Source organism: Zeugodacus cucurbitae, chromosome Y (genome assembly GCF_028554725.1).
Source record: "Zeugodacus cucurbitae isolate PBARC_wt_2022May chromosome Y, idZeuCucr1.2, whole genome shotgun sequence".
Lineage (NCBI taxonomy): Eukaryota > Metazoa > Arthropoda > Insecta > Diptera > Tephritidae > Zeugodacus > Zeugodacus cucurbitae.
The window spans coordinates 6,278,843-6,350,931 of record NC_071673.1 but is presented as its reverse complement, the minus strand read 5'-3'; positions in this window follow the sequence as shown (position 1 = coordinate 6,350,931).

Genomic DNA, 72,089 nt, shown 5'->3' with positions numbered 1-72,089 from the left:
AACGCCTGTGGAGTCAACTAGTTATAAAATATGTCGCGACAACATACATATGTCTAACTATTATAGTTTTTTCACAATAAGTATTAATATATATAAATGTCACCGCTATAAAAGCGTTTTTATTTATACTTTAGAAATAATGCTTATCACAACAAATGACTTCATGTTTAAATGTGCTTTAATACCATTATACAACTTTTTAAATTATTCAATTTAGAAATTCCATTCGAAAGATATCACAAGTTGAAAATTGTAGGATATTTGAAAAATGTGACATCGTCGGCACTCAAGCTGATAAATTAGGCGGCACCATAATTGCCCCGTTATCGACAGGCAAAAGTTGATAGCATATTAACTGCCAAATCGATAGCTTATTATTATTTATTTGAACTACTGCATTTTTATACAATAATATTTTATCAGTTTATATGATTACATAATTTAATAATTTTTCCAGAATATTCATTGATCTATTTGAGGGTTTCGTTCGAGTAGTTTCGGAGATATGGTTTTTGACCCATAAGTGGGCGAAGCCAGAGCCACATAAAATTTTGTTCACAAATTTGGATGAAGTCCTTTTGTACCTTCTTTATAATGAAATTTAAGGTTTCTGGTGTTTTCCCTTACGGAATTAAAGTATTTTTAGTCGTTTTCAACATAACCTTTGTATGGGAGATGGGCGTGGTTATAATCCGATATCCTCCATTTTTGGACTCTATAAGGAAATGCCTGAAAAAAACGACTCCTGAGAATTTCGATAATATACAGGGTGGCTGATGAAAGCCGCTACCAAAAAAAAATTAAATAACTTTTTTTCTATTTAATGAATCTGGTTAATTTTTTTTTATTTTGCAGATTGACTTTTACATTTAACAAAAATGGATAACTGGGACACTGAAACAAGAATTTGGAATTCCGCCGCTATCACGCACTGGAGTCCGTACTTTCGGTTCAAAGAAGGTTCGGCAATCTTCCGAGCAGATGGACCATAATGAGACTTGTAAACAATTTTACCGATCATGGGACAGTCAACAGAAGACCTTACCATCGAAACCCCTTCAGTTCGAACGGAGGAAACAATCGCTGCTGTAGGTGCTCTCATACACATGCATCAACGAATAGGGGGGGCATTTAAATTCCATTATTTTTAAACTAATTAAACTATATTTAATAAAATTGAATGAGCTTTAACATGAATAAACTGAAAAAACAAATTATTTGAGTTTCTTAATATAGCGTAGCAAAATTCATCAGCCACCCTGTAGCTTTAGTAGTTTACGGTATATGTACACAAACTTTGTAAGGGGCGGTGCCATGCCAAATATGCCCCATCCTAGAACAATCCTTTGTACCACATTTTATTTCCATGGCTTTATTTATGGCTTAGTTATGGCACTTTATGTGTTTTCGGTTTTCGCCATTTTGTGGGCGTGACAGTGGTCTGATTCTGCTCTTCGAAAGCAACCTTCCTACGGTGCCAAGAAGCAAGTGTTCCAAGTTTCATCAAGATATCTTAATTTTTACTCAAGTTACAGCTTGTACGGATTTGAACTCCACTCTTCACACTGATCACTTTGGGATATATAACACTATATCTAACTCGTTTAGTTTTGGGTGTTACAAACAACCGTTATGTGAACAAAACTATAATACTCACTTTAGCAACTTTGTTGCGAGAATATAAAAAATGTCTAATCGGGACGATCAAACTCAGCCGTTAATTGGTGTGACGAACTAGTATACCAACACCAACGAGAATATACAATCGAAATAGGTAACTTGTCAGATTTAGATCCGGAGACCGAAATTCGTAGTTTCCAGAATGTTCGAGTGGTGATGTATTGTTAACAATCTATTATCTAAACGCTTAGTTATATTTAAAAAGACGTCGATTTAATTTCAAGAAGTCAAAAGTAAGAAGTTTTAAACTCCAATAACGAATAATAAAGGGCTTAGGGCCGATTAGTATCTACATATGTATATACATACATTTTTGTGGTTGGTCGTAGAATTGTCTCCGTTATTATTTGGTCCAAACTGAAACTGATAAAATGTAAATTATCATATTGGTTTATATTATTTTAATAATGTACTAAGTTATAAATATACAATATATATGTACTTACATTTTTGGGGTTGGTCGTAGAATTGTCTTCGTTATTATTTGGCGTAAGCTGAAACTGAAAAATATACATATTATCATATTGTTATTTTTATACTCTCGCAACCTGTTGCACAGAGTATCATAGTTTTTAAAGAGAGTATTATAGTTTTGTTCACATAACGGTTGTTTGTAACACCCAAAACTAAACGAGTTAGATATAGAGTCATATATACCAGAGTGATCAGGGTGACGAGTAGATTTGAAATTCGGATGTCTGTCCGTCCGTCCGTCTGTCCGTCTGTCCGTCTGTGCAAGCTGTAACTTGAATAAAAATTAAGATATCTTGACGAAACTTTGCACAAATATTCCTTGCCACCATAAGAAGATCAAGTTCGAAAATGGGCGGAATCGGACCATTGCCACGCTCACAAAATGGCGAAAACCAAAAACACACAAAGGGTCATAACTAAGCCATAAATGAAGTTATAAAAGTAAAATTTGGAATAAAGGATCACACTAGAAGGGGGCATATTTGCATGTAATTTCTTTTGGGGAAGTGGGCGTGGCCCGCCTACAAATCGGTTATTTGTATTTAACTCGCAAACCAATAAAGCTATATAAACCAAACTTTCTGCAGTCGGTTCTATTATGTACCCCACCACACACCATTAAAATAGTTGAAATCGGATAATAACCACGCCCACCTCCCATACAAAGGTTAGGTTGAAAATTATAAAGGTGGGTTAACTAACTAACGAAAAACGTCAGAAACACTAAATTTTGCAGAAGCAATAGCACAAGGGAGCTGTACTCAAATTTTTTTACGAAATGGAAAATGGGTGTGGCATCGCCCACTTATGGGTCAAAAACCATATCTCAGGAACTACTCGACCGATTCGAATCAAATTCGGTATATAATATTTTCTTGACACCCTGATAACACGGACAAAAAATGGGCGAAATCGGTTCACAACCACGACTACTTTCCTTATAACTCAATTATTAATTCCATCTTATTCCTTCACTTTATTATGTAAACACAAGGAACCAATGAAGATAGCGGAATAAAACTTTACACAAATAGTGAATATCACTATTGAAAACTATATCACTATATGAATGTCGAAAACGGATCATAACTTTTCAAAGCCCCAGATATCGAACATGTTGAACTCAGCGCCTAAGGACAAATTTTAACCGAAAATATGGGTAAATCTCTCAGATATCTCAATTTAATTCAGAGGAAATTATTTTCTTTTAATAGTGTGTCTCTTTTCCAAAAATTATTAAAATCGGGTCATGACATCTCCATATGCCTCATTGTAGGTTTTTTAAAAGTACCTTCTCATAGCTCCCATATACCTAATTATAGGTTTTTCAAAAATACTGTGTGCTTTATTCCTCATATATGTATTGGTTAATATGTGAGCTATCTTAGCAAAATTAAGTGAGCGTATCGTCTTGGATATAGTGTACCTTGCTGATGAAAATGAATGAAATCGGTTCAGGAATTATCTCAGCCCTCATATACTATATATGACGATTTATGGGTTAATTTGTATGTTATATTAATAAAATTTCTTCAATAAATTGCGAGAGTATAAAATGTTCGGTTGCACCCGAGCTTAGCCTTTCCTTACTTGTTCTTAATATTTTAATATTATAAACCACCGCATCAAAGCGAGGTTCTTCAACATATCGCTGATTTGCGCCCACTCCCCAACGGAAGAGAAGGACGATGTGACCAAAGATGCTTTCTATGAGCGCCTAGAATGCTCCTATGAGCGCTGCCCCCGCCGCGATGTCAAAATCGTGCTTGGTGATTTTAACGCCAGGGTGGGTAAAGAAGGTGCCTTTGGCACAACAGAGGGAAAATTCAGCCTCCATGACGAAACATCGCCAAACGGCCTGAGGCTGATCGACTTCGCTGGGGCCCGAAATATGGTTGTCTGTAGTACCAGATTCCAGCATAAAAAAATTCATCAAGCAACGTGGCTGTCCCCTGATTAAATCGATCACGTTGTGATAGACGGAAGACATGTCTCCAGTGTTTTAGACGTGCGTACGCTTCGAGGACCAAACATTGACTCGGACCATTATCTAGTAGCAGCAAAGAAACGCACTCGCCTCTGTGCAGCAGAGATCGCCGTCAACAAACACAAGGAAGGTTCGACGTCGAAAAGCTGCAATCACAACCGACATCCGAGCGATTTTCTACTCGACTTGCACTCCTGCTCTCTGAGAGCACTCATCAGCATCTCGATATAAGGGAGCTGTGGAACGGCATCTCAAACTCATTGCATACCGCTGCAGCCGAAACAATTGGTCTCCGGCAACGCCAAAAAACCAGTTGGTACGATGAGAATTGTCGTTCCGCAGTGGAGAGAAAACAGACTGCCTACCTCGCAACGTTGCGATCGACCACAACACGTTCGGGGAGGGATAGATATCGAGAACTGAAGAGGGAAGCGATACGCATATGCAGACGTAAACAGAAAGAAAGCTTGAAAAGCTGGCCGACATGGGTAATACTCGAAAATTTTATGAAAAGATGAGGCGATTTACAGAAGGTTTCAAGACCGGAGCGTTATCATGTAGGGACCGTGGAGGTAATCTGGTAACGGATGTCCAGAGCATACTGGGATTATGAAGGGAACACTTCTTCGACCTGCTCAATGGCAGTGAAAGTACAACACCAGGATTTGGCGAACCCGATTCCTAAATCGATGACGATGGAATAGATGTTCCATTACCCGACCATGAAGAAATTCGAATAGCAATTACCCGCTTGAAGAACAACAAAGCGGCGGGGTCCGATGTATTACCGGCCGAGCTATTCAAATACGGCGGCGAAGAACTGATAAGGTGCATGCATCAGCTTCTTTGTAGAATATGGTCGGAAGAAAGCATGCCTGACGATTGGTATCTTAGTGTGCTCTGCCCAATCCATAAGAAGGGAGACCCCACAATCTGGGCCAACTACCGTGGTATAAGTCTCCTCAATATCGCATATAAGGTTTTGTCGAGCATATTGTGTGACAGACTAAAGCACACCGTCAACGAACTGATTGGACCCTATCAGTGTGGCTTTAGACCTGGAAAATCTACAATGGACCAGATATTCACCATGCGCCAAATCTTGGAAAAGATCCGAGAAAGAAGAATCGATACTCACCATCTTTTTATCGATTTTAAAGATGCCCTCGATAGCACGAAAAGGAGCTGCCTTTATGTCGCGATGTCTGAATTTGGTATCCCTGCAAAACTAATACGGCTATGTAAGCTGACGTTGAGCAACACCAACAGCTTCGTCAGGATCGGGAAGGACCTCTCCGAGCCGTTCGATACCAAACGAGGCTTCAGACAGGGTGACTCACTATCCTGCGTCTTCTTCAATCTATTACTGGAAAAAATAATACGAGCTGCAGAGCTAAATAGAGAGGGTACAATCTTCTACAAGAGTGTACTGCTCCTGGCGTATGCCGCTGATATTGATATCATCGGAAGCAACAACCGCGCCGTTTGTTCTGCGTTTTCCAGATGAGATAAAGAAGCGAAGCGTATGGGTCTGGAGGTGAATGAGGACAAGACGAAATATCTCCTGTCATCAAGCAATCAGTCAGCGCACTCGCGTCTTGGCTCCCACGTCGCTGTTGACAGTCATAACTTTGAAGTTGTAGATAATTTCGTTTATCTGGGAACCAGCATTAACAACACCAACAATGTCAGCCTTGAAATTCAACGCAGAATCACTCTTGCCAACAGGTGCTACTTTGGACTGAGTAGGCAATTGAAAAGTAAAGTCCTCTCTCGACGAACCAAAATCAAACTCTATAAGTCGCTCATTATTATTGTCCTGATGTATGGTGCTGAAGCGTGGACGATGACAACATCCGATGAGGCGACTCTTGGGGTTTTCGAGAGAAATGTTTTGCGCAAGATTAATGATCCTCTAAACATTGGCAACGGCGAATACCGCAGACGATGGAACGATGAGCTGTACGATTTATACGACGACATTGACATAGTTCAGCGAATAAAAAGACAGCGGCTACGCTGCCTAGGTCATGTTGTACGGATGGAAGAAAACACTCCAGCTCTGAAAGTATTCGATGCAGTACCCGCTGGAGGAAGCCGCGGAAGAGGACGACCTCCACTCCGGTGGAAAGACCAAGTGCAAGGTGACCTGGCTTCACTTGGTGTTTCCAGTTGGCGCCAAAAAGCAAAAAGGAGGAATGAGTGGCGCGTTCTGGTGGATTCGGCTATAATCGCTTCAAGCGGTTCCTACGCCAAATATATATATATAAAGCAGAATATTAATATTATATAATAGAACCGAGAGAAAAGAAAATAAAAGATTAGCTAATTTACAGAAGGTTTGAATACCTTCATTTTCATGTAGGAACCAAGGAGATAATCTTGTGACTGATGCCCAGGGCATTTCTTGAACCTTCTGTATGAAAGTGAAAGTGTGACACCAAGAGATAGCGAACCGGATTGCCCAATCGATAATGATGGAATAAATAATAGCAATTACGAAGAACTGACAAGGTGCACGTATCACCTTCTTTGAATATGGTGAGACGAGTATGGCTATTGTGTGATCTGAAAGGGAGATCCCACAATATTTGCCGATTATAATACAGTGTGAAAACCCTCAATATCGCATACAAGGTCTCATCAAGCATAGTGTGTGAAAAACTAAAGCTTACCGTCAACGAGCTGATTGGCCTTATTGGCCTTAGACTTGGTAAATCCGCCATAGACTCGGAAACGAGCTCTCCGAACCGTTCGATACCAAACGAGTTTGCAGAAGTCGTGATTCACTATCATGCGACTTCTTCAATCTATAGCAGATCTAAGTAGAGAAGATCAATCTATACTAATATTATAAAGAGGAAACATTTGATTGTTTGTTTGCATTGAAAAGGCTCCGAAACTACTTCACCGATTTGAACAATTATTTCACTGTTGGAAAGCTACATCATTTGTGGGGAACATATGCTATATTAAATTTTCAAAAAATTTAATGATCAATACCAAAATTACAAAAAACCTTATTAAATCCGGGCGCTGCCGAAACTATTGATTATAGGACAAAATAATGTACTACACATTTGCAGATCATATAATTATAAAATATGTCGCGACAACATATGTCTAACTATTATAGTTTTGTCACAATAAGTATTAATATATATATAAATGTCTCCGCTATAAAAGCGTTTTTATTTATACTTTGGAAATAAGGATTATTACAACAAATGACTTCATGTTTAAATGTGCTTCAATACCATTACATAACTTTTTAAATTATTCAATTTAGCAGTTCCATTCGATATATATAGTTCGATATATATAGAGCCTGTTACTCCGATAGCTTATTATTATTTATTTGAACTACTCCATTTTTAATACATTAATATTTTATCAGTTTATATGTTACATATTTCAATAACTTTTCCAGAATATTCATTGATCTATTTGAGAGTACAAATTTCAGTAAAAATATCTACATGTATTAAAATTATATTTAAAATATTAACTGTACACATACATGCACGTTGCGCACATACGCATATACCTAATATTTTCCAGTCTGCCTACATATCATTACAGTTTTTGTTTTCAATCGCACAACGCTAAATTACAATTAAATTTTTCGTATAAAATATATTGTACCGTTTAACTATTTAAACAGATTAGTGACTCGAGTAGTTCTTATAATTTTTATACTCTGGCAACAAAGTTGCTAAAGAGAGTATTATAGGTTTGTTCACATAACAGTTGTTTGTAAGACCTAAAACTAAACGAGTAAGATATGTTGTTATATACATATATCAAAATGATCATGGTGGCAAGTAAAGTTCAAATCCGCATGTCTGTCTACCTGTCCGTCCGTCCGAGCAAGCTGTAATTTCAGTAAAAATTGAGATATCTTGATGAAACTTGGAAGACGTATTTCTTGGCACCATAGGTAGGTTTAGTAACAAGATGGGCGTAATAGGACCACTGCCACGTCCACGAAATGGCAATAACCGAAAACATATATGTATATATATTTGGTGTAGGCCGATTATAGCCGAATCCACCAGAGTGCGCCACTCGTTTCTCCTTTTTTGCTTTTTGGCGCCAACGGGAAACACCAAGTGAAGCCAGGTCATTTTCACTTGATCCTCTTCCGATGATATCAATACGACGTACGCCAGCAGCTGTACACTCTTATAGAATATTGTATCTTCTCTATTTAGCTCTGCAGTTCTAATATTTTTTCCAGCAATAGATTGAAGAAGTCGCACGATTGTGAGTCACCCTCCCTGAAACCTCGTTTAGTATCGAACGGCTCGGAGAGGTCCTTCCCGATCCTGACGGAGCTTTTGGCGTTGCTCAACGTCAGTTTACATAGCCGTATTAGTTTTGAGGGGATACCAAATTCAGACATCGCGACATAGAGTCAGCTCCTTTTCGTGCTGTCGAAGGCAACTTTGTATGTGATTGGCGTTGCAACCGTTTAGCCTGTTATAGCCGAATCGACGATAGTGCGCCACCTCTCTCTCTCCTTTGCAGTTCGGCGCCAGTTGGAGATCCCAAGTTTAACCAGGTCGCTCTCCACCTGGTCCCTCCAACGGAGTGGAGGCCTTCCCCTTCCTCGGCTTCCTCCGGCGAGTACTGCATCGAACACTTTCAGTGCTGGAGTGTTTTCGTCCATTCGGACAACATGACCTAGTCAGCGTAGCCGCTGTCTTTTTATTCGCTGAACTATGTCAATGTCGTCGTATAACTCGTACAGCTCATCGTTCCATCGTCTGGGGTATTCGCCGTTGCCAATGTTCTGAGGACCATAAATCTTGCGCAAAATTTTCCTCTCGAAAACTCCTAGTGTCGTCTCATCTGATGTTGACATCGTCCAAGCTTCTGCACCGTAGAGCAGGACGGGAATGATAAGCGACTTGTAGAGCTTGATTTTGGTTCGTCGAGAGAGGACTTTACTGTTCAATTGCCTACTCAGTCCAAAGTAGCACCTGTTGGCAACAGTTATTCTGCGCTGGATTTCGAGGCTGACATTGTTCATGTTGTTGATGCTGGTTCCCAGGTATAGCTCCTTTTCGTGCTGTCGAAAGCAGCTTTAAAATCGACAAAAAGGTGGTGTGTGTCGATCCTCTTTTCACGGGTCTTCTCCAAAATTTGGCGCATGGTGAATATCTGGTCAGTTGTCGATTTTCCAGGTCTAAAGCCACACTGATAAGGTCCAATCAGTTTGTTGACGGTGGGCTATAGTCTTTCACACAGTACGCTCGATAGAACCTTGTATGCGATATTTAGGAGGCTGATCCCACGGTAATTGGCGCAGATTGTGGGATCTCCCTTTTTATGGATTGGGCAGAGCACACTGAGATTCCAATCGTCAGGCATGCTTTCTTCCGACCATATTCTGCAAAGAAGCTGATGCATGCACCTTATCAGTTCTTCGCCGCCGTATTTGAATAGTTCTGCCGGTAATCTATCGGCCCCCGCTGCTTTGTTGTTCTTCAAGCGGGTAATTGCTATTCGAATTTCTTCATGGTCGGGTAATGGAACATCTGTTCCATCGTCATCGATTGGGGGATCGGGTTCGCCATCTCCTGATGTTGTACTCTCACTGCCATTCGGCAGGTCGGAGAAGTGTTCCCTCCATAATCCCAGTATGCCCTGGACATCGGTTACCAGATTACCACCTTGGTCTCTACATGAGGATGCTCCGGTCTTGAAACCTTCGTTAAGTCGCTTCATTTTTTCATAAAATTTTCGAGCATTACCTCTGTCTGCCAGCTTCTCAAGCTCTTCATACTCACGCATTTCGGCCTCTTTCTTTTTTTCCTCTCTCTCCTCCTCTTTTCTCGCTTCCCTCTTCAGCTCTCGGTATCTATCCCATCCCGCACGTGTTGTGGTCGTTTGCAACGTTGCGAGGTAGGCAGTCTGTTTTCCCTCCGCTGCGATACGGCACTCCTCATCGTACCAGCTTGTTTTTTGTCGTTGCCGAAAACCAATTGTTTCGGCTGCAGCGGTACGCAGTGAGTTTGAGATGCCGTTCCACAGTTCCCTTATACCGAGATGCTGATGAGTGCTCTCAGAGAGCAGGAGTGCAAGTCGAGTAGAGTATTTCGTGGCTGTCTGTTGCGATTGCAGCTTTTCGACGTCGAACCTTCCTTGTGTTTGTTGACGGGCATTCTTTGCTGCACAGAGGCGGGTGCGTATCTTCGCTGCGACCAGATAATAGTCCGAGTCTATATTTGGTCCTCGGAGCGTACGCACGTCTAAAACACAGGAGACATGTCTTCCGTCTATCACAACGTGATCGATTTGGTTCCGCGTGTTTCGATCAGAAGACAGCCAAGTAGCTTGATGTATTTTCTTATGCTGGAATCTGGTACTATAGACGACCATATTTCGGGCCCCAGCGAAGTCGATCAGCCTCAGGCCGTTTGGCGATGTTTCGTCATGGAGGCTGAAATGTCCGACTGTTGTGCCAAAGACACCTTCTTTACCCACCCTGGCGTTAAAATCGCCAAGCACGACTTTTACATCGTGGCGGGGGCAGCGCTCATAGGTACGTTCTAGGCGCTCATAGAAAGCATCTTTGGTCACATCGTCCTTCTCTTCCGTTGGGGCGTGGGCGCAAATCAGCGATATGTTGAAGAACCTCGCTTTGATGCGGATTGTGGCTAGATGTTCATCCACCGGGGTGAATGCCAGGACTCTGCGAGGGAGTCTCTCTCCCACCACAAATCCAACACCAAATTTGCGCTCCTTTATATGGCCGCTGTAGTAGATGTCACAAGGACCCACCTTCTTCCGTCCTTGTCCCGTCCATCGCACTTCTTGGATGGCGGTGATGTCAGCCTTGAGTCGTATGAGGACATCAACCAGCTGGGCAGAGCCACCTTCCCAATTAAGGGTCCGGACATTCCAGGTGCATGCCCTTATATCATTGTCCTTAAAACGTTTGCAGGGGTCGTCATCAAAAGGGGGGTGTCTCATCCGAGGCTTTCGTAGATTTTTCATTGGGGGGTGTTTTTATGTGGTGGGTCCCAAACCCTACGCACAACCGCATAAGCGGGCTTCGCCTTCTCACTTTAGCTCGCCTTCAAACGGATGTCTGTTGGCTACCCAGAGGATACTTGGTCTAAAACCGGAAGTCGTGAGCTGCTTGAACCATGTGGAGAAGAATCGTTTCTGGCCAGTCCCAAGTGAATGACAATCAAAAACTTTCCTCACTTGCGTGAACTTCTACACATGATCCCATCCTCCAACTTTAAAATCGATGAAAAGATGGTGAGTGTCGATTCTTCTCTCTCCATGGTGGATTTTCCAGGTCTAAAGTCACACTGATAAGGCCCAATCAGTTCGCTGACGGTGGGCTTTATACTTTCACACAATACGCTCGACATGACCTTGTATGCAATGCTGAGGAGGCTTATCCCACGGTAATTGGCACAGATTGTAGGCAGAGCACACTGAAATTCCAATCGTATTTGAATAGCTTTGCCGGTAATACATCGACCAACGCCGCTTTGCTGTTCTTCAAACGGGTAATTGCTATTCATATTTCTTCATGGTCGGGTAATTGAACTTCTTTTCCATCGTCATCGATTGGGGAATCGGGTTCGCCATCTCCTGGTGTTGTACTCTCACTGCCTTTCAGCAGGTCGGAGAAGTATTTCATCCATAATCCTAGTATGCTCTGGACATCCCTTACCAGATTATCTCCTCGGTGCCTACATGATAATGCTATGGTCTTGAAACCTTCTGTGAATCGTCTCATATTTTCATAAAAATTTCAAGCGTTACCAATATCGGCGAACTTTTCAAGCTTTTCATACTCATGCATTTCGGCCTCTTTCTTTTTACGTCTGCATATGCGAATCGCTTCCCTCTTCAATTCTCGATATCCATCCCACCCCGAACGTGTTGTGGTCGATTGCAACGTTTCGAGGTAGGAGTAGTCAGTCTGTTTTCTTCCCACTGCGGAACGAGAATTCTCATCGTACCAACTGGTGTTTTGGCGTTGCCGAAGACCACGTCTATAACACAGGAGACATGTCTATCACAACGTGATCGATTTGATTCCGCGTGTTTCGATCAGGGGACAGCCATGTTGCTTGATGTAATTTCTTGTACTGGAATCCGGAATTATAGACAACCATATTTCAGGCCCTATCGAAGTTGATCAGCCTCAGACCGTTTGGCGATGTTTTTTCATAGAGGCTGAATTTTTCGACCGTTGCGCCTTACACACGTTCTTTACCCACCCTGGCGTTGAAATCGCCAAGCATGATTTTGACATCGTGGCGGGGGCAGCGCTCATAGGTGCGTTCTAGGCGTTCGTAGAAAGCAACTTTGGTCACATCGTCCTTATCTTCCGTTAGGGCGTGGGTGTAAAATAAGCGATATTTTGAAGAACCTCGCCTTGATGCGGATTATGGCAGGACGTTCATCCACCGGGATGAATGCCAGGACTCGGCGACGGAGTCTCTCTCCCACCACAAATCCAACACCAAACCAATTACAAGGAGCCACCTTCTTCTGGCCGTATCCCGTCCCTCACAGTTATTGGATGGCGGAGGTGGCAGCCTTTAGTTGTATGAGGACATCAACCAGTTGGGCAGAGGCACCTTTCCAGTTAAAGGTCCGGACATTCCAGGTGCATGCCCTCAAATCGAGACCCTTAAAACGTTTGCAGGGGTCGTCATCAAAAGTGGGTCCCCAACCCTACGTACAACCGCATAAGCAGGCTCTCTTTAGCTCCCCTTCAAACAGATGTCTGTTACATACCCAGAGGATACTTTCTCTAAAACCAGAACTCTTTTCTCACTTGCGTGAACTTCTACATATGACCCCAACATATAAAGCGCCCTTAGTAAGTTTTTGTACATATCTCGTAAACTACTAAAGCTATATCATAGAAACTTTCTAGAAACGTCTCTTTTTTCAGTTCATACTATCTTCCTAGTTCAAACTCAGTCGATAATTGGTGTGACGAACTAGTATACTAACACCAGCGAGAATATACAATCGAAGTGGTAGGTTATGTTAGGTTAGGTTATTTGGTTGTCAAAACGAAGCACCTAGGCCTTTTGGAGGCCCATTGTGACACCACTGGGACTGTGATCCCTCACACTATAGAGTCATCTTTGAAACACCCTGTGGTCTTAATAAAGTGAAAAAGTTCACATAATTTGATATGAGCAACTTCACCCACATCCGCGTCCAATAGTTGCAATTCTTTTCCTGTACAGAGCCTTACATCTACATAGAAGGTTTGTAATCGTTTTTTCCTCTTCTTCTTCCTGGCAGCTTATGCAGTAAGCGTTACAAGGAAACCTCAGCCTGCTGGCGTGTCTACCAATCAGGCAGTGTCCCTTTAACACCCCAACAAGGGTTCTTGTGTCATTCCTATTAAATTTCAGTAAACGACAAGTGCAGCTCTTACTCCTCTCTCTACAAAGAGAGAGCTTTCAACATATACGGACGTGTTTTTGATGCGCTCCGTGATAATTCTCTAAAACAAAAAGAAAATACCCAATAAACATATCAATTTAAATAGTGCATTAAGCCAAGCTTAGTCAATAGCGCCGAAAGCGTCAAGCAAAACAAAAAAAAAAAATCACAAAAAATAAAAGTGTGGAAACAAAAAAATTATTAAAAAAAAAAACAAATTATAAGTGATTTTCTCTGAATGCCTACTTTAGCTTTGTCGAGCCTGCAAAACAAGCTCCTACCAACAAACAAAGCAAAGCCGAGAAGGATGAGTCATCACAGCGATCAACTGAGCAGCACCCGAAGCAGAGCTTAGTAACAACAAAAGCAGCAGAGAATGACAGTCAACAACGGCCAGCAACAAACATGAACGCACCAAAGCAGGTACCTGCAAGCGAGCAAACAGCGAAGAAAAGCATAACGCAAGGTGAGAATGTACAAATCAAAAAAGGTCCATCTGTACAGATTGGCATTGACCGCTACGTCAATATTAAAAGGAAATTAAGTCCTGTGAAATTAGCGGTCAATCCTAAAAAATTTCAAGGCGACACGCCAACCAAGAATAAACGTGATGTTTTAAATGGCAACAGATTTGCCGTACTAAGCAATGGTTCTGATGATAATGCGAAGGGTACCACCACAGTCGCCTATGCCAAACCGCCCCCAATATATTTGCGCGAGCGTAGCTCAAATACTCTTGTTGCTAAATTAAGCGAAATTGTAGGTACAAAAAATTTTCACATAGTGCCTTTAAAAAAAGGCAATATAGATGAAACAAAAATACAGACATACACTGAGAAGAGTTTTATGGATGTTGTAAAGTTTTTATCAGATAAAAACAAAAATTATTATTCCTATCAGCTGAAGAGCTCAAAGGGCCTAGCTGTAGTAATTAATGGAATAGAGTCTTCCGTTGACTCTAGCGAAATCAAAGAAGCTCTGGAAGAATGTGGCTTTGAAGTTAAAACTGTGGTAAACATCTTTAACAGAAATAAAGTACCACAACCCATGTTTAGAATTGAATTGATGCCGAATTCTAATCAGCTTAAAAAGAACGTAGTGCATCCAATATATAATTTAAAATATTTGCTGCACCGTAGGGTAACCGTAGAAGAACCATACAAAAGAAACGGTCCGCTACAATGCACCAACTGCCAAGAGTATGGGCATACCAAATCATATTGCACTCTACGCAGTGTTTGTGTGGTATGTGGTGATTTACATCCCACTTCAAAATGTAGCCTCAAGAAAGAGGATTTAAATAAAAAATGCAGCAATTGTGGAGGAAGTCACACTGCCAACTACAGGGGTTGTTCTGTTTATAAAGATTTAAAATCGAAGTTGTCACAGGGAATTCAAGCACGACGTAGCCAAATGTTACATCCTCCTCGTAATGACATTATAGATATCACAGACCATATTCAAAAATCTGGTAATATTAAAAATAATACTGTACAAGGGAGCTATGCCAATGTTGTAAAAGGCAACAATGTACAAATGCAACCACCGCAAAATCCCCCAAATGGTGGTATTGAAACCATGATTATAAATCTTACGCAATGTATGACGCAATTTTTGTCTACTAAGCAAAATATGATACAAGATTTAATAAAATCGCAAAACCAAATGCTGCAAACTTTATTAAGTAAAAAATGAGCATACTAAACATTTGTATATGGAATGCTAACGGTGTTAACCAACATAAATTAGAGATTATTAAATTTCTGTCTGAAAAAAATATAGATGTAATGCTAATATCAGAGACTCATCTGACAAACAAAAACAATTTTAAAATACCGGGATTTAGACTGTATGTTACAAATCACCCAGATGGAAAAGCACATGGCGGAACGGCAGTGTTGGTTAGAAATCGGTTAAACCACTATACTCTGGAATCTCATGCTACAGCCCAGTTGCAAGCTACAACAATATCGCTAAAAAATCGGGGTTGTGATTTAAATCTAACGGCTATATACTGCCCACCTCGTTTTAAAATTACAGATAGACGAATTTAAAGACTTTTTTGGAACGCTAGTTGAGATTATAATGCTAGGTTGAGATTATAATGCAAAACACGTGTACTGGGGGTCACGTCTTATTACCAAACCATTATGAACCACAATAACTTTGATATAATATCTCCTGGCAAGCCCACATACTGGCCCAGTGGTCGAAAGAAAATAACAGATCTAATTGATTTCGCTGTAACCAAAAATATAGATAGATCGCTTGTGACAGCTGATACATGTACAGACTTATCTTCTGATCATTCTTCTTCTTCTTCTTGACTGGCGTAGACACCGCTTATGCGGTTATAGCCGAGTCCAAAACAGCGCGCCACGCATCCCTCCTTCTGGCAGTTTGGCGCCAATTGGTTATTCCAAGCGAAGCCAGGTCCCTCTCCACCTGGTCCTTCCATCGGAGTGGAGGTCTCCCTCTTCCTCTGCTTTCACCAGCGGGTACTGCATCGAATACTTTCAGAGCTTAAGCACTTTCATCCATTCGGACAACATGACCTAGCCAGCGTAGCCGCTGTTTTTTTATTCGCTGGACTATGTCTATGTCGTCGAATAACACATACAGCTCATCGTTCCATCGTCTGCGGTATTCGCCGTTGCCAATTCTTAAGGGACCATAAATCTTCCGCAAAACCTTTCTCTCGAAAACTCCTAGTGCCGTCTCATCGGATGTTGACATCGTCCACGCTTCTGCACCGTAAAGTAGGACGGGAATGATGAGAGACTTGTAGAGTTCGGTTTTTGTTCGTCGAGAGAGGACTTTACTTTTCAATTGCCTACTTAGTCCATAGTAGCACCTGTTGGCAAGAGTGATTCTTCTTCTTCTGATCATTCACCTGTACTAATAAAGTTGTGTGAACAACCCATATTCGTTGAGCCAAAAGTGGGTCTATCATCTCACAAAACGAACTGGTTAAAATATAAAAAATATGTGAGTAGCCACATTAATATTGACGTAAAAATAGATCCAGAATAGATGTAATATCAAATGCAGCTGTCATAGAAACACCTAAAAGAAACAATAAACCGATTAGCCGAAGAAAAATCACTAATAATGAAATAGAAAAGCTTGTAAATGAAAAAAGGCGAGATAGACGTGAATGGCAGTTAAATCGCTCCCCTTCTACTCTGCTGCAACTAAAATATGCTGTACGAAAACTAAAAACAGCGCTTAAACGTGAGGAAGAATACCACACTCACAATTATATAAAGAAACTGTATCCGAATTCAAACAAACGAAATTCACTTTGGAAAGCCCAAAAGTCAATGAAGCCTCCAGTCGACTCCAACCTGCCTATAAAAGGCTTGGGTGGAAACTGGGCACGAAGTGAATCACCTAGAAAAGGTATTTCAACCTAATTGCCCAAAGAACAGCTTTAAGCTGCCATTCATCTCCAATAGCGCTAACGAGTCGCTTGGGTCTATTCAAACGTCATCTTCTGAAATTATTAAAATCATAAAAGAGCTGAATCCAAAAAAGTCGGCAGGGCACGATAAAATTACTCCAAAAATGCTAATTGAGTTACCAAATATTGCTTTAACAGTGCTCTCCTTGCTCTTTAACGCTATTTTCAGTTTCGGGTACTATCCAAGTTCATGGAAAAAGTCGCAGTTTATCATGATAGAGAAACCAGGTAAAGACTTGACACAGCCGTCTTCATACAGACCAATCAGTCCTCTACCCTGTCTTTCTAAAATATTTGAAAAAGTGTTACTATCAAAGATGTCTCCTTTCCTCCATGAAAATAATGTAATACCAACGCACCAATTCGGGTTTCGTGCAAAACATGGCACTGTAGAACAGGTAAATAGAATTACTAACGAAATCAGAAGGGCGTTCGAGTACAGAGAGTACTGTTCTGCTATATTTCTAGATGTGGCTCAGGCGTTCGATAAAGTGTGGCATGACGGGCTTTTATATAAGATTAAAAAAAAGCTTACCTATCGAAATACATAAAACCTTGGAGTCTTATTTAAAAAATAGAAAGTTTACTGTCAAAGTAGGAGGCTTCATATCTGAAGAACGACCAATAAGAGGTGATGTACCTCAGGGCAGTGTTTTAGGGCCAACTCTATACATAATATATACAGCAGATCTTCCAACAGCTAGCAATATTTTGACATCAACTTTTGCGGATGACACAGCTTTAGTGAGCCGAAACAAATGCCCAATTATAGCATCAAAAGTATTAGGAGGGCATTTGATTTTTGTCGAAGAATGGCTAGCAAACTGGCGTATAAATGTAAATGAACGGAAGTGCAAGCATGTTACATTTTCTCTAAGACCAAAAACGTGCCCGGCAGTTAAAATTAACAATATTTTATTACCCCAAGCGACTGAAGTAACATATCTTGGTATTCACTTGGATAGAAGGCTCACGTGAAGAAAACACATATCGAGCAAAATAACCTACATGAAGATAAGAGCAGCACATTTAAATTGGCTTTTAAATAAAAATTCAAAACTTAGCCTAGACAACAAAGTTCTGTTATATAACGCGGTCATAAAGCCGATTTGGATGTACGGCATCCAACTGTGGGGTACGACCTGTGCAACCAATATCGATATAATTCAGAGATTCCAATCAAAAACGCTTAGAACAATCACGTGCTCACCATGGTATATGCGCAATGAAAATATCCATAAAGATCTTGGTATTCTCATGGTAAAGAAAGAAGTAGAGAACAGCAGAAATAAATATTTATCCAAACTCCCAGATCACACAAACCCATTGGCTAATGCTTTATAACATTCTTGTAATCAATCACGTCTAAAAAGAAGAGATATGCCAGCACACTGAGGAGCAACGTTTCACCAAAACAACTCAATCAATTGGTTCAGCTTGTCTAGTTTTAATTAGAATTAAGATTTTATAACTTATTGTTAGGCTCCAAAGAGCAGATTCAATAAATAAAGAAATATATGAAAAAAAAAATGTTTGTCTACTTACGGAACAAGTCGTTGATTGTTTCCATTGTGATTCAGCCATATCAACAGCATGTTTATCTGTTAGGTATCTGCACGTTGTCAGAGGTATATAAATTCCCTCTTTATTAGCATCTAACTACAATGTTGTGCCCAATCTGGTTAATTCATCTGCTACGCAGTTTCCAGGAATATCACTATGTCCCAGGACCCATTGCAGGTGTATCGTGAAATATGATGTCATTGCTATTTGTAAATCCAAACACTCTTTCACTATCTTCGATGATATTCTATGCGACTTTAGTGATTTTAAAGCCGCTTGACTATCCGAAAATATGAATATGTGCTTAGCCGTTAGCACTCTTTTTGACAAAACGAAAAGGCTTTCTTTGATTGCAGAAATCTCTGCTTGGAAAACACTGCAGTGATCCGGTAATCGGAAAGCGATTCTGGTATCCAGTTTCTCTGAAAATACCATACCTCCTACTCGTTTGTCGAGTTTTGAACCGTCTGTATAGATACTTATCTCGGAATCTTTGTCCACTTTTCCCATTTCCCACTCCCCTCTAGAGGGGAAGGATATGTGTAGGTCCGAGTTTAGATTCATTTCTATAGGATTTCGAAAGTCCGTACTATTCGGTAGAAATGGGAACTTGCCGAGTATACTGGAATGTCCCCTATTGCAGTTTTGCAGTAGCGACGATTCCCTCAGCCTTAGTGCCGATTTCGCCGCCTGTTGTTTGCAGAATAGATCTATAGGCAGTAAATACAGAATCGATCTAATGCCTGGTTCGGCGTTGTTCTGAGAGCTCCACAGGTACATATACATGCCGCTCTTTGTAAACTTGTCATACGCTTTACTGCATACTTCTTGTCAATTATTGGCCACCAGACCAGTATCCCATATGTCATAATCGGTCTTACTACAGCTGTGTAGAGACAATGTCACATGGGGAGTTAGTCCCCATTTTCGTCCAACCATTCTTTTGCAAGTGTATAGTGGCAAAGCTGCCACAGCTTCCTGTCTAAAATTACAGAATCGATCTAATGCCTGGCTCGGCGTTGTTCTGAGAGCTCCACAGATACATATACATGCCGCTCTTTGTAAACTTGTCATACGCTTTACTGCGTACTTCTTGTCAATTATTGGCCACCAGACCAGTATCCCATATGTCATAATCGGTCTTACTACAGCTGTGTAGAGACAATATCACATGAGGAGTTAGTCCCCATTTTCGTCCAACCATTCTTTTGCAAGTGTATAGTGCCAAAGCTGCCTTCTTTACCCTGGCCTCCAAGTTTGGTTCCCATAACAGCTTCCTGTCTAAAATTAGTCCCGGGTAGCTTGCCTTTTCATTATTGAATCGAAGTGGTAACTTGTCAGATTTATCCGAAATTCGTAGTTTCCAGAATGTGTTGTCAAGGATCTACTATTTAAACGCCGCCGAACTGACAACAGGGCTTAGTTATATTTAAAAAGTTGTCGATTTAATTTCAAGAAGTCAAAAGTAAAAAGTTTTGAACTCCAATAACGAGTAATAAAGGGATTAATAAATTACTTAAAATTAATACCGATTAGTATATATACATATGTATGTATATACCTACATTTTTGTTGTTGGTCGTAGAATTGTCTCCGTTATTATTTGGTCCAAACTGAAACTGAAAAAAATTTAAATTATCATATTGGTTTATATAATTTTAATAATGTACTATGTTAAATATATAATATATAATATATATATATATATAATATATATGTACTTACATTTTTCGGGTTGGTCGTAGACTTGTCTTCGTTATTATTTGGCGTAAGCTGAAACTGAAAAATATATATATTATCATATTGTTATTTTTCTTAATATTTTAATATTATAAACCAGAATATTAATATTATATAATAGAAACGAGAGAAAAGAAAAGAAAAGATAAGCTAATTTACAGAAGGTTTCAATACCTTCATTTTCATGTAGGAACCAAGGAGATAATCTTGTGACGTATGCCCAGGGCACTTCTTCAACCTTCTGAATGTAAGTGAAAGTGTGACACCAAGAGATAGCGAACCGGATTGCCCAATCGAAAATGATGGAATAAATAATAGCAATTACGAAGAACTTACAAAGTGCACGCATCACCTTCTTTGAATATGGTGAGATGAGTATGAAAGGGAGATCCCACAATATGTGCCAATTATAATACAGTGTGAAAACCCTCAATATCGCATACAAGGTCTCATCAAGCATAGTATGTGAAAAACTAAAACTTACCGTCAACGAGCTGATTGGCCTTATTGGCCTTAGACTTGGTAAATCCGCCATAGACTCGGAAACGAGCTCTCCGAACCGTTCGATACCAAACGAGTTTGTAGAAGGCGTGATTCACTATCATGCGACTTCTTCAATCTATAGCAGATCTAAGTAGAGAACTAATATTAAAAAGAGGAAACATTTGATTGTTTGTTTGCATTGAAAAGGCTCCGAAACTACTTCACCGATTTGAACAATTATTTCACTGTTGGAAAGCTACATCATTTGTGGGGAACATATGCTATATTAAATTTTCAAAATAATTAATGATCAATACCAAAATTACAAAAAACATTATTAAATCGGGGCGCTGCCGAAACTATTGATTATAGGAGAAAATAATGTACTACACATTTGCAGATCATATAATTATAAAATATGTCGCGACAACATATGTCTAACTATTATAGTTTTGTCACAATAAGTATTAATATATATAAATGTCTCCGCTATAAAAGCGTTTTTATACTCTCGCAACAAAAGTTGCAAAAGAGAGTATTATAGTTTTGTCCACATAACGGTATATATATATACCAAAGTGATCAGGGTGACGAGTAAAGTTCAAATCCGGATGTCTGTCTGTCCGTCCGTCCGTCCGTCCGTCTGTCCTTCTGTCCGTCCGTGCAAGCTGTAACTTGAGTAAAAATTGAGATATCTTAATGAAACTTGGAACACGTATTCCTAAGAAGGTTAAGTTCGAAGATGGGCGGAATCGGACCACTGCCACGCCCACAAAATGGCGATAACCAAAAACACATAAAGAGATATAACTAAGCCATAAATAAAGCTATGAAAATAAAATTTGGTATGAAGGATCGCACTATGAAGGAGCATATTTGGATGTAATTTTTTTGGGGAAGTGGGTGTGGCCCCGCCCCCAAATATGTTTTTTTGTATATATCTTGCAAACTAATAAAGCTATATAAACCAAACTTTCTGCAGTCGTTTCTTTTAGCCGTTTCCTTATACAGTCCAAAAATGAAAGAAATCGGATAATAACCACGCCCACCTCCCATACAAAGGTTAGGTTGAAAATTACTAAAAGTACGTTAACTTACTAACAAGAACCGTCAGAAATACAAAATTTCACAGAAATGATAGCAGAAGGAAGATGCACTCAGATCTTTTTACAAAATGGAAAATGGGCGTGGCATCGCCCACTTATGGATCAAAAACCATATCTCAGGAACTACTTGACAGATTTCAATGAAATTCGGTATATAATATTTTATTGACACCCTGATGAAATGTGTGGAAAATGGATGAAATCGGTTCACAACCACGACTACTTTTTTTATAACTCAATTTTGAATTCCATCTGAATCCTTCACTTTATAATATCTACATTAGGAACCAATGATGATAGCGAAATTAAACTTTACACAAATACAGTATATGATCTGTGGCATCACTTGTGAAAAAATTGTCGAAAACGGACTATAACTTTTCAAGGCCCCAGATATCGAATATGTTGAACTCAGCGCCTAAGGTTAAATTTTAACCGAAAATATGGGTAAATCTCTCAGCTAATTTAATGTTATTCAGAGGAAATTGTTTTCTTCCAATAGTGTGTCTCTGTTCCAAAAATTATTAAAATCGGGTCACAACATCTCCTAGCTCCCATATACATAATTATAGGTTTTTCAAAAATATCATCCCCTGGCTCCCATATACCTAATTATAGGTTTTTCAAAAATTCGTTGGTCTTTATTACGCATATATGTATTGGTTAATATGTGATATATCTGAGCAAAATTAAGTGAGCGTATAGTCTTGGATATAGTGTACCTTGCTGGTGAAATTGAATGAAATCGGTTCAGGAATTACCTCAGCCCTTATATCTATATATGACGATTTTCGTTATTCTATTAAACTGTATGCCGAATTTATGGGTAAATGTGTGCGTTATCTTAATAAAATTTCTTCAATAAATTGCGAGAGTATAAAATGTTCGGTTACACCCGAACTTAGCCTTTCCTTACTTGTTATTTATACTTTGGAAATAATGCTTATCACAACAAATGACTTCATGTTTAAATGTTTAGAAATTCCATTCGATATATATAGTTCGATATATATAGAGCCAATAACTTTTCCAGAATATTCATTGATCTATTTGAGAGTACAAATTTCAGTAAAAAATATCTACATGTATTAAAATTATATTTAAATTATTAACTGTACACATACGTACAAGATGCTCACATATGCATATACCTATTATTTTCCAGCCTACCTACATATCATTACAGTTTTTGTTTTCAATCGCACAACGCTAAATTACAATTCAATTTTTCGTAAAACACGTACACTCTTATAGAATATTGTACCTTCCCTATTTAGCTCTGCAGCTCTAATATTTTTTCCAGCAATAGATTGAAGAAGTCGCACGATTGTGAGTCACCCTCCCTGAAACCTCGTTTGGTATCGAACGGCTCGGAGAGGTCCTTCCCGATCCTGACGGAGCTTTTGGTGTTGCTCAACGTCAGTTTACATAGCCGTATTAGTTTTGAGGGGATACCAAATTCAGACATCGCGACATAGAGTCAGCTCCTTTTCGTGCTGTCGAAGGCAACTTTAAAATCGATGAAAAGATGGTGAGTGTCGATTCTTCCTTCAATTCTCGATATCCATCCCACCCCGAACGTGTTGTGGTCGATTGCAACGTTTCGAGGTAGGCAGTCTGTTTTCTTCCCACTGCGGAACGAGAATTCTCATCGTACCAACTGGTGTTTTGGCGTTGCCGAAGACCACGTCTATAACACAGGAGACATGTCTATCACAACGTGATCGATTTGATTCCGCGTGTTTCGATCAGGGGACAGCCATGTTGCTTGATGTAATTTCTTGTACTGGAATCTGGAACTGCAGACAACCATATTTCAGGCCCTATCGAAGTTGATCAGCCTCAGGCCGTTTGGCGATGTGTTTTCATAGAGGCAGAATTTTTCGACCGTTGCGCCAAAGACACGTTCTTTACCCACCCTGGCGTTGAAATCGCCAAGCACGATTTTGACATCGTGGCGGGGGCAGCGCTCATAGGTGCGTTCTAGGCGTTCGTAGAAAGCAACTTTGGTCACATCGTCCTTCTCTTCCGTTAGGGCGTGGGTGTAAAATAAGCGATATTTTGAAGAACCTCGCCTTGATGCGGATTGTGGCAGGACGTTCATCCACCGGGATGAATGCCAGGACTCGGCGGCGGAGTCTCTCTCCCATCACAAATCCAACACCAAACCAATCACAAGGAGCCACCTTCTTCTGGCCGTATCCCGTCCCTCACAGTTATTGGATGGCGGAGGTGGCAGTCTTTAGTTGTATGAGGACATCAACCAGTTGGGCAGAGGCACCTTTCCAGTTAAAGGTCCGGACATTCCAGGTGCATGCCCTCAAATCGAGACCCTTAAAACGTTTGCAGGGGTCGTCATCAAAAGTGGGTCCCCAACCCTACGTACAACCGCATAAGCAGGCTCTCTTTAGCTCCCCTTCAAACGGATGTCTGTAACATACCCAGAGGATACTTGGTCTAAAACCAGAACTCTTTCCTCACTTGCGTGAACTTCTACATATGACCCCAACATATAAAGCGCCCTTAGTAAGTTTTTGTACATATCTCGTAAACTACTAAAGCTATATCATATAAACTTTCTAGAAACGTTTCTTTTTTTCAGTTCACACTATCTTCCTAGCTCAAACTCAGTCGTTAATTGGTGTGCCGAACTAGTATACCAACACCAACGAGAATATACAATCGAAGTGGTAGGTTAGGTTAGGTTAGGTTATTTGGTTGTCAAAACGACGCACCTAGGCCTTTTGGAGGTCCATTGTGACCCCACTGGGACTGTGATCCCTCACACTAAAGAGTCATCTTTGAAACACCCTGTGGTCTTAATAAAGTGAAAAAGTTCACATAATTTGCTATGAGCAACTTCACCCACATCCGCGTCCAATAGTTGCAATTCTTTTCCTGTACAGAGCCTTACATCCACATAGAAGGTTTGTAATCGTTTTTTCTCTTTTTCTTCCAAGGGTTCTTGTGTCATTCCTATTAAATTTCAGTAAACGACAAGTGCGGCTCTTACTCCATTCAGGCCATGTTTGTCTACTTACGGAACAAGTCGTTGATTATTTCCATTGTGATTCAGCCATATCAACAGTATGTTTATCTATTAGGTATCTCCACGTTGTCAGAGGTATATAAATTCCCTCTTTATTAGCATCTAACTACAATGTTGTGCCCAATCTGGTTACTATGTCCCGGGACCCATTGCAGGTGTATCGTGAAATATCATGTCATTGCTATTTGAAAATCCAAACACTCTTTCACTATCTTCGATGATATTCTATGCGACTTTAGTGATTTTAAAGCCGCTTGACTATCCGAAAATATGAATATGTGCTTAGTCGTTAGCACTCTGTTTGACAAAACGAGAAGGCTTTCTTTGATTGCAGAGATCTCTGCTTGGAAAACACTGCAGTGATCCGGTAATCGGAAAGCGATTCTGGTATCCAGTTTCTCTGAAAATACCCCGCTTCCTACTCGTTTGTCGAGTTTTGAACCGTCTGTATAGATACTTATCTCGGAATCTTTGTCCACTTTTCCCATTTCCCACTCCCCTCTAGAGGGAAAGGATATGTGCAGGTCCGAGTTTAGATTCATTTCTATAGGATTTCGAAAGTCCGTACTATTCGGTAGAAATGGGAACTTGCCGAGTATACTGGAATGTCCCCTATTGCAGTTTTGCAGTAGCGACGATTTCGCCGTATGTTGTTTGCATGGGGAGTTAGTCCCCATTTTGGTCCAACCATTCTTTTGCAAGTGTATAGTGCAAAAGCTGCCTTCTTTACCCTGGCCTCCAAGTTTGGTTCCCATAACAGCTTCCTGTCTAAAATTAGTCCCGGGTAGCTTGCTTTTTTATTATTGAATCGAAGTGGTAACTTGTCAGATTTATCGTAGTTTCCAGAATGTTCGAGTGGTGATGTGTTGTCACGGATCTACTATTTAAACGCTGCCGAACTGACAACAGGGCTTAGTTATATTTAAAAAGTTGTCGATTTAATTTCAAGAAGTCAAAAGTAAAAAGTTTTAAACTCCAATAACGAGTAATAAAGGGCTTAATAAATTACCTAAAATTAATACCGATTAGTATATATACATATGTATGTATATACCTACATTTTTGTTGTTGGTCGTAGAATTGTCTCCGTTATTATTTGGTCCAAACTGAAACTGAAAAAAATGTAAATTATCATATGGGTTTATATTATTTTAATAATGTACTATGTTATAAAGATATAATATATATGTACTTACATTTTTCGGGTTGGTCGTAGACTTGTCTTCGTTATTATTTGGCGTAAGCTGAAAATGAAAAATGTATATATTATATTATTTATAATATATATTATCATATTGTTATTTTTATAAACCAGAATATTAATATTATATAATAGAAACGAGAGAAAAGAAAAGAAAAGATGAGCTAATTTACAGCAGGTTTCAATACCTTCATTTTCATGTAGGAACCAAGGAGCTTGTGACTGATGCCCAGGGCACTTCTTCAACCTTCTGAATGTAAGTGAAAGTGTGACACCAAGAGATAGCGAACCGGATTGCCCAATCGAAAATGATGGAATAAATAATAGCAATTACGAAGAACTGACAAAGTGCACGCATCACCTTCTTTGAATATGGTGAGACGAGTATGGCTATTGTGTGATCTGAAAGGGAGATCCCACAATTTGTGCCAATTATAATACAGTGTGAAAACCCTCAATATCGCATACAAGGTCTCATCAATAGGGATGCAAACGATGTATCGATGTTTTTGAAACATCGATGTTTTCGGCAAAAAGCATCGATGTTAGTCATCGATGTCTCGAATCTAAAAACATCGATGTATCGATGTCACTTTCAACGATGTTTTATGTCGATGTTTTATGTCGATGTTTTATTTAAAATTTGACTTCAAACCTTCACACTTTTCGGGTATTAACTCGAAACCCTCTATTTGGATACGCTTTATTACATTGGAATTCGATTTTTGTAAAATACGGAGATTATGATTTATTTATACAATTTAATTCTGGCGTAGGCTACTGCGTTAGATCAGAGATTCAAATGACTGCATTTTATGCTATGGCTAAAAGAAATACTTTTTTTTTGTTCCATAAAAAATTCAAAGAATCGATTCAACAGAATCTTCGGATGAGTGTGAAACAGAATACTCGTTTGATATTTGGAACCAGAATAAACATTTGGTTCATCAAAAGGTGAAATGTAAGCTGTCAAATTTATCTACAATTACAGGGACGGAAGGTTGAAGAGAAAGTGTGTCGCTGCTGTTACCTCTACCAATCAGAAGCCAATAGAGTGTTTGAGTGTTTCGTTGTTTTGAAATTCTGTTATTTGTTGAGAAAAAACTTTAACTGACATACAATGCTAAGTGAAATAAAATGTATCAACTTAAGACGTACTACATTTCATTTATTTATGCCTTTGCTTCTGTATCCCTTAGCTTTTCACACTAAATTTAAAATAAGTTAAAAAAGTTCAAAAAGTTCAAAAATACATCGATGTTTTAATGGCCGATTATTTTGATTTCGATGGGTTTTGAAGAAACATCGATACATCGAACCATCGATGTTTCATTTCACGATGTTTGCATCCCTACTCATCAAGCATAGTGTGTGAAAAACTAAAGCTTACCGTCAACGAGCTGATTGGCCTTATTGGCCTTAGACTTGGTAAATCCGCGATAGACTCGGAAACGAGCTCTCCGAACCGTTCGATACCAAACGAGTTTGCAGAAGGCGTGATTCACTATCATGCGACTTCTTCAATCTATAGCAGATCTAAATAGAGAAGATCAATCTATACTAATATTATAAAGAGGAAACATTTGATTGTTTGTTTGCATTGAAAAGGCTCCGAAACTACATCACCGATTTGAACAATTATTTCACTGTTGGAAAACTACATCATTTGTGGGGAACATATGCAATATTAAATTTTCAAAATTGATTTTGAACAATTATTTCACTGTTGGAAAGCTACATCATTTGTGGGGAACATATGCAATATTAAATTTTCAAAAAATTTAATGATCAATACCAAAATTACAAAAAACATTATTAAATCGGAGCGCTGCCGAAACTATTGATTATAGGACAAAATAATGTACTACACATTTGCAGATCATATTATTATAAAATATGTCGCGACAACATATGTCTAACTATTATAGTTTTGTCACAATAAGTATTAATATATATAAATGTCTCTGCTATAAAAGCGTTTTTATTTATACTTTGGAAATAATGCTTATTACAGCAAATGACTTCATGTTTAAATGTGCTTCAATACCATTATATAACTTTTTAAATTATTCAATTAAGCAGTTCCATTCGATATATATAGTTCAATATATATAGAGCCTGTTACTCCGATAGCTTATTATTATTTATTTGAACTACTCCATTTTTAATACATTAATATTTTATCAGTTTATATGTTACATATTTCAATAACTTTTCCAGAATATTCATTGATCTATTTGAGAGTACAAATTTCAGTAAAAATATCTACATGTATTAAAATTATATTTAAAATATTAACTGTACACATACATGCAAGTTGCGCACATACGCATATACCTAATATTTTCCAGCCTACCTACATATCATTACAGTTTTTGTTTTCAATCGCACAACGCTAAATTACAATTCAATTTTTCGTATAAAATATATTGTACCGTTTAACTATTTAAACAGATTAGTGACTCGAGTAGTTCTTATAATTTTTATACTCTGGCAACAAAGTTGCTAAAGAGAGTATTATAGGTTTGTTCACATAACAGTTGTTTGTAAGACCTAAAACTAAACGAGTAAGATATGTTGTTATATACATATATCAAAATGATCATGGTGGCAAGTAAAGTTCAAATCCGCATGTCTGTCTACCTGCCCGTCCGTCCGAGCAAGCCGTAATTTCAGTAAAAATTGAGATATCTTGATGAAACTTGGAGGACGTATTTCTTGGCACCATAGGTAGGTTTAGTAACAAGATGGGCGTAATAGGACCACTGCCACGCCCACGAAATGGCAATAACCGAAAACATATATGTATATATATTTGGTGTAGGCCGATTATAGCCGAATCCACCAGAGTGCGCCACTCGTTTCTCCTTTTTTGCTTTTTGACGCCAACGAGAAACACCAAGTGAAGCCAGGTCATTTTCGCTTGATCCTCTTCCGATGATATCAATATCGGCGTACGCTAGGAGCTGTACACTCTTATAGAATATTGTACCTTCTCTATTTAGCTCTGCAGTTCTAATATTTTTTCCAGCAATAGATTGAAGAAGTCGCACGATTGTGAGTCACCCTTCGATTCTTCTCTCTCCATGGTGGATTTTCCAGGTCTAAAGTCACACTGATAAGGCCCAATCAGTTCGCTGACGGTGGGCTTTATACTTTCACACAATACGGTCGACATGACCTTGTATGCAATGCTGAGGAGGCTTATCCCACGGTAATTGGCACAGATTGTAGGCAGAGCACACTGAAATTCCAATCGTATTTGAATAGCTTTGCCGGTAATACATCGACCAACGCCGCTTTGTTGTTCTTCAAACGGGTAATTGCTATTCATAGTTCTTCATGGTCGGGTAATTGAACTTCTATCGTCATCGATTGGGGAATCGGGTTCGCCATCTCCTGGTGTTGTACTTTCACTGCCTTTCAGCAGGTCGGAGAAGTGTTTCATCCATAATCCTAGTATGCTCTGGACATCCCTTACCAGATTATCTCCTCGGTGATTACATGATAATGCTATGGTCTTGAAACCTTCTGTGAATCGTCTCATATTTTCATAAAAATTTCAAGCGTTACCCATGTCGGCGAACTTTTCGAGCTTTTCATACTCATGCATTTCGGCCTCTTTCTTTTTACGTCTGCATATGCGTATCGCTTCCCTCTTCAATTCTCGATATCCATCCCACCCCGAACGTGTTGTGGTCGATTGCAACGTTTCGAGGTAGGAGTAGTCAGTCTGTTTTCTTCCCACTGCGGAACGAGAATTCTCATCGTACCAACTGGTGTTTTGGCGTTGCCGAAGACCACATTTATAACACAGGAGACATGTCTATCACAACGTGATCGATTTGATTCCACGTGTTTCGATCAGGGGACAGCCATGTTGCTTGATGTAATTTCTTGTACTGGAATCTGGAACTACAGACAACCATATTTCAGGCCCTATCGAAGTTGATCAGCCTCAGGCCGTTTGGCGATGTTTTTTCATAGAGGCAGAATTTTTCGACCGTTGCGCCAAAGACACGTTCTTTACCCACCCTGGCGTTGAAATCGCCAGGCACGATTTTGACATCGTGGCGGGGGCAGCGCTCATAGGTGCGTTCTAGGCGTTCGTAGAAAGCAACTTTGGTCACATCGTCCTTCTCTTCCGTTAGGGCGTGGGTGTAAAATAAGCGATATTTTGAAGAACCTCGCCTTGATGCGGATTATGGCAGGACGTTCATCCACCGGGATGAATGCCAGGACTCGGCGACGGAGTCTCTCTCCCACCACAAATCCAACACCAAACCAATCACAAGGAGCCACCTTCTTCTGGCCGTATCCCGTCCCTCACAGTTATTGGATGGCGGAGGTGGCAGTCTTTAGTTGTATGAGGACATCAACCAGTTGGGCAGAGGCACCTTTCCAGTTAAAGGTCCGGACATTCCAGGTGCATGCCCTCAAATCGAGACCCTTAAAACGTTTGCAGGGGTCGTCATCAAAAGTGGGTCCCCAACCCTACGTACAACCGCATAAGCAGGCTCTCTTTAGCTCCCCTTCAAACGGATGTCTGTTACATACCCAGAGGATACTTGGTCTAAAACCAGAACTCTTTCCTCACTTGCGTGAACTTCTACATATGACCCCAACATATAAAGCGCCCTTAGTAAGTTTTTGTACATATCTCGTAAAATACTAAAGCTATATCATATAAACTTTCTAGAAACGTTTCTTTTTTTCAGTTCACACTATCTTCCTAGCTCAAACTCAGTCGTTAATTGGTGTGACGAACTAGTATACCAACACCAACGAGAATATACAATCGAAGTGGTAGGTTAGGTTAGGTTAGGTTATTTGGTTGTCAAAACGACGCACCTAGGCCTTTTGGAGGCCCATTGTGACACCACTGGGGCTGTGATCCCTCACACTATAGAGTCATCTTTGAAACACCCTGTGGTCTTAATAAAGTGAAAAAGTTCACATAATTTGATATGAGCAACTTCACCCACATCCGCGTCCAATAGTTGCAATTCTTTTCCTGTACAGAGCCTTACATCCACCTAGATGGTTTGTAATCGTTTTTTCCTTTTCTTCTTCCTGGCAGCTTCTGCAGTAATCGTTACAAGGAAACCCCTGCCTGCTGGCGTGTCTACCAATCAGACAGTGTCCCGTTAACACCTCAACAAGGGTTCTTGTGTCATTCCTATTAAATTTCAGTAAACGACAAGTGCGGCTCTTACTCCATTCAGGCTATGTTTGTCTACTTACGGAACAAGTCTTTGATTGTTTTCATTGTGATTCAGCCATATCAACAGCACGTTGTCAGAGGTATATAAATTCCCTCTTTATTAGCATCTAACTACAATGTTGTGCCCAATCTGGCTAATTCATCTGCTACGCAGTTTCCAGGAATATCACTATGTCCCGGGACCCATTGCAGGTGTATCGTGAAATATGATGTCATTGCTATTTGTAAATCCAAACACTCTTTCACTATCTTCGATGATATTCTATGCGACTTTAGTGATTTTAAAACCGCTTGACTATCCGAAAATATGAATATGTGCTTAGTCGTTAGCACTCTTTTTGACAAAACGAGAAGGCTTTCTTTGATTGCAGAGATCTCTGCTTGGAAAACACTGCAGTGATCCGGTAATCGGAAAGCGATTCTGGTATCCAGTTTCTCTGAAAATACCCCGCCTCCTACTCGTTTGTCGAGTTTTGAACCGTCTCTATAGATACTTATCTCGGAATCTTTGTCCACTTTTCCCATTTCCCACTCCCCTCTAGAGGGAAAGGATATGTGTAGGTCCGAGTTTAGATTCATTTCTATAGGATTTCAAAGTCTGTACTATTCATTAGAAATGGGAACTTGCCGAGTATACTGGAATGTCCCCTATTGCAGTTTTGCAGTAGCGACGATTTCGCCGTATGTTGTTTGCATGGGGAGTTAGTCCCCATTTTGGTCCAACCATTCTTTTGCAAGTGTATAGTGCAAAAGCTGCCTTCTTTACCCTGGCCTCCAAGTTTGGTTTCCATAACAGTTTCCTGTCTAAAATTAGTCCCGGGTAGCTTGCTTTTTCATTATTGAATCGAAGTGGTAACTTGTCATATTTATCCGAAATTCGTAGTTTCCAGAATGTTCGATTGGTGATGTGTTGTCAAGGATCTACTATTTAAACGCTGCCGAACTGACAACAGGATTTAATTTCAAGAAGTCAAAAGTAAAAAGTTTTAAACTCCAGTAACGAGTAATAAAGGGCTTAATAAATTACCTAAAATTAATACCGATTATATATATACATATGTATGTACATATATACCTACATTTTTGTTGTTGGTCGTAGAATTGTCTCCATTATTATTTGGTCCAAACTGAAACTGAAAAAAATTTAAATTATCATATTGGTTTATATTATTTTAATAATGTACTATGTTATAAAGATATAATATATATGTACTTACATTTTTCGGGTTGGTCGTAGACTTGTCTTCGTTATTATTTGGCGTAAGCTGAAAATGAAAAATGTATATATTATATTATTTATAATATATATTATCATATTGTTATTTTTATAAACCAGAATATTAATATTATATAATAGAAACGAGAGAAAAGAAAAGAAAAGATGAGCTAATTTACAGCAGGTTTCAATACCTTCATTTTCATGTAGGAACCAAGGAGCTTGTGACTGATGCCCAGGGCACTTCTTCAACCTTCTGAATGTAAGTGAAAGTGTGACACCAAGAGATAGCGAACCGGATTGCCCAATCGAAAATGATGGAATAAATAATAGCAATTACGAAGAACTGACAAAGTGCACGCATCACCTTCTTTGAATATGGTGAGACGAGTATGAAAGGGAGATCCCACAATATGTGCCAATTATAATACAGTGTGAAAACCCTCAATATCGCATACAAGGTCTCATCAAGCATAGTATGTGAAAAACTAAAACTTACCGTCAACGAGCTGATTGGCCTTATTGGCCTTAGACTTGGTAAATCCGCCATAGACTCGGAAACGAGCTCTCCGAACCGTTCGATACCAAACGAGTTTGTAGAAGGCGTGATTCACTATCATGCGACTTCTTCAATCTATAGCAGACCTAAGTAGAGAACTAATATTAAAAAAAGGAAACCTTTGATTGTTTGTTTGCATTGAAAAGGCTCCGAAACTACTTCACCGATTTGAACAATTATTTCACTGTTGGAAAGCTACATCATTTGTGGGGAACATATGCTATATTAAATTTTCAAAATAATTAATGATCAATACCAAAATTACAAAAAACATTATTAAATCGGGGCGCTGCCGAAACTATTGATTATAGGAGAAAATAATGTACTACACATTTGCAGATCATATAATTATAAAATATGTCGCGACAACATATGTCTAACTATTATAGTTTTGTCACAATAAGTATTAATATATATAAATGTCTCCGCTATAAAAGCGTTTTTATACTCTCGCAACAAAAGTTGCAAAAGAGAGTATTATAGTTTTGTCCACATAACGGTATATATATATACCAAAGTGATCAGGGTGACGAGTAAAGTTCAAATCCGGATGTCTGTCTGTCCGTCCGTCCGTCCGTCCGTCTGTCCTTCTGTCCGTCCGTGCAAGCTGTAACTTGAGTAAAAATTGAGATATCTTAATGAAACTTGGAACACGTATTCCTAAGAAGGTTAAGTTCGAAGATGGGCGGAATCGGACCACTGCCACGCCCACAAAATGGCGATAACCAAAAACACATAAAGAGATATAACTAAGCCATAAATAAAGCTATGAAAATAAAATTTGGTATGAAGGATCGCACTATGAAGGAGCATATTTGGATGTAATTTTTTTGGGGAAGTGGGTGTGGCCCCGCCCCCAAATATGTTTTTTTGTATATATCTTGCAAACTAATAAAGCTATATAAACCAAACTTTCTGCAGTCGTTTCTTTTAGCCGTTTCCTTATACAGTCCAAAAATGAAAGAAATCGGATAATAACCACGCCCACCTCCCATACAAAGGTTAGGTTGAAAATTACTAAAAGTACGTTAACTTACTAACAAGAACCGTCAGAAATAGAAAATTTCACAGAAATGATAGCAGAAGGAAGATGCACTCAGATCTTTTTACAAAATGGAAAATGGGCGTGGCATCGCCCACTTATGGATCAAAAACCATATCTCAGGAACTACTTGACAGATTTCAATGAAATTCGGTATATAATATTTTATTGACACCCTGATGAAATGTGTGGAAAATGGATGAAATCGGTTCACAACCACGACTACTTTCTTTATAACTCAATTTTGAATTCCATCTGAATCCTTCACTTTATAATATCTACATTAGGAACCAATGATGATAGCGAAATTAAACTTTACACAAATACAGTATATGATCTGTGGCATCACTTGTGAAAAAATTGTCGAAAACGGACTATAACTTTTCAAGGCCCCAGATATCGAATATGTTGAACTCAGCGCCTAAGGTTAAATTTTAACCGAAAATATGGGTAAATCTCTCAGCTAATTTAATGTTATTCAGAGGAAATTGTTTTCTTCCAATAGTGTGTCTCTGTTCCAAAAATTATTAAAATCGGGTCACAACATCTCCTAGCTCCCATATACATAATTATAGGTTTTTCAAAAATATCATCCCCTGGCTCCCATATACCTAATTATAGGTTTTTCAAAAATTCGTTGGTCTTTATTACGCATATATGTATTGGTTAATATGTAATATATCTGAGCAAAATTAAGTGAGCGTATAGTCTTGGATATAGTGTACCTTGCTGGTGAAATTGAATGAAATCGGTTCAGGAATTACCTCAGCCTTTATATCTATATATGACGATTTTCGTTATTCTATTAAACTGTATGCCGAATTTATGGGTAAATGTGTGCGTTATCTTAATAAAATTTCTTCAATAAATTGCGAGAGTATAAAATGTTCGGTTACACCCGAACTTAGCCTTTCCTTACTTGTTATTTATACTTTGGAAATAATGCTTATCACAACAAATGACTTCATGTTTAAATGTTTAGAAATTCCATTCGATATATATAGTTCGATATATATAGAGCCAATAACTTTTCCAGAATATTCATTGATCTATTTGAGAGTACAAATTTCAGTAAAAAATATCTACATGTATTAAAATTATATTTAAATTATTAACTGTACACATACGTACAAGATGCTCACATATGCATATACCTATTATTTTCCAGCCTACCTACATATCATTACAGTTTTTGTTTTCAATCGCACAACGCTAAATTACAATTCAATTTTTCGTAAAACACGTACACTCTTATAGAATATTGTACCTTCCCTATTTAGCTCTGCAGCTCTAATATTTTTTCCAGCAATAGATTGAAGAAGTCGCACGATTGTGAGTCACCCTCCCTGAAACCTCGTTTGGTATCGAACGGCTCGGAGAGGTCCTTCCCGATCCTGACGGAGCTTTTGGTGTTGCTCAACGTCAGTTTACATAGCCGTATTAGTTTTGAGGGGATACCAAATTCAGACATCGCGACATAGAGTCAGCTCCTTTTCGTGCTGTCGAAGGCAACTTTAAAATCGATGAAAAGATGGTGAGTGTCGATTCTTCCTTCAATTCTCGATATCCATCCCACCCCGAACGTGTTGTGGTCGATTGCAACGTTTCGAGGTAGGCAGTCTGTTTTCTTCCCACTGCGGAACGAGAATTCTCATCGTACCAACTGGTGTTTTGGCGTTGCCGAAGACCACGTCTATAACACAGGAGACATGTCTATCACAACGTGATCGATTTGATTCCGCGTGTTTCGATCAGGGGACAGCCATGTTGCTTGATGTAATTTCTTGTACTGGAATCTGGAACTGCAGACAACCATATTTCAGGCCCTATCGAAGTTGATCAGCCTCAGGCCGTTTGGCGATGTGTTTTCATAGAGGCAGAATTTTTCGACCGTTGCGCCAAAGACACGTTCTTTACCCACCCTGGCGTTGAAATCGCCAAGCACGATTTTGACATCGTGGCGGGGGCAGCGCTCATAGGTGCGTTCTAGGCGTTCGTAGAAAGCAACTTTGGTCACATCGTCCTTCTCTTCCGTTAGGGCGTGGGTGTAAAATAAGCGATATTTTGAAGAACCTCGCCTTGATGCGGATTGTGGCAGGACGTTCATCCACCGGGATGAATGCCAGGACTCGGCGGCGGAGTCTCTCTCCCATCACAAATCCAACACCAAACCAATCACAAGGAGCCACCTTCTTCTCGCCGTATCCCGTCCCTCACAGTTATTGGATGGCGGAGGTGGCAGTCTTTAGTTGTATGAGGACATCAACCAGTTGGGCAGAGGCACCTTTCCAGTTAAAGGTCCGGACATTCCAGGTGCATGCCCTCAAATCGAGACCCTTAAAACGTTTGCAGGGGTCGTCATCAAAAGTGGGTCCCCAACCCTACGTACAACCGCATAAGCAGGCTCTCTTTAGCTCCCCTTCAAACGGATGTCTGTTACATACCCAGAGGATACTTGGTCTAAAACCAGAACTCTTTCCTCACTTGCGTGAGCTTCTACATATGACCCCAACATATAAAGCGCCCTTAGTAAGTTTTTGTACATATCTCGTAAAATACTAAAGCTATATCATATAAACTTTCTAGAAACGTTTCTTTTTTTCAGTTCACACTATCTTCCTAGCTCAAACTCAGTCGTTAATTGGTGTGACGAACTAGTATACCAACACCAACGAGAATATACAATCGAAGTGGTAGGTTAGGTTAGGTTAGGTTATTTGGTTGTCAAAACGACGCACCTAGGCCTTTTGGAGGCCCATTGTGACACCACTGGGACTGTGATCCCTCACACTATAGAGTCATCTTTGAAACACCCTGTGGTCTTAATAAAGTGAAAAAGTTCACATAATTTGATATGAGCAACTTCACCCACATCCGCGTCCAATAGTTGCAATTCTTTTCCTGTACAGAGCCTTACATCCACCTAGATGGTTTGTAATCGTTTTTTCCTTTTCTTCTTCCTGGCAGCTTCTGCAGTAATCGTTACAAGGAAACCCCTGCCTGCTGGCGTGTCTACCAATCAGACAGTGTCCCGTTAACACCTCAACAAGGGTTCTTGTGTCATTCCTATTAAATTTCAGTAAACGACAAGTGCGGCTCTTACTCCATTCAGGCTATGTTTGTCTACTTACGGAACAAGTCTTTGATTGTTTTCATTGTGATTCAGCCATATCAACAGCACGTTGTCAGAGGTATATAAATTCCCTCTTTATTAGCATCTAACTACAATGTTGTGCCCAATCTGGCTAATTCATCTGCTACGCAGTTTCCAGGAATATCACTATGTCCCGGGACCCATTGCAGGTGTATCGTGAAATATGATGTCATTGCTATTTGTAAATCCAAACACTCTTTCACTATCTTCGATGATATTCTATGCGACTTTAGTGATTTTAAAACCGCTTGACTATCCGAAAATATGAATATGTGCTTAGTCGTTAGCACTCTTTTTGACAAAACGAGAAGGCTTTCTTTGATTGCAGAGATCTCTGCTTGGAAAACACTGCAGTGATCCGGTAATCGGAAAGCGATTCTGGTATCCAGTTTCTCTGAAAATACCCCGCCTCCTACTCGTTTGTCGAGTTTTGAACCGTCTCTATAGATACTTATCTCGGAATCTTTGTCCACTTTTCCCATTTCCCACTCCCCTCTAGAGGGAAAGGATATGTGTAGGTCCGAGTTTAGATTCATTTCTATAGGATTTCAAAGTCTGTACTATTCATTAGAAATGGGAACTTGCCGAGTATACTGGAATGTCCCCTATTGCAGTTTTGCAGTAGCGACGATTTCGCCGTATGTTGTTTGCATGGGGAGTTAGTCCCCATTTTGGTCCAACCATTCTTTTGCAAGTGTATAGTGCAAAAGCTGCCTTCTTTACCCTGGCCTCCAAGTTTGGTTTCCATAACAGTTTCCTGTCTAAAATTAGTCCCGGGTAGCTTGCTTTTTCATTATTGAATCGAAGTGGTAACTTGTCATATTTATCCGAAATTCGTAGTTTCCAGAATGTTCGATTGGTGATGTGTTGTCAAGGATCTACTATTTAAACGCTGCCGAACTGACAACAGGATTTAATTTCAAGAAGTCAAAAGTAAAAAGTTTTAAACTCCAGTAACGAGTAATAAAGGGCTTAATAAATTACCTAAAATTAATACCGATTATATATATACATATGTATGTACATATATACCTACATTTTTGTTGTTGGTCGTAGAATTGTCTCCATTATTATTTGGTCCAAACTGAAACTGAAAAAAATTTAAATTATCATATTGGTTTATATTATTTTAATAATGTACTATGTTATAAAGATATAATATATATGTACTTACATTTTTCGGGTTGGTCGTAGACTTGTCTTCGTTATTATTTGGCGTAAGCTGAAAATGAAAAATGTATATATTATATTATTTATAATATATATTATCATATTGTTATTTTTATAAACCAGAATATTAATATTATATAATAGAAACGAGAGAAAAGAAAAGAAAAGATGAGCTAATTTACAGCAGGTTTCAATACCTTCATTTTCATGTAGGAACCAAGGAGCTTGTGACTGATGCCCAGGGCACTTCTTCAACCTTCTGAATGTAAGTGAAAGTGTGACACCAAGAGATAGCGAACCGGATTGCCCAATCGAAAATGATGGAATAAATAATAGCAATTACGAAGAACTGACAAAGTGCACGCATCACCTTCTTTGAATATGGTGAGACGAGTATGAAAGGGAGATCCCACAATATGTGCCAATTATAATACAGTGTGAAAACCCTCAATATCGCATACAAGGTCTCATCAAGCATAGTATGTGAAAAACTAAAACTTACCGTCAACGAGCTGATTGGCCTTATTGGCCTTAGACTTGGTAAATCCGCCATAGACTCGGAAACGAGCTCTCCGAACCGTTCGATACCAAACGAGTTTGTAGAAGGCGTGATTCACTATCATGCGACTTCTTCAATCTATAGCAGACCTAAGTAGAGAACTAATATTAAAAAAAGGAAACCTTTGATTGTTTGTTTGCATTGAAAAGGCTCCGAAACTACTTCACCGATTTGAACAATTATTTCACTGTTGGAAAGCTACATCATTTGTGGGGAACATATGCTATATTAAATTTTCAAAATAATTAATGATCAATACCAAAATTACAAAAAACATTATTAAATCGGGGCGCTGCCGAAACTATTGATTATAGGAGAAAATAATGTACTACACATTTGCAGATCATATAATTATAAAATATGTCGCGACAACATATGTCTAACTATTATAGTTTTGTCACAATAAGTATTAATATATATAAATGTCTCCGCTATAAAAGCGTTTTTATACTCTCGCAACAAAAGTTGCAAAAGAGAGTATTATAGTTTTGTCCACATAACGGTATATATATATACCAAAGTGATCAGGGTGACGAGTAAAGTTCAAATCCGGATGTCTGTCTGTCCGTCCGTCCGTCCGTCCGTCTGCCCTTCTGTCCGTCCGTGCAAGCTGTAACTTGAGTAAAAATTGAGATATCTTAATGAAACTTGGAACACGTATTCCTAAGAAGGTTAAGTTCGAAGATGGGCGGAATCGGACCACTGCCACGCCCACAAAATGGCGATAACCAAAAACACATAAAGAGATATAACTAAGCCATAAATAAAGCTATGAAAATAAAATTTGGTATGAAGGATCGCACTATGAAGGAGCATATTTGGATGTAATTTTTTTGGGGAAGTGGGTGTGGCCCCGCCCCCAAATATGTTTTTTTGTATATATCTTGCAAACTAATAAAGCTATATAAACCAAACTTTCTGCAGTCGTTTCTTTTAGCCGTTTCCTTATACAGTCCAAAAATGAAAGAAATCGGATAATAACCACGCCCACCTCCCATACAAAGGTTAGGTTGAAAATTACTAAAAGTACGTTAACTTACTAACAAGAACCGTCAGAAATACAAAATTTCACAGAAATGATAGCAGAAGGAAGATGCACTCAGATCTTTTTACAAAATGAAAAATGGGCGTGGCATCGCCCACTTATGGATCAAAAACCATATCTCAGGAACTACTTGACAGATTTCAATGAAATTCGGTATATAATATTTTATTGACACCCTGATGAAATGTGTGGAAAATGGATGAAATCGGTTCACAACCACGACTACTTTCTTTATAACTCAATTTTGAATTCCATCTGAATCCTTCACTTTATAATATCTACATTAGGAACCAATGATGATAGCGAAATTAAACTTTACACAAATACAGTATATGATCTGTGGCATCACTTGTGAAAAAATTGACGAAAACGGACTATAACTTTTCAAGGCCCCAGATATCGAATATGTTGAACTCAGCGCCTAAGGTTAAATTTTAACCGAAAATATGGGTAAATCTCTCAGCTAATTTAATGTTATTCAGAGGAAATTGTTTTCTTCCAATAGTGTGTCTCTGTTCCAAAAATTATTAAAATCGGGTCACAACATCTCCTAGCTCCCATATACATAATTATAGGTTTTTCAAAAATATCATCCCCTGGCTCCCATATACCTAATTATAGGTTTTTCAAAAATTCGTTGGTCTTTATTACGCATATATGTATTGGTTAATATGTAATATATCTGAGCAAAATTAAGTGAGCGTATAGTCTTGGATATAGTGTACCTTGCTGGTGAAATTGAATGAAATCGGTTCAGGAATTACCTCAGCCTTTATATCTATATATGACGATTTTCGTTATTCTATTAAACTATATGCCGAATTTATGGGTAAATGTGTGCGTTATCTTAATAAAATTTCTTCAATAAATTGCGAGAGTATAAAATGTTCGGTTACACCCGAACTTAGCCTTTCCTTACTTGTTATTTATACTTTGGAAATAATGCTTATCACAACAAATGACTTCATGTTTAAATGTTTAGAAATTCCATTCGATATATATAGTTCGATATATATAGAGCCAATAACTTTTCCAGAATATTCATTGATCTATTTGAGAGTACAAATTTCAGTAAAAAATATCTACATGTATTAAAATTATATTTAAATTATTAACTGTACACATACGTACAAGATGCTCACATATGCATATACCTATTATTTTCCAGCCTACCTACATATCATTACAGTTTTTGTTTTCAATCGCACAACGCTAAATTACAATTCAATTTTTCGTAAAACACGTACACTCTTATAGAATATTGTACCTTCCCTATTTAGCTCTGCAGCTCTAATATTTTTTCCAGCAATAGATTGAAGAAGTCGCACGATTGTGAGTCACCCTCCCTGAAACCTCGTTTGGTATCGAACGGCTCGGAGAGGTCCTTCCCGATCCTGACGGAGCTTTTGGTGTTGCTCAACGTCAGTTTACATAGCCGTATTAGTTTTGAGGGGATACCAAATTCAGACATCGCGACATAGAGTCAGCTCCTTTTCGTGCTGTCGAAGGCAACTTTAAAATCGATGAAAAGATGGTGAGTGTCGATTCTTCCTTCAATTCTCGATATCCATCCCACCCCGAACGTGTTGTGGTCGATTGCAACGTTTCGAGGTAGGCAGTCTGTTTTCTTCCCACTGCGGAACGAGAATTCTCATCGTACCAACTGGTGTTTTGGCGTTGCCGAAGACCACGTCTATAACACAGGAGACATGTCTATCACAACGTGATCGATTTGATTCCGCGTGTTTCGATCAGGGGACAGCCATGTTGCTTGATGTAATTTCTTGTACTGGAATCTGGAACTGCAGACAACCATATTTCAGGCCCTATCGAAGTTGATCAGCCTCAGGCCGTTTGGCGATGTGTTTTCATAGAGGCAGAATTTTTCGACCGTTGCGCCAAAGACACGTTCTTTACCCACCCTGGCGTTGAAATCGCCAAGCACGATTTTGACATCGTGGCGGGGGCAGCGCTCATAGGTGCGTTCTAGGCGTTCGTAGAAAGCAACTTTGGTCACATCGTCCTTCTCTTCCGTTAGGGCGTGGGTGTAAAATAAGCGATATTTTGAAGAACCTCGCCTTGATGCGGATTGTGGCAGGACGTTCATCCACCGGGATGAATGCCAGGACTCGGCGGCGGAGTCTCTCTCCCATCACAAATCCAACACCAAACCAATCACAAGGAGCCACCTTCTTCTCGCCGTATCCCGTCCCTCACAGTTATTGGATGGCGGAGGTGGCAGTCTTTAGTTGTATGAGGACATCAACCAGTTGGGCAGAGGCACCTTTCCAGTTAAAGGTCCGGACATTCCAGGTGCATGCCCTCAAATCGAGACCCTTAAAACGTTTGCAGGGGTCGTCATCAAAAGTGGGTCCCCAACCCTACGTACAACCGCATAAGCAGGCTCTCTTTAGCTCCCCTTCAAACGGATGTCTGTTACATACCCAGAGGATACTTGGTCTAAAACCAGAACTCTTTCCTCACTTGCGTGAACTTCTACATATGACCCCAACATATAAAGCGCCCTTAGTAAGTTTTTGTACATATCTCGTAAACTACTAAAGCTATATCATATAAACTTTCTAGAAACGTTTCTTTTTTTCAGTTCACACTATCTTCCTAGCTCAAACTCAGTCGTTAATTGGTGTGACGAACTAGTATACCAACACCAACGAGAATATACAATCGAAGTGGTAGGTTAGGTTAGGTTAGGTTATTTGGTTGTCAAAACGACGCACCTAGGCCTTTTGGAGGCCCATTGTGACCCCACTGGGACTGTGATCCCTCACACTAAAGAGTCATCTTTGAAACACCCTGTGGTCCTAATAAAGTGAAAAAGTTCACATAATTTGCTATGAGCAACTTCACCCACATCCGCGTCCAATAGTTGCAATTCTTTTCCTGTACAGAGCCTTACATCCACATAGAAGGTTTGTAATCGTTTTTTCTCTTTTTCTTCCAAGGGTTCTTGTGTCATTTCTATTAAATTTCAGTAAACGACAAGTGCGGCTCTTACTCCATTCAGGCCATGTTTGTCTACTTACGGAACAAGTCGTTGATTATTTCCATTGTGATTCAGCCATATCAACAGTATGTTTATCTATTAGGTATCTCCACGTTGTCAGAGGTATATAAATTCCCTCTTTATTAGCATCTAACTACAATGTTGTGCCCAATCTGGTTACTATGTCCCGGGACCCATTGCAGGTGTATCGTGAAATATCATGTCATTGCTATTTGAAAATCCAAACACTCTTTCACTATCTTCGATGATATTCTATGCGACTTTAGTGATTTTAAAGCCGCTTGACTATCCGAAAATATGAATATGTGCTTAGTCGTTAGCACTCTGTTTGACAAAACGAGAAGGCTTTCTTTGATTGCAGAGATCTCTGCTTGGAAAACACTGCAGTGATCCGGTAATCGGAAAGCGATTCTGGTATCCAGTTTCTCTGAAAATACCCCGCTTCCTACTCGTTTGTCGAGTTTTGAACCGTCTGTATAGATACTTATCTCGGAATCTTTGTCCACTTTTCCCATTTCCCACTCCCCTCTAGAGGGAAAGGATATGTGCAGGTCCGAGTTTAGATTCATTCCTATAGGATTTCGAAAGTCCGTACTATTCGGTAGAAATGGGAACTTGCCGAGTATACTGGAATGCCCCTATTGCAGTTTTGCAGTAGCGACGATTTCGCCGTATGTTGTTTGCATGGGGAGTTAGTCCCCATTTTGGTCCAACCATTCTTTTGCAAGTGTATAGTGCAAAAGCTGCCTTCTTTACCCTGGCCTCCAAGTTTGGTTCCCATAACAGTTTCCTGTCTAAAATTAGTCCCGGGTAGCTTGCTTTTTTATTATTGAATCGAAGTGGTAACTTGTCAGATTTATCCGAAATTCGTAGTTTCCAGAATGTTCGAGTGGTGATGTGTTGTCACGGATCTACTATTTAAACGCTGCCGAACTGACAACAGGGCTTAGTTATATTTAAAAAGTTGTCGATTTAATTTCAAGAAGTCAAAAGTAAATAGTTTTAAACTCCAATAACGAGTAATAAAGGGCTTAATAAATTACCTAAAATTAATACCGATTAGTATATATACATATGTATGTATATACCTACATTTTTGTTGTTGGTCGTAGAATTGTCTCCGTTATTATTTGGTCCAAACTGAAACTGAAAAAAATGTAAATTATCATATGGGTTTATATTATTTTAATAATGTACTATGTTATAAAGATATAATATATATGTACTTACATTTTTCGGGTTGGTCGTAGACTTGTCTTCGTTATTATTTGGCGTAAGCTGAAAATGAAAAATGTATATATTATCATATTGTTATTTTTCTTAATATTTTAATATTATAAACCAGAATATTAATATTATATAATAGAAACGAGAGAAAAGAAAAGAAAAGATAAGCTAATTTACAGAAGGTTTCAATACCTTCATTTTCATGTAGGAACCAAGGAGATAATCTTGTGACGTATGCCCAGGGCACTTCTTCAACCTTCTGAATGTAAGTGAAAGTGTGACACCAAGAGATAGCGAACCGGATTGCCCAATCGAAAATGATGGAATAAATAATAGCAATTACGAAGAACTTACAAAGTGCACGCATCACCTTCTTTGAATATGGTGAGACGAGTATGAAAGGGAGATCCCACAATATGTGCCAATTATAATACAGTGTGAAAACCCTCAATATCGCATACAAGGTCTCATCAAGCATAGTATGTGAAAAACTAAAACTTACCGTCAACGAGCTGATTGGCCTTATTGGCCTTAGACTTGGTAAATCCGCCATAGACTCGGAAACGAGCTCTCCGAACCGTTCGATACCAAACGAGTTTGTAGAAGGCGTGATTCACTATCATGCGACTTCTTCAATCTATAGCAGATCTAAGTAGAGAACTAATATTAAAAAGAGGAAACATTTGATTGTTTGTTTGCATTGAAAAGGCTCCGAAACTACTTCACCGATTTGAACAATTATTTCACTGTTGGAAAGCTACATCATTTGTGGGGAACATATGCTATATTAAATTTTCAAAAAAATTAATGATCAATACCAAAATTACAAAAAACATTATTAAATCGGGGCGCTGCCGAAACTATTGATTATAGGAGAAAATAATGTACTACACATTTGCAGATCATATAATTATAAAATATGTCGCGACAACATATGTCTAACTATTATAGTTTTGTCACAATAAGTATTAATATATATAAATGTCCCCGCTATAAAAGCGTTTTTATACTCTCGCAACAAAAGTTGCAAAAGAGAGTATTATAGTTTTGTCCACATAACGGTTGTTTGTAAGTCCTAAAACTAAACGAGTTAGATATAGGGTTATATATACCAAAGTAATCAGGGTGACGAGTAAAGTTCAAATCCGGATGTCTGTCTGTCCGTCCGTCCGTCCGTCCGTCTGTCCGTCTGTCCGTCCGTGCAAGCTGTAACTTGAGTAAAAATTGAGATATCTTAATGAAACTTGGAACACGTATTCCTAAGAAGGTTAAGTTCGAAGATGGGCGGAATCGGACCACTGCCACGCCCACAAAATGGCGATAACCAAAAACACATAAAGAGATATAACTAAGCCATAAATAAAGCTATGAAAATAAAATTTGGTATGAAGGATCGCACTATGAAGGAGCATATTTGGATGCAATTTTTTTGGGGAAGTGGGTGTGGCCCCGCCCCCAAATATGTTTTTTTGTATATATCTTGCAAACTAATAAAGCTATATAAACCAAACTTTCTGCAGTCGTTTCTTTTAGCCGTTTCCTTATACAGTCCAAAAATGAAAGAAATCGGATAATAACCACGCCCACCTCCCATACAAAGGTTAGGTTGAAAATTACTAAAAGTACGTTAACTTACTAACAAGAACCGTCAGAAATACAAAATTTCACAGAAATGATAGCAGAAGGAAGATGCACTCAGATCTTTTTACAAAATGGAAAATGGGCGTGGCATCGCCCACTTATGGATCAAAAACCATATCTTAGGAACTACTTGACAGATTTCAATGAAATTCGGTATATAATACTTTATTGACACCCTGATGATATGTGTGGAAAATGGATGAAATCGGTTCACAACCACGACTACTTTCTTTATAACTCAATTTTGAATTCCATCTGAATCCTTCACTTTATAATATCTACATTAGGAACCAATGATGATAGCGAAATTAAACTTTACACAAATACAGTATATGATCTGTGGCATCACTTGTGAAAAAATTGTCGAAAACGGACTATAACTTTTCAAGGCCCCAGATATCGAATATGTTGAACTCAGCGCCTAAGGTTAAATTTTAACCGAAAATATGGGTAAATCTCTCAGCTAATTTAATGTTATTCAGAGGAAATTGTTTTCTTCCAATAGTGTGTCTCTGTTCCAAAAATTATTAAAATCGGGTCACAACATCTCCTAGCTCCCATATACATAATTATAGGTTTTTCAAAAATATCATCCCCTGGCTCCCATATACCTAATTATAGGTTTTTCAAAAATTCGTTGGTCTTTATTACGCATATATGTATTGGTTAATATGTGATATATCTTAGCAAAATTAAGTGAGCGTATAGTCTTGGTTCAGGAATTACCTCAGCCCTTATATCAATATATGACGATTTTCGTTATTCTATTAAACTGTATGCCGAATTTATGGGTAAATGTGTGCGTTATCTTAATAAAATTTCTTCAATAAATTGCGAGAGTATAAAATGTTCGGTTACACCCGAACTTAGCCTTTCCTTACTTGTTATTTATACTTTGGAAATAATGCTTATCACAACAAATGACTTCATGTTTAAATGTTTAGAAATTCCATTCGATATATATAGTTCGATATATATAGAGCCAATAACTTTTCCAGAATATTCATTGATCTATTTGAGAGTACAAATTTCAGTAAAAATATCTACATGTATTAAAATTATATTTAAAATATTAACTGTACACATACATGCAAGTTGCGCACATACGCATATACCTAATATTTTCCAGCCTACCTACATATCATTACAGTTTTTGTTTTCAATCGCACAACGCTAAATTACAATTAAATTTTTCGTATAAAATATATTGTACCGTTTAACTATTTAAACAGATTAGTGACTCGAGTAGTTCTTATAATTTTTATACTCTGGCAACAAAGTTGCTAAAGAGAGTATTATAGGTTTGTTCACATAACAGTTGTTTGCAAGACCTAAAACTAAACGAGTAAGATATGTTGTTATATACATATATCAAAATGATCATGGTGGCATCTGTGTACCTGTCCGTCCGTCCGAGCAAGCTGTAATTTCAGTAAAAATTGAGATATCTTGATGAAACTTGGAGGACGTATTTCTTGGCATCATAGGTAGGTTTAGTAACAAGATGGGCGTAATAGGACCACTGCCACGCCCACAAAATGGCAATAACCGAAAACATATATGAATATATATTTGGTGTAGGCCGATTATAGCCGAATCCACCAGAGCGCGCCACTCGTTTCTCCGTTTTTGCTTTTTGGCGCCAACGAGAAACACCAAGTGAAGCCAGGTCATTTTCACTTGATCCTCGTTTGGTATCGAACGGCTCGGAGAGGTCCTTCCCGATCCTGACGGAGCTTTTGGTGTTGCTCAACGTCAGTTTACACAGCCGTATTAGTTTTGAGGGGATACCAAATTCAGACATCGCGACATAGAGTCAGCTCCTTTTCGTGCTGTCGAAGGCAACTTTAAAATCGATGAAAAGATGGTGAGTGTCGATTCTTCCTTCAATTCTCGATATCCATCCCACCCCGAACGTGTTGTGGTCGATTGCAACGTTTCGAGGTAGGCAGTCTGTTTTCTTCCCATTGCGGAACGAGAATTCTCATCGTACCAACTGGTGTTTTGGCGTTGCCGAAGACCACGTCTATAACACAGGAGACATGTCTATCACAACGTGATCGATTTGATTCCGCGTGTTTCGATCAGGGGACAGCCATGTTGCTTGATGTAATTTCTTGTACTGGAATCTGGAACTACAGACAACCATATTTCAGGCCCTATCGAAGTTGATCAGCCTCAGGTCGTTTGGCGATGTTTTTTCATAGAGGCTGAATTTTTCGACCGTTGCGCCAAAGACACGTTCTTTACCCACCCTGGCGTTGAAATCGCCAAGCACGATTTTGACATCGTGGCGGGGGCAGCGCTCATAGGTGCGTTCTAGGCGTTCGTAGAAAGCAACTTTGGTCACATCGTCCTTCCCTTCCGTTAGGGCGTGGGTGTAAAATAAGCGATATTTTGAAGAACCTCGCCTTGATGCGGATTGTGGCAGGACGTTCATCCACCGGGATGAATGCCAGAACTCGGCGACGGAGTCTCTCTCCCACCACAAATCCAACACCAAACTAATCACAAGGAGCCACCTTCTTCTGGCCGTATCCCGTCCCTCACAGTTATTGGATGGCGGAGGTGGCAGCCTTTAGTTGTATGAGGACATCAACCAGTTGGGCAGAGGCACCTTTCCAGTTAAAGGTCCGGACATTCCAGGTGCATGCCCTCAAATCGAGACCCTTAAAACGTTTGCAGGGGTCGTCATCAAAAGTGGGTCCCCAACCCTACGTACAACCGCATAAGCAGGCTCTCTTTAGCTCCCCTTCAAACGGATGTCTGTTACATACCCAGAGGATACTTGGTCTAAAACCAGAACTCTTTCCTCACTTGCGTGAACTTCTACATATGACCCCAACATATAAAGCGCCCTTAGTAAGTTTTTGTACATATCTCGTAAACTACTAAAGCTATATCATATAAACTTTCTAGAAACGTCTCTTTTTTTCAGTTCATACTATCTTCCTAGCTCAAACTCAGTCGTTAATTGGTGTGACGAACTAGTATACCAGCACCAACGAGAATATACAATCGAAGTGGTAGGTTAGGTTAGGTTAGGTTATTTGGTTGTCAAAACGACGCACCTAGGCCTTTTCGAGGCCCATTGTGACCCCACTGGGACTGTGATCCCTCACACTATAGAGTCATCTTTGAAACACCCTGTGGTCTTAATAAAGTGAAAAAGTTCACATAATTTGATATGAGCAACTTCCCCACATCCGCGTCCAATAGTTGCAATTCTTTTCCTGTACAGAGCCTTACATCCACATAGAAGGTTTGTAATCGTTTTTTCCTTTTCTTCTTCCTGGCAGCTTCTGCAGTAAGCGTTACAAGGAAACCCCAGCCTGCTGGCGTGTCTACCAATCAGACAGTGTCCCGTTAACACCTCAACAAGGGTTCTTGTGTCATTGCTATTAAATTTCAGTAAACCACAAGTGCGGCTCTTACTCCATTCAGGCCATGTTTGTCTACTTACGGAACAAGTCGTTGATTATTTCCATTGTGATTCAGCCATATCAACAGTATGTTTATCTATTAGGTATCTGCACGTTGTCAGAGGTATATAAATTCGCTCTTCATCTTCATGCATTTAACTAAAATGTTGTGGCCAATCTGGTTAATTCATCTGCTACGCAGTTTCCAGGAATGTCACTATGTCCCGGGACCCATTGCAGGTGTATCGTGAAATATGATGTCATTGCTATTTGTAAATCCAAACACTCTTTCACTATCTTCGATGATATTCTATGCGACTTTAGTGATTTTAAAGCCGCTTGACTATCCGAAAATATGAATATGTGCTTAGTCGTTAGCACTCTGTTTGACAAAACGAGAAGGCTTTCTTTGATTGCAGAGATCTCTGCTTGGAAAACACTGCAGTGATCCGGTAATCGGAAAGCGATTCTGGTATCCAGTTTCTCTGAAAATACCCCGCCTCCTACTCGTTTGTCGAGTTTTGAACCGTCTGTATAGATACTTATCTCGGAATCTTTGTTCACTTTTCCCATTTCCCACTCCCCTCTAGAGGGAAAGGATATGTGTAGGTCCGAGTTTAGATTCATTTCTATAGGATTTCGAAAGTCCGTACTATTCGGTAGAAATGGGAACTTGCCGAGTATACTGGAATGTCCCCTATTGCAGTTTTGCAGTAGCGACGATTTCGCCGTATGTTGTTTGCAGAATAGATCTGTTGGCAGTAAATACAGAATCGTATCTAATGCCTGGCTCGGCGTTGTTCTGAGAGCTCCACAGATACATATACATGCCGCTCTTTGTAAACTTGTCATACGCTTTACTGCGTACTTCTTGCCAATTATTGGCCACCAGACCAGTATCCCATATGTCATAATCGGTCTTACTACAGCTGTGTAGAGACAATGTCACATGGGGAGTTAGTCCCCATTTTCGTCCAACCATTCTTTTGCAAGTGTATAGTGCCAAAGCTGCCACAGCTTCCTGTCTAAAATTACAGAATCGATCTAATGCCTGGCTCGGCGTTGTTCTGAGAGCTCCACAGATACATATACATGCCGCTCTTTGTAAACTTGTCATACGCTTTACTGCGTACTTCTTGCCAATTATTGGCCACCAGACCAGTATCCCATATGTCATAATCGGTCTTACTACAGCTGTGTAGAGACAATGTCACATGGGGAGTTAGTCCCCATTTTGGTCCAACCATTCTTTTGCAAGTGTATAGTGCCAAAGCTGCCTTCTTTACCCTGGCCTCCAAGTGTGGTTTCCATAACAGCTTCCTGTCTAAAATTAGTCCCGGGTAGCTTGCCTTTTTTTTTTTTTTATTATTGAATCGAAGTGGTAACTTGTCAGATTTATCCGAAATTCGTAGTTTCCAGAATGTTCGAGTGGTGATGTGTTGTCAAGGATCTACTATTTAAACGCTGCCGAACTGACAACAGGGCTTAGTTATATTTAAAAAGTTGTCGATTTAATTTCAAGAAGTCAAAAGTAAAAAGTTTTAAACTCCAATAACGACTTGTCTTCGTTATTATTTGGCGTAAGCTGAAAATGAAAAATGTATATATTATCATATTGTTATTTTTCTTAATATTTTAATATTATAAACCAGAATATTAATATTATATAATAGAAACGAGAGAAAAGAAAAGAAAAGATAAGCTAATTTACAGAAGGTTTCAATACCTTCATTTTCATGTAGGAACCAAGGAGATAATCTTGTGACGTATGCCCAGGGCACTTCTTCAACCTTCTGAATGTAAGTGAAAGTGTGACACCAAGAGATAGCGAACCGGATTGCCCAATCGAAAATGATGGAATAAATAATAGCAATTACGAAGAACTTACAAAGTGCACGCATCACCTTCTTTGAATATGGTGAGACGAGTATGAAAGGGAGATCCCACAATATGTGCCAATTATAATACAGTGTGAAAACCCTCAATATCGCATACAAGGTCTCATCAAGCATAGTATGTGAAAAACTAAAACTTACCGTCAACGAGCTGATTGGCCTTATTGGCCTTAGACTTGGTAAATCCGCCATAGACTCGGAAACGAGCTCTCCGAACCGTTCGATACCAAACGAGTTTGTAGAAGGCGTGATTCACTATCATGCGACTTCTTCAATCTATAGCAGATCTAAGTAGAGAACTAATATTAAAAAGAGGAAACATTTGATTGTTTGTTTGCATTGAAAAGGCTCCGAAACTACTTCACCGATTTGAACAATTATTTCACTGTTGGAAAGCTACATCATTTGTGGGGAACATATGCTATATTAAATTTTCAAAAAAATTAATGATCAATACCAAAATTACAAAAAACATTATTAAATCGGGGCGCTGCCGAAACTATTGATTATAGGAGAAAATAATGTACTACACATTTGCAGATCATATAATTATAAAATATGTCGCGACAACATATGTCTAACTATTATAGTTTTGTCACAATAAGTATTAATATATATAAATGTCCCCGCTATAAAAGCGTTTTTATACTCTCGCAACAAAAGTTGCAAAAGAGAGTATTATAGTTTTGTCCACATAACGGTTGTTTGTAAGTCCTAAAACTAAACGAGTTAGATATAGGGTTATATATACCAAAGTAATCAGGGTGACGAGTAAAGTTCAAATCCGGATGTCTGTCTGTCCGTCCGTCCGTCCGTCCGTCTGTCCGTCTGTCCGTCCGTGCAAGCTGTAACTTGAGTAAAAATTGAGATATCTTAATGAAACTTGGAACACGTATTCCTAAGAAGGTTAAGTTCGAAGATGGGCGGAATCGGACCACTGCCACGCCCACAAAATGGCGATAACCAAAAACACATAAAGAGATATAACTAAGCCATAAATAAAGCTATGAAAATAAAATTTGGTATGAAGGATCGCACTATGAAGGAGCATATTTGGATGCAATTTTTTTGGGGAAGTGGGTGTGGCCCCGCCCCCAAATATGTTTTTTTGTATATATCTTGCAAACTAATAAAGCTATATAAACCAAACTTTCTGCAGTCGTTTCTTTTAGCCGTTTCCTTATACAGTCCAAAAATGAAAGAAATCGGATAATAACCACGCCCACCTCCCATACAAAGGTTAGGTTGAAAATTACTAAAAGTACGTTAACTTACTAACAAGAACCGTCAGAAATACAAAATTTCACAGAAATGATAGCAGAAGGAAGATGCACTCAGATCTTTTTACAAAATGGAAAATGGGCGTGGCATCGCCCACTTATGGATCAAAAACCATATCTTAGGAACTACTTGACAGATTTCAATGAAATTCGGTATATAATACTTTATTGACACCCTGATGATATGTGTGGAAAATGGATGAAATCGGTTCACAACCACGACTACTTTCTTTATAACTCAATTTTGAATTCCATCTGAATCCTTCACTTTATAATATCTACATTAGGAACCAATGATGATAGCGAAATTAAACTTTACACAAATACAGTATATGATCTGTGGCATCACTTGTGAAAAAATTGTCGAAAACGGACTATAACTTTTCAAGGCCCCAGATATCGAATATGTTGAACTCAGCGCCTAAGGTTAAATTTTAACCGAAAATATGGGTAAATCTCTCAGCTAATTTAATGTTATTCAGAGGAAATTGTTTTCTTCCAATAGTGTGTCTCTGTTCCAAAAATTATTAAAATCGGGTCACAACATCTCCTAGCTCCCATATACATAATTATAGGTTTTTCAAAAATATCATCCCCTGGCTCCCATATACCTAATTATAGGTTTTTCAAAAATTCGTTGGTCTTTATTACGCATATATGTATTGGTTAATATGTGATATATCTTAGCAAAATTAAGTGAGCGTATAGTCTTGGTTCAGGAATTACCTCAGCCCTTATATCAATATATGACGATTTTCGTTATTCTATTAAACTGTATGCCGAATTTATGGGTAAATGTGTGCGTTATCTTAATAAAATTTCTTCAATAAATTGCGAGAGTATAAAATGTTCGGTTACACCCGAACTTAGCCTTTCCTTACTTGTTATTTATACTTTGGAAATAATGCTTATCACAACAAATGACTTCATGTTTAAATGTTTAGAAATTCCATTCGATATATATAGTTCGATATATATAGAGCCAATAACTTTTCCAGAATATTCATTGATCTATTTGAGAGTACAAATTTCAGTAAAAATATCTACATGTATTAAAATTATATTTAAAATATTAACTGTACACATACATGCAAGTTGCGCACATACGCATATACCTAATATTTTCCAGCCTACCTACATATCATTACAGTTTTTGTTTTCAATCGCACAACGCTAAATTACAATTAAATTTTTCGTATAAAATATATTGTACCGTTTAACTATTTAAACAGATTAGTGACTCGAGTAGTTCTTATAATTTTTATACTCTGGCAACAAAGTTGCTAAAGAGAGTATTATAGGTTTGTTCACATAACAGTTGTTTGCAAGACCTAAAACTAAACGAGTAAGATATGTTGTTATATACATATATCAAAATGATCATGGTGGCATCTGTGTACCTGTCCGTCCGTCCGAGCAAGCTGTAATTTCAGTAAAAATTGAGATATCTTGATGAAACTTGGAGGACGTATTTCTTGGCATCATAGGTAGGTTTAGTAACAAGATGGGCGTAATAGGACCACTGCCACGCCCACAAAATGGCAATAACCGAAAACATATATGAATATATATTTGGTGTAGGCCGATTATAGCCGAATCCACCAGAGCGCGCCACTCGTTTCTCCGTTTTTGCTTTTTGGCGCCAACGAGAAACACCAAGTGAAGCCAGGTCATTTTCACTTGATCCTCGTTTGGTATCGAACGGCTCGGAGAGGTCCTTCCCGATCCTGACGGAGCTTTTGGTGTTGCTCAACGTCAGTTTACACAGCCGTATTAGTTTTGAGGGGATACCAAATTCAGACATCGCGACATAGAGTCAGCTCCTTTTCGTGCTGTCGAAGGCAACTTTAAAATCGATGAAAAGATGGTGAGTGTCGATTCTTCCTTCAATTCTCGATATCCATCCCACCCCGAACGTGTTGTGGTCGATTGCAACGTTTCGAGGTAGGCAGTCTGTTTTCTTCCCATTGCGGAACGAGAATTCTCATCGTACCAACTGGTGTTTTGGCGTTGCCGAAGACCACGTCTATAACACAGGAGACATGTCTATCACAACGTGATCGATTTGATTCCGCGTGTTTCGATCAGGGGACAGCCATGTTGCTTGATGTAATTTCTTGTACTGGAATCTGGAACTACAGACAACCATATTTCAGGCCCTATCGAAGTTGATCAGCCTCAGGTCGTTTGGCGATGTTTTTTCATAGAGGCTGAATTTTTCGACCGTTGCGCCAAAGACACGTTCTTTACCCACCCTGGCGTTGAAATCGCCAAGCACGATTTTGACATCGTGGCGGGGGCAGCGCTCATAGGTGCGTTCTAGGCGTTCGTAGAAAGCAACTTTGGTCACATCGTCCTTCCCTTCCGTTAGGGCGTGGGTGTAAAATAAGCGATATTTTGAAGAACCTCGCCTTGATGCGGATTGTGGCAGGACGTTCATCCACCGGGATGAATGCCAGAACTCGGCGACGGAGTCTCTCTCCCACCACAAATCCAACACCAAACTAATCACAAGGAGCCACCTTCTTCTGGCCGTATCCCGTCCCTCACAGTTATTGGATGGCGGAGGTGGCAGCCTTTAGTTGTATGAGGACATCAACCAGTTGGGCAGAGGCACCTTTCCAGTTAAAGGTCCGGACATTCCAGGTGCATGCCCTCAAATCGAGACCCTTAAAACGTTTGCAGGGGTCGTCATCAAAAGTGGGTCCCCAACCCTACGTACAACCGCATAAGCAGGCTCTCTTTAGCTCCCCTTCAAACGGATGTCTGTTACATACCCAGAGGATACTTGGTCTAAAACCAGAACTCTTTCCTCACTTGCGTGAACTTCTACATATGACCCCAACATATAAAGCGCCCTTAGTAAGTTTTTGTACATATCTCGTAAACTACTAAAGCTATATCATATAAACTTTCTAGAAACGTCTCTTTTTTTCAGTTCATACTATCTTCCTAGCTCAAACTCAGTCGTTAATTGGTGTGACGAACTAGTATACCAGCACCAACGAGAATATACAATCGAAGTGGTAGGTTAGGTTAGGTTAGGTTATTTGGTTGTCAAAACGACGCACCTAGGCCTTTTCGAGGCCCATTGTGACCCCACTGGGACTGTGATCCCTCACACTATAGAGTCATCTTTGAAACACCCTGTGGTCTTAATAAAGTGAAAAAGTTCACATAATTTGATATGAGCAACTTCCCCACATCCGCGTCCAATAGTTGCAATTCTTTTCCTGTACAGAGCCTTACATCCACATAGAAGGTTTGTAATCGTTTTTTCCTTTTCTTCTTCCTGGCAGCTTCTGCAGTAAGCGTTACAAGGAAACCCCAGCCTGCTGGCGTGTCTACCAATCAGACAGTGTCCCGTTAACACCTCAACAAGGGTTCTTGTGTCATTGCTATTAAATTTCAGTAAACCACAAGTGCGGCTCTTACTCCATTCAGGCCATGTTTGTCTACTTACGGAACAAGTCGTTGATTATTTCCATTGTGATTCAGCCATATCAACAGTATGTTTATCTATTAGGTATCTGCACGTTGTCAGAGGTATATAAATTCGCTCTTCATCTTCATGCATTTAACTAAAATGTTGTGGCCAATCTGGTTAATTCATCTGCTACGCAGTTTCCAGGAATGTCACTATGTCCCGGGACCCATTGCAGGTGTATCGTGAAATATGATGTCATTGCTATTTGTAAATCCAAACACTCTTTCACTATCTTCGATGATATTCTATGCGACTTTAGTGATTTTAAAGCCGCTTGACTATCCGAAAATATGAATATGTGCTTAGTCGTTAGCACTCTGTTTGACAAAACGAGAAGGCTTTCTTTGATTGCAGAGATCTCTGCTTGGAAAACACTGCAGTGATCCGGTAATCGGAAAGCGATTCTGGTATCCAGTTTCTCTGAAAATACCCCGCCTCCTACTCGTTTGTCGAGTTTTGAACCGTCTGTATAGATACTTATCTCGGAATCTTTGTTCACTTTTCCCATTTCCCACTCCCCTCTAGAGGGAAAGGATATGTGTAGGTCCGAGTTTAGATTCATTTCTATAGGATTTCGAAAGTCCGTACTATTCGGTAGAAATGGGAACTTGCCGAGTATACTGGAATGTCCCCTATTGCAGTTTTGCAGTAGCGACGATTTCGCCGTATGTTGTTTGCAGAATAGATCTGTTGGCAGTAAATACAGAATCGTATCTAATGCCTGGCTCGGCGTTGTTCTGAGAGCTCCACAGATACATATACATGCCGCTCTTTGTAAACTTGTCATACGCTTTACTGCGTACTTCTTGCCAATTATTGGCCACCAGACCAGTATCCCATATGTCATAATCGGTCTTACTACAGCTGTGTAGAGACAATGTCACATGGGGAGTTAGTCCCCATTTTCGTCCAACCATTCTTTTGCAAGTGTATAGTGCCAAAGCTGCCACAGCTTCCTGTCTAAAATTACAGAATCGATCTAATGCCTGGCTCGGCGTTGTTCTGAGAGCTCCACAGATACATATACATGCCGCTCTTTGTAAACTTGTCATACGCTTTACTGCGTACTTCTTGCCAATTATTGGCCACCAGACCAGTATCCCATATGTCATAATCGGTCTTACTACAGCTGTGTAGAGACAATGTCACATGGGGAGTTAGTCCCCATTTTGGTCCAACCATTCTTTTGCAAGTGTATAGTGCCAAAGCTGCCTTCTTTACCCTGGCCTCCAAGTGTGGTTTCCATAACAGCTTCCTGTCTAAAATTAGTCCCGGGTAGCTTGCCTTTTTTTTTTTTTATTATTGAATCGAAGTGGTAACTTGTCAGATTTATCCGAAATTCGTAGTTTCCAGAATGTTCGAGTGGTGATGTGTTGTCAAGGATCTACTATTTAAACGCTGCCGAACTGACAACAGGGCTTAGTTATATTTAAAAAGTTGTCGATTTAATTTCAAGAAGTCAAAAGTAAAAAGTTTTAAACTCCAATAACGAGTAATAAAGGGCTTAATAAATTACCTAAAATTAATACCGATTAGTATATATACATATGTATGTATATACCTACATTTTTGTTGTTGGTCGTAGAATTGTCTCCGTTATTATTTGGTCCAAACTGAAACTGAAAAAAATGTAAATTATCATATTGGTTTATATAATTTTAATAATGTACTATGTTATAAATATCCCTACTAATATTATAAATGCGAATGTAAGTTTGTTTGTTACGCTTTCACGGAAAAACTACTGAACCGATCATCATGAAACTTTGTACATATACTCTTGAAGGTACTAGGTTCAACATAGGGTACTTTATATTAATAAAAAATTTTTTACAAAAGATAAAATACAAAAACATGTGGCCGGGTCTGCTAATATATAGTAAAAGTATATCTATAATGGAATATTTTAGTTTGTATACATGAAAGTATATAATATCAGCGGCTTTACCCAAACATAAGTCGTCCTTAATTATTTTATGTAAGTTGTAGGAGTAGGTACAGTGGTTCCCGCTTAAGTGCATTTCCCTCTTAAGTGCCTAAACAGTACTATTAATGTCATATCGATATCCCTACTTAATATTATAAATGCGAATGTAAGTTTGTTTGTTACGCTTTCACGCAAAAACTACTGAACCGATCATCATGAAACTTTGTACATATACTCTTGAAGGTACTAGAAGCAACATAGGGTACTTTATATTAATAAAAAATTTTTTACGAAAGATAAAACAATTGTTTGTCAAAAAATTTATTTTTTCCTCGACGAGACAATATGGATGATTTTGAGAATGAAATTGCACGAGAGATTTCATAGCACTGCGACATCAAGTGATAGAATTAGTTCCTCAATTACTTCCAGAGCAAAATCATGTTTTCCATCAAGTTTTACGTAAAATAGACTCCGGTAGTGGTGGACTCTTCTTTCTCGATGCACCAGGAGGAACTGGAAAAACGTTTTTACTAAACTTATTATTAATGTCCGTCAGAAAAGACCAAAAAATAGCAGTTGCCGTAGCTTCGTCAGGTATTGCCGCGACGCTATTAAACGGCGGTCGTACGCACATTCCGTTTTAAAATTACCATTGAATTTGGCACAGGAAGATTCGCCAATCTGTAATTTTAGTAAAAATAGTTCACGAGGTAGAATGCTGCGAGAATGCAAGCTTTTAGTGTGGGATGAAAGTACAATGTCTCACAAAAAGGCTATAGAAGCTTTAAACCGGACCCTCCAGGACTTGCGAGATAGTACAGATATAATGGGAGGCATGGTGGTTTTATTGGCTGGTGATTTCCGTCAAACCCTCCCAGTGATTCAGAGGGGGACACCAGCAGATGAAATTCAAGCGTGCATTAAATCGTCAAGCTTATGGTCGACAGTTGAAAAACTCCGCCTGTAAACGAATATGAGGGTGCATTTTCATAATGACGTGGATTCAGGACTTTACGCAGAAATGTTGTTGAAAATTGGTGATGGTTGTTTAGACGTTGACGCTGAAGGCTACATATCACTGTCAAGAGAATTTTGTAATTTAGTAAAAAGTGATGTGGATCTCATTGCTAATATTTTTAAGGAATTAAAACAAAATTTGTGTAGTGATCAGTGGTTGGGTGCAAGAGCAATATTAGCACCAAGAAATGAAATCGCTAATAGGATCAACACTGACATTTTAAACGAGGTTCAGGGAGAAATGAAGGAATATTTGTCAATGGATACAATTATGGATACGGAACTAAGTACTTCACATCCTGTGGAGTTTTTAAATTCACTTGATCTATCGGGTGTACCGTCACATAAACTTCAATTGAAACTAAATGTACCAGTAATGCTTATGCGAAATCTAGATGCTCCTAGGCTATATAATGGAACAAAGCTTCGGATAAAAAAATTGGGACAAAACATACTTGGTGCTACTATTTTAACAGGTGTCGGTAAAGGAAATAGTGTTATAATACCTCGGATACCAATTATTCCCACTGACTTTCCATTCCAATTTAAAAGGATTCAGTTTCCCGTCAAGCTTAGCTTTGCTGTTACTATAAACAAGGCACAAGGACAAACATTACAGGTATCAGGAGTGCATTTAGAAAACCCATGCTTCTCTCATGGTCAGCTTTATGTAGCCTGTTCACGTGTATCTAATGCCAGGAATTTACACATATTTGCACGCGACAGGAAAACTTATAACATTGTCTACAAAAATATCTTAAATTAATACTTTGTATTTTATTTTTTTAAATTGTTAGAATTCAGAATTATTTATTTGTGTGACGGTGATATATATTTTAACATTTGTTGTTGCATTTCAATAGGCATATATTAAAGTGTTGAAACTTCTGTCTGTAGTAATTTTTAAAAATTGTTGATCTCAGGAAAACAATCAAATTTAGTTATCATATTGACTCATTTCTATTATTATACCCTTACTCTTTATCTCTCATACTTATTTAATGACTCCACTGCAGGCGAAGCCGCGGGTAAAAAGCTAGTATAATATATATGTACTTACATTTTTCGGTTTGGTCGTAGACTTGTCTTCGTTATTATTTGGCGTAAGCTGAAACTGAAACATATATATATTATCATATTGTTATTTTTCTTAATATTTTAATATTATAAACCAGAATATTAATATTATATAATAGAACCGAGAGTATGTACGGGTTGAAAAGCTGATCAGCATTGGTAATGCTCGAAAATTTTAAGAAAAGATAAGCTAATTTACAGAAGATTTCAATACCTTTATTTTCATGTAGGAACCAAAGAGATAATCTCGTGACTGATGCCCAGGGCACTTCTTCAACCTTCTGAATGTAAGTGAAATTGTGCAACCAAGAGATAGCGAAACGGATTGCCCAATCGATTATGATGGAATAAATAATAGCAATTACCTGCTTGATTGCCGCGAACTATTCAAATTCGGGGGCGAAGAACAGACAAGGTGCACGCATCACCTTCTTTGAATATGGTGAGACGGGCTAACGATTGGTTCCTCTGTGTGATCTGTCCAATCCACTGAAAGGGAGATACCACAATATGGGCCAATTATAATACAGTGTGAAACCCCTCAATATCGCATACAAGGTCTCATCGAGCATAGCGTGTGAAAAACTAAAGCTTACCGCTAACGAGCTCTCCGAACCATTCGATACCAAACGAGTTTTCAGAAGGCGTGATTCACTATCATGCGACTTCTTCAATCTAATTAGAGAAGATACAATCTATACTTCTATACTAATATTATAAAGAGGAAACATTTGATTGTTTGTTTGCATTGAAAAGGCTCCGAAACTACTTCACCGATTTGAAAAATTATTTCACTGTTGGAAAGCTACATCATTTGTGGGGAACATATGCTATATTAAATTTTCAAAAAATTTAATGATCAATACCAAAATTACAAAAAACATTATTAAATCGGGGCGCTGCCGAAACTATTGATTATAGGACAAAATAATGTACTACACATTTGCAGATCATATAATTATAAAATATGTCGCGTCAACATATGTCTAACTATTATAGTTTTGTCACAATAAGTATTAATATATATAAATGTCTCCGCTATAAAAGCGTTTTTATACTCTCGCAACAAAAGTTGCAAAAGAGAGTATTATAGTTTTGTCCACATAACGGTTGTTTGTAAGTCCTAAAACTAAACGAGTTAGATATAGGGTTATATATACCAAAGTGATCAGGGTGACGAGTAAAGTTCAAATCCGGATGTCTGTCTGTCCGTCTGTCCGTCCGTGCAAGCTGTAACTTGATTAAAAATTGAGATATCTTAATGAAACTTGGAACACGTGTTCCTTGGCACCATAAGAAGGTTAAGTTCGAAGATGGGCGGAATCGGACCACTGCCATGACCACAAAATGGCTATAACCAAAAACACATAAAGAGCTATAACTAAGCCATAAATAAAGTTATGAAAATAAAATTTGGAACATAGGATCGCATTAGGGAGGGGCATATTTGAATGTAATTTTTTTGGAAAAGTGGGCGTGACCCCGCCCCCAAATAGGTTTTTTTTAAATATATCTTGCAAACCAATAAAGCTATATAAACCAAACTTTCTGCAGTCATTTCTTTTCGCCGTTTCCTTATACAGTCCAAAAATGAAAGAAATCTGATAATAACAACGCCCACCTCCCATACAATGGTTAGGTTGAAAATTACTAAAAGTTAACTCACTAACGAGAAACGTCAAAAGCACAAAATTTCACATAAATGATAGCAGAAGGAAGCTGCACTCAGATCTTTCTACAAAATGGGAAATGGGCGTGGCATCGCCCACTTATGGGTCAAAAACCATATCTCAGGAACTACTTGACAGATTTCAATGAAATTCGGTATATAATATTTTATTGACACCCTGATGACATGTGTGGAAAATGGATGAAATCGGTTCACAACCACGACTACTTTCTTTATAACTCACTTTTGAATTCCATCTGAATCCTTCACTTTATAACATATACATACATTAGGAACCAATGATGATAGCGAAATAAAACTTTACACAAATACAGTATATGATCTGTGGCATCACTTGTGAAATAATTGTCGAAAACGGACTATAACTTTTCAAGGCCCCAGATATCGAACATGTTGAACTCAGCGCCTAAGGTTAAATTTTAACCGAAAATGTTGGTAAATCTCTCAACTAATTTAATGTAATTCAGAGGAAATTGTTTTCTTCCAATAGTGTGTCTCTGTTCTACAAATTATTAAAATCGGGTCACAACATCTCTTAGCTCCCATATACATAATTATAGGTTTTGCAAAAATATCATCCCCTAGCTCCCATATACCTATTTAAAGGGTTTTCAAAACCTTTATTGGGCTTTATTACGCATATATGTATTGGTTAATATGTGATATATATTAGCAAAATTAAGTGAGCGTATAGAATTGGATATAGTGTACCTTCCTGGTGAAATTGAATGAAATCGGTTCAGGAATTACCTCAGCCCTCATACACTATATAGGACGATTTTCGTTATTCTATTAAACTTTATGCCGAATTTATGGGTAAATTTGTGCGTTATCTTAATAAAATTTCTTCAATAAATTGTGAGAGTATAAAATGTTCGGTTACACCCCAACTTAGCCTTTCCTTACTTGTTAAATTATTCAATTTAGAAATTCCATTCGATATATATAGTTCGATATATATGGTTCCTGTTACTGCAATAGATTATTATTATTTATTTGAACTACTCCATTTTTAATACAATAATATTTTATCAGTTTATATGTTACATATTTCAATAACTTTTCCAGAATATTCATTGATCTATTTGAGAGTACAAATTTCAGTAAAAAATATCTACATGTATTAAAATTATATTTAAAACTAGCTGGCTCCGCAGTCGTTGCACTGCGTGAAATTATTTGTTTTGAAAACAAAGTTGAATTTGTATAGTGTTGGAAAACATTTATTTGCGATTTTTGCGATTTCTAATTTTTTTTTTCAATGTAACGCAGCTTAATAAACAACTTTTTTTGTTTTCTGTTCCGGTGCGTAAATGTACAGAGAAGATGATTTTTCAACTCGTGAATGAAATTTATGCCACACACCTCCAGCGACTGTCTTTGAGACCTTTTGATTGTCATCCCAAATGCAAGTTTCATTGGAAACTGGATACGTTTGAACTGAAATGGCAAATCGTTGGAACTCAAAGAAATTCGTAGAATCAAGCATACTGCCCCCTTGTAAGTCCCTTTAAAAAATTCTTGCAATTCTTACATTATTCGATTGCTGCTTGAAGATTGCGAAGCATAATAAATGACAAAGCATTATAATGACAAAGAATTTAGAAATTTCACTGGATAATTCACAGCTTCGTCTTCATTTTCAACATGGTCGATCGATGTGTATGAACACAAATATCCCGGAAGTTGACTTTAAGTCGTATAGATTAAGTCATCGACATCGGTATTTTTGACAGTTAAAAATCTGCGTGCACTCAATCAATCGAAGTTACGATAAATTTGGCTAATGTTCGGATTGATATCAAACCATTAGAAGTATTAACCGGAATGTGCCCAGTTCTTTGCAGATTTTCTGCGGTGCTATCCTGTTGCAGGAACACAAGCATATTCATGGTCAATCATATGGTTTTCGCGTGCCGCCACAAGTACGATGACTTGAGACATGCGTTCAATTCCTCCGCCGCTGTTGATTTCGAAATAACAGAATGTGTTTGTCAATAACAGTATCATTACGCCACCAAAGCAATGATTATTATTCCACAGATCTTTCATTGTTCTGTCAAGTGCTTCTAGAAAATTGCGCTCATCTCATACATATATGTTTCATAGATTTGCATGTTTAACTGAAGCTACAGTGTCGTATGTGCCGTTCTTCCAACTTCAAGTAGCGTTGCTGCAATTCCAGTAGATGCGAGAGCCAACGTAATGCCATTTTGAGATCGAATTGTTGCCAAAATCTCGTTTTTTACACATTTACCACTGTTTCTTCCTATAGCCTTCCTCGATAAATGGACTATCCAACACAAAAAGAATTATTCAATTCGAACCAGTAGTTTCGGAGATTAGCGCGTTCAAACAAACAAACAAACAAACTCTTCAGCTTTATAATATTAGTATAGATATTAACTGTACACATACATACAAGATGCGCACACATGCATATACGTAATATTTTCCAGCCTACCTACATATCATTACAGTTTTTGTTTTCAATCGCACAACGCTAAATTACAATTCAATTTTTCGTAAAAAATATATTGTACCGTTTAACTATTTAAACAGATTAGTGACTCGAGTAGTTCTTATAATTTTTATACTCTGGCAACAAAGTTGCTAAAGAGAGTATTATAGGTTTGTTCACATAACGGTTGGTTGTAAGACCTAAAACTAAACGAGTAAGATATGGTGTTATATACATATATCAAAATGATCATGGTGGCAAGTAAAGTTCAAATCCGCATGTCTGTCTACCTGTCCGTCCGTCTGAGCAAGCCGTAACGTCAGTAAAAATTGAGATATCTTGATGAAACTTGGAAGACGTATTTCTTGGCACCATAGGTAGGTTTAGTAACAAGATGGGAGTAATAGGACCACTGCCACGCCCACGAAATGGCAATAACCGAAAACATATATGAATATATATTTGGTGTAGGCCGATTATAGCTGAATCCACCAGAGCGCGCCACTCGTTTCTCCTTTTTTGAATTTTGGCGCCAACGGGAAACACCAAGTGAAGCCAGGTCATTTTCACTTGATCCTCTTCCGATGATATCAATATCGGCGTACGCAAGCAGCTGAGGTATAGAATATTATACCTTCTCTATTTAGCTCTGCAGCTCTATTATTTTTTCCAACAGACCTGTCTGAAACCTCGTTTGGTATCAAACGGTTCGGAGAGGTGGTATCAAACGATCCTGACGGAGCTTTTGGTGTTGCTCAACGGTAATACATCAGCCCCCGCCGCCTTGTTATTTTTCAAGCGGGTAATTGCTATTCGAATTTCTTGACTGTCGGGTAATTCAACATCTATTCCATCGTCATCGATTGGGGAATCGTGTTCGCCATCTCCTGGTGTTGTACTTTCACTGCCTTTCAGCAGGTCGGAGAAGTGTTTCATCCATAATCCTAGTATGCTCTGGACATCCCTTACCAGATTATCTCCTTGGTGCCTACATGATAATGCTATGGTCTTGAAACCTTCTGTGAATCGTCTCATATTTTCATAAAAATTTCAAGCGTTACCAATATCGGCGAACTTTTCAAGCTTTTCATACTCATGCATTTCGGCCTCTTTCTTTTTACGTCTGCATATGCGAATCGCTTCCCTCTTCAATTCTCGATATCCATCCCACCCCGAACGTGTTGTGGTCGATTGCAACGTTTCGAGGTAGGAGTAGTCAGTCTGTTTTCTTCCCACTGCGGAACGAGAATTCTCATCGTACCAACTGGTGTTTTGGCGTTGCCGAAGACCACGTCTATAACACAGGAGACATGTCATGCGTCTATCACAACGTGATTGGTTTGATTGCGCGTGAATTTTTCGACTGTTGTGCCAAAGAAAACTACTAAAACTGCTTTAATTTTAGGGTTTCCAACTTTATACCATATATATGCCGAATATGTGGGTCCAATTGTTTGCTATATTAATTGAATTAAATAAATAGATTGCAAGAGTATAAAATGTTCGGTGACACCTGAACTTAGCCGATCCTTACTTGTTCAAATACATTTGACTAGCTATTAACCAAATAATTTAATACTTTTTTCCAAGGCAGTTAAATTTGCTTTCATTTGAAAAGCTCAAATGATCTACATAGATCTCTGCTTTCTGAAAATAACAAGCGGAGGCTCCTAAGCGGGGAATTTTATATGTGAATTGAGAGAAAAAACAACGATACCGCACAATATTGTCACTTAAGCGGGAATGGCACTTAAACGGGAGGGCACCTAATCGGTGATTCCTGTAGTTAATAGTGAATTATCCCGTCTGGTAGGGGAGTTATAAAGTTTGAAAAATAACATCCCTTTCTATTACTATGATTTACCAAAAAAACTCTGTTGACTGGTGCGGATTCAATTAAGGCCAAATACGACAATGCAGTGAGTTCTGAAAGATTTGTTAAAGGAGATTGGGTGTTGTTATATAACTCTCAACGAAAGAAAGAATTGTCTACTAAATTCCAATGTAGTTGGGATGGACCAATGAAGGACGTTATTAAATGAATCAAAGATAAGGTGAATCGCATGCAGTCGAACTAGTATACCAAAACCAACCCTCACACTATAGAGTCACCTTTGAACCACCCTGTGGTCTTAATAAAGTGAAAAAGTTCACATAATTTGAGATGAGCAACTTCACCCACATCCGCGTCCAATAGTTGCAATTCTTTTCGTGTACAGAGCCTTACATCCACATAGAAGGTTTTTAATCGCTTTTTCCTCTTCTTCTTCCAAGGGTTCTTGTGTCATTCCTATTAAATTTCAGTAAACGACAAGTGCGGCTCTTACTCCATTGAGGCCATGTTTGTCTACTTACGGAACAAGTCGTTGATTGTTTCCATTGTGATTCAGCCATATCAACAGCATGTATATCTATTAGGTATCTGCACGTTGTCAGAGGTATATAAATTCCCTCTTTATTAGCATCTAACTACAATGTTGTGCCCAATCTGGCTAATTCATCTGCTACGCACTTTCCAGGAATGTCACTATGTCCCGGGACCCATTGCAGGTGTATCGTGAAATATGATGTCATTGCTATTTGTAAATCCAAACACTCTTTCACTATCTTCGATGATATTCTATGCGACTTTAGTGATTTTAAAGCCGCTTGACTATCCGAAAATATGAATATGTGCTTAGTCGTTAGCACTCTTTTTGACAAAACGAGAAGGCTTTCTTTGATTGCAGAGATCTCTGCTTGGAAAACACTGCAGTGATCCGGTAATCGGAAAGCGATTCTGGTATCCAGTTTCTCTGAAAATACCCCGCCTCCTATCCGTTTGTCGAGTTTTGAACCGTCTCTATAGATACTTATCTCGGAATCTTTGTCCACTTTTCCCATTTCCCACTCCCCTCTAGAGGGGAAGGATATGTGTAGGTCCGAGTTTAGATTCATTTCTATAGGATTTCGAAAGTCCGTACTATTCGGTAGAAATGGGAACTTGCCGAGTATACTGGAATGTCCCCTATTGCAGTTTTGCAGTAGCGACGATTCCCTCAGCCTTAGTGCCGATTTCGCCGCCTGTTGTTTGCAGAATAGATCTATAGGCAGTAAATACAGAATCGATCTAATGCCTGGCTCGGCGTTGTTCTGAGAGCTCCACAGATACATATACATGCCGCTCTTTGTAAACTTGTCATACGCTTTACTGCGTACTTCTTGTCAATTATTGGCCACCAGACCAGTATCCCATATGTCCTAATCGGTCTTACTACAGCTGTGTAGAGACAATGTCACATGAGGAGTTAGTCCCCATTTTGGTCCAACCATTCTTTTGCAACTGGCCCTGGCCTCCAAGTTTGGTTTCCATAACAGCTTCCTGTCTAAAATTAGTCCCGAGTAGCTTGCCTTTTCATTATTGAATCGAAGTGGTAACTTGTTAGATTTATCCGAAATTCGTAGTTTCCAGAATGTTCGAGTGGTGATGTGTTGTCAAGGATCTACTATTTAAACGCTGCCGAACTGACAATAGGGCTTAGTTATATTTAAAAAGTTGTCGATTTAATTTCAAGAAGTCAAAAGTAAAAAGGTTTAAACTCCAATAACGAGTAATAAAGGGCTTAATAAATTACCTAAAATTAATACCGATTAGTATATATAAATATGTATGTATATATATACCTACATTTTTGTTGTTGGTCGTAGAATTGTCTCCGTTATTATTTGGTCCAAACTGAAACTGAAAAAAATGTAAATTATCATATTGGTTTATATTATTTTAATAATGTACTATGTTATAAATATATAATATATATGTACTTACATTTTTCGGGTTGGTCGTAGACTTGTCTTCGTTATTATTTGGCGTAAGCTGAAACTGAAAAATATATATATTATCATACTGTTATTTTTATATTCTCGCAACCTGTTGCACAGAGTATCATAGTTTTGTTCACATAAAAGTTGTTTGTGTCACCAAGAAATAAAAGAGTTAGATATGGGGTTATATATATATAAATGATCAGGATGACGAGTGGAGTTGAAATCCGGATGTCTGTCCGTCCGTCTGTCCGTCTGTCCGTCTGTCCGTCAGTCCGTCCGTGCAAGCTGTAACTTGAGTAAAAATTGAGATATCTTAATGAAACTTGGAACACATGTTCCTTGGACCGTGAGAGGGTTGATTTCGAAAATGGGCAAAATCGGTCCACTGCAACGCCCACAAAATGGCGAAAACTAAAAGCACATAAAGTGTCATAACTAAGCCATAAATAAAGTTATAATAGTAAAATTTAGAATAAAGGATCGCACCAGGAAGGGGCATATTTCAATGTAATTTTTTTGGGGAAGTGGGCGTAGTCCCGCCCCCAAATCGGTTATTTATATATATCTCGCAAACCAATGAAGCTATATAAACCAAACTTTCTGCAGTCGTGTTTCTTAGCCACTTCTTAATACAGTCCAAAAATGAAAGAAATCGGATAATAACCACGCCCACCTCCCATACAAGGGTTAGGTTTAAAATTACTAAAAGTGGGTTAACTCACTAACGAAAAACGTCAGAAACACTAAATTTCACAAAAGAAATAGGAGATGGAAGCTGCACTCAGAGTTTTTTACAAAATGGAAAATGGGCGTGGCGTCGCCCACTTATGGGTCAAAAACCATATCTCAGGAACTACTTGACCGATTTCAATGAAACTAGGTTTGTAATAGTTTCCTTACCTCCCAATAATATGTTGTGAAAATTGGCCAAATCGCTTCACAACCACGCCTACTTCCTATATACCAGAACTTAGAAGATGATCTGAATTGTTTACTTTACAATATATAAAGTAAGCACTAGTGAAGATATCGGTGCAAAACTTTGCACAAATACTGTATTTATAGTGTGGCAGCCCATTTCTAAAAATCGCCGAAATCGGACCATAGGTTTTCAAGGCCCCATATATCGAACATGAGGACCTCGGTGCTTCTAACCTAATATTAGGGTTTCCAACTTTCAATGGAATATATATGACGAATATGTAGGTCAAATTGTGTATTATATAATATTAATTAAGTTAAATAAATAAATTGTGACACCTGAACTTTGCCGATCCTTACTGGTTCAAATACATTTTACTAGTTATTAACCAAATAATTTAATACTTTTTTCCAAGGCAATTAAATTTGTTTTAATTTAAAAAATCTCAAATGATCTACATAGATCTCTGCTTTCTGAAAATAACAAGCGGAGGCTCCTAAGCGGGGAATTTTATATGTAAATTTAGAGAAAAAACAAGTAACGAAGGGCTAAGTTCGGGTGTAACCGAACATTTTATACTCTCGCAATCTCGAAAGGACGTTATTAAATGAATCAAAGATAAATTGAATCGCATACAGTCGAACTAGTATACCAACACCTACCAGAATATTCAATCGAAATAGGTAATTTGTCAGATTTATCCTGAGACCGCAATTCGAAGTTTCCAGAATGTTCGAGTTGTGATATATTGTCAACGATCTAATATTTAAACGCTGCCGAACGGGCAACTGGGCTTAGTTATATTTAAAAAGTTGTCGATTTAATTTCAAGAAGTTAAAAGTAAAAAGTTTTAAACTCCAATAACGAGTAATAAAGTGCTTAGTAAATTAGAATTAATACCAATTAGTATATACAAATGTATATACCTACATTTTTGTGGTTGGTCGTAGAATTGTCTCCGTTATTATTTGGTCCAAACTGAAACTGAAAAAAATTGGTTTATATAATCTTTTAATAATTTCATTTCTCATTCGATTTTGAACAATGTCATGATTTTTACCAAATATATACTATCTTATAAATATATATATGTACATACATTTTTCGGGTTGGTCGTAGAATTGTCTGCGTTATTATTTGGCGTAAGCTGAAACTGAAAAATATATAAATTATCATATTGTGATTGTTTTAACATTTTACTATTATAAACGAGAACTAGTTACGTAAGTCTTACAGTTCTCCTTATTTATATATGTTTACAAGCTGACCCGGCGAACTTCGCCCCGCCCAATTTTTATTTGAAATAGTTAAAACGCTTTTTGAACTCTGTTAAAGGCCATTTATTTGTATGGAATGTTAATATATTCAGGGAATAACGTCTCTGATCAATATAAATATTTTTGGCGAAGTTGACACATATGTACATACATAGGTATGTACATATGAAACTGTAAAATTTTGAACTTAAACGATAAATCGGTTTGAATCATTCGAATTCTCAGAATGAACATTTCCTCACTTTTAGATTTGCTGTGTTGTAGTAAACTATTCACTACAGTGAAATTATTATTTATGAATAAAGACAGAAACCTTAGTGTATACATATCTGGTATAAAAATCCACTGGATTGAGATTTGAACTTGAGGTCAAAATTTTTAGAATTATTGATGAAAATTTTCGTAGAGTTGATAATAAGCACAAATTTTCATAAAATAGTTCATTTTTGATTTTATATTCAAGTTTTTAACAAATAAGTTAATTAAAAAATTGTTAGTTGATAACATGTAACATTTAATTTTATAATCTTAGGAAAGATAATTCTTAATTTTTAATAGTAGTATTTATTTTTTTGAATTATAAACATTTTAATTTAACTATTTTTGGTTAACCTGTCTCGAGCTAACACAAATAGATTTGATGGTGTTCCCACACGTGAGCATGCAACATATAATTGCCCATGGGAAAAACATGGATTATCCAAATCTAACCCACAAATGGACATTGTTTGGCCTTGACTTAATGGACATGGCAAAAGCTAAAAGAATAAGAAACTGCAGACTGTGCATTATTGAGGTTTGGTTTTTTTTTTTTTTTCAAAATAAGATTTAATAAATAAAATGAAAAGCAAGCTAAAAATACTTACTTTTATTTAATTCGTTTAAAGAGGTTTAAATAATAAAAAGAAAGCAAAGCGTGGCCGAGTCTGATGAATTTTAAACACACGTTTTACGTTTAATAAATTTTAGCTAAAATAAACGTTTGGACTTTAATATAACAGCATCTGCTTTTATAGCGCCATCTAGCCTAATACAGCGCACTTATTCAATTACCTTACAACGTCAGCCGTTAGTATCACAAATAATGTGCTGAACACATAGAAGACGACAAGCGACGAGCGACATCTGTCAAATATTAAAATACACGCGTTCTTATGGGCACAGATTTTTTGACAACAGCACGACTTCACGACAAAAGGGTTGAAGTCTTCGCTGTCGCCAAATTAGAAATGTTTCTAATTTTGCCGACGACAATGGCCGCTGTAGAGCTGCCACTAATAAGTGAAATGTAAAATTATTCAAAGTTCTAATAAGTATGACGTTATTTTGCCAGCGGAAACCTAAAATAACTTTGATATATCATTTATATTAACAATCGATTATTTAAAACAAATAAATCGACCATTTTTACATTTTTTGCACAAATAATTTCACTTTAACCTAAATATGTAAATTTTATTGAAGTGAAAGATTTCAATACGGCAACAATGAAATTGCTGTTTGATATGTCGCTGCCGTCTTCAAAATGTTCAAGACGCTGGCTTCAAAGCGACATTTGTGATCAGCCGTCGCTACGTCGTGTGGTGTCGTCGTCTTTGTGTTCAGCACTTTAGTGTCAATAAATGTATTCTCATGTAGCGCCATCTACTGCAATAGCACATATAGCTCTAAATTTAACTCCAAATGTACTCCATACTTATCTTGTGCTTAAGATAAAACAGGAAAATAGTATTTTACAGTTCATACTTAGGTTAGCTTAACTGGAAATGGGAGGTTTA